Source organism: Eublepharis macularius, chromosome 12 (genome assembly GCF_028583425.1).
Source record: "Eublepharis macularius isolate TG4126 chromosome 12, MPM_Emac_v1.0, whole genome shotgun sequence".
Taxonomy (NCBI): Eukaryota; Metazoa; Chordata; class Lepidosauria; order Squamata; family Eublepharidae; genus Eublepharis; species Eublepharis macularius.
This window is the reverse complement of record NC_072801.1, coordinates 9,095,721-9,156,668: the sequence shown is the minus strand read 5'-3', so window position 1 is coordinate 9,156,668 and position 60,948 is coordinate 9,095,721. Positions and strand designations below refer to the sequence as shown.

General features: G+C 46.8%; 2 protein-coding genes across 3 annotated transcripts; one reads left to right on the top strand and one right to left on the bottom strand.

The window, feature by feature from the left end:
* Positions 1 to 2,520: 2,520 nt before the first annotated feature.
* On the bottom strand, positions 2,521 to 40,850 carry EEF2KMT (eukaryotic elongation factor 2 lysine methyltransferase). Of its 2 annotated transcripts, none has more exons than XM_054992889.1 (9): positions 40,717 to 40,850; positions 17,997 to 18,059; positions 17,650 to 17,730; positions 15,844 to 15,945; positions 14,708 to 14,841; positions 14,078 to 14,397; positions 11,335 to 11,484; positions 10,885 to 11,032; positions 2,521 to 3,558 (listed from the first exon to the last, which is right to left on the bottom strand). In XM_054992889.1, exons 1-8 carry the CDS (start codon positions 40,840 to 40,842, stop codon positions 10,932 to 10,934), a joined length of 1,077 nt encoding a protein of 358 aa, XP_054848864.1. In that variant the 5' UTR covers positions 40,843 to 40,850; the 3' UTR covers positions 2,521 to 3,558; positions 10,885 to 10,931. The 2 variants fall into 2 exon arrangements, with proteins under 2 accessions (XP_054848864.1, XP_054848863.1); XM_054992888.1 differs by lacking the exon at positions 2,521 to 3,558 and adding an exon at positions 5,669 to 10,427.
* Positions 5,366 to 6,304, top strand: LOC129338563 (olfactory receptor 13D1-like). The gene has a single exon (XM_054992890.1). The coding sequence runs from the start codon at positions 5,366 to 5,368 to the stop codon at positions 6,302 to 6,304; it is 939 nt and encodes a 312-aa protein (XP_054848865.1).
* Positions 40,851 to 60,948: the final 20,098 nt, after the last annotated feature.

Sequence of the window (60,948 nt, the reverse complement as noted above, 5' to 3'; positions counted from 1 at the left end):
GGCTTTCGGGGACCACAGTTCTCTTTGTCAGATGCAGCTGGCAGGGAGAGCTGTGGTTATCGAGGGCTTATACTACATAGGAATTGTATACCTTCACTGCGGCAAACTGACTCCACACCAAAAGGAGATGTTTACATTTACAAGCAAAGGAATGTTTTGATTGCCTTCACACTAATTGCATCCTGTCTTCTTGTGATATATGTCCTGTTCTTTCCCCTCCCCTCCTCTTCTGTATTTGACCAGTTCGGATCAGGCATCTGATGAAGAGAACTTGATTCTCGAAAGCTTATGCTACAATAAAATAAAATTGGTTAGTCTTAAAGGTGCTACTGGACTCTTTTTGATTTTGCTACTACAGACTAACACGGCTAACTCCTCTGGATCTATGACCAAGTCAGAGTTAGCAACCATAAAGTAGATCAAGATGGGTAGCCGTGTTAGTCTGTCTGTAGCACTGGAAAAGAGCAATTGTCCAGTAGCACCTATAAGGCTAACAGAATTAGTGGTAGGGTAGGAGCTTTCGTAAGCTCACAAAAGGTCATACCCTACCACTCTTTTGTTAGTCTTATTAGGTGCTACTGGACTCTTGCTCTTAGCAACCGTAAGTTACTTCCCAAGGAACTTGGCGGGAGGCAAAGAAGGGGTCTACGATGGGAGAGGGGGTGGTATAAGGCAGGGTCCCCCAACCTTGTTAAGTTGTGGGCAATTTAGAATTTTAAGAGAGGGTGCCATCATGGGGGAGAGGTCTCCAAATGACTGCCTTGGGAAGGGGTATTAGGGATTGGGTGGCTCCTTCTGTGATGGAGGCAGCTGCTTTTAAATGCAGCAATCCCTGCAGATGCCTGCAGGGTCTTTATGAAATACCTCCTTCTTTAAGGGGATAAAGGAAAATGTTTGGCAATGTTTTGTTTTTTTTAACAAGGAAGTGGAGGGCTTACTTCCTGGGTAGCCACAGGGAGAGATTTCCAGGCTACATGTCGTGTGTCACTGGTTTAAAGCAATTTCATACATCTCCATAAGAACACTTGGTTAGGGTGCCAAGGAACGAGATCATCAGGTATTGCAAATACTTGAAGCACTTTGGGTTCAAAATACTCTAGGGGGGAAAGTTCCTGAACAACTGGGCTGGGTGCATCTCTATAATCACAGCCTAGTCTTCTGGGATAACTGGTAAAAGGTGTGCCTTATAAGCAAGGGATATAATTGTTTGGTTTTTTGAGACAATAAAAATTGTTCTTCCTCCATTGTAAGAAATATCTGATTGCTAGAAAGAGGCGGCTTTGGTTTTAAAAAAGGTCTAAGCCAGACCTTTTCTATATTCCTCCCTGATGTAATTTGTTCTTTTTAAAAAACTTTCTTTTTAATAGCAATGATCCAAGATTGCATTTACCTAGTCTGGGCTTTGACGAAAGAGGTGAGTGATGAGATGTTAATAGATTTCAGATGTTCCCTTCTGAGGAAACCTGCATATTTTTTAAAATAAAAACTTCATATGCAAAGTGAAATGAGGCTTACGTGCCAAAATCTGTGGGAAAGGTACGTTTGGAAGTTCTTTGGAATTAACATGTAGATGTTTGATGAATTTGATCACTCTGTTGGACCATGTAAAATCTGAAATGCGAGAGATGGGAGAAACTTCTGTTCTGAATTTTCAATCTTCTATGCAGGTTCTGTTTTATAGCAGTTGCTTGGTCATTTTATACCCATAGTCAATAATTTTAATTTTGTTTTTAATGATTATTTGGGCATATTTATCTTGGAACTGTGATTTTCGAGTGTTCTGCCCTTACAGAGTCTTCGACTTCCATCAGGTTTTATTCATGAATCACATCTATATTCTACCTTTCCTCTGGGAAGCTCAGGATGGGATACATGGCATCATCCTCTTTTAATCTCACAACAACTCTGTGAGATAGATTAGGTTGAGAAATAATGAACCATGATTAAGGGAACTGGGCAGGCTCAAACGCAGATGTTTCTGGGTGCTCACAATTTAATTTAATTTATTAGGTTTCTTGCCTGTCCTCCCCACGTGCAGCCTCAGGGCAGGTTACAACAATATGTAATAATACAATCAAAACAGCAATACACAATAAAATAAAATACACAATTTCATCGTTCCAATACAATAGTTAAAACCACAGTCTAAGATGCAGCATGTGGTGGTTCACCATAATACATCCCACACGCCCGTATCATGGAGGAAGAGCAGGCAAGTCACCAGAATGTAAAGCAAGCAGGGCGAGAAGGTGGCTGACTCCCCCAGCTGTTTTTCTCCAGTTCCTGCCTCTGAACATGGGAGGTTTCACTTGGCTATTAGTAGAATCCATCACGAACGTATCAACCCTCCATGTAGCTGATGTTGGGAAAGGGCTTTCTCTGCCTGGCAACAGTGTTGAGTTAGGTGGGCCAAAGGATATGCGTGTTCGAGTAGTACAGGATTCTTTTTTGAAAGGTTGAGGAAAAGACTTAATGTCAGAGCGCTATGTATTCAGAAGAATAAGACCAGAAACACTGAGGTGTCTTCCAATGTTTGGATTACATCACTTGGCATCCTATATATAGGATGAATCTTTTATTTATTTAATTCAATTTATATTCTGCCCTCCCCACATCAGCAGGCTCGGGGCGGATTACAATCAGTGTAGTAATTTAAAATACATATAGCTTTAAAACCAATAAAACCACATAAATATTTAAAACATACAACAGCAGACTTCTCTAGTTTTTATGTGTTTTTGCCTCATTTTTGGAGGGAGAGTGAGTGGGTGAGGAATAATGTTCATTGTTTCTCACAGAGTAACTTGATTATTCAAATTTGGCTATTTTTCTGAAGGGGAATGTGTTTGGGGAGATTTTTAATAGTACCCTGTTTCCAATTTATAAGTTCCCTACTACCACTAACCCATATATAGATATCAAGACACCAAACACAGTGAATACAGAGGAAAATGGGTTGATCTCTTACATGGAATAACCCCAGACACTGTCTCCACTAGGGAGAGACGTGTAAAGACCAGTAGCATTGGAGGGCCTCATATACCCTTCAGTACTGATTGCTACTTGTCCACAGAACAAAGGATCAGAGCCCAGGATGAAACCCTGTCAAAATGGCACAGAATGACGCATTTTCCCAGAGAACATGGCATCTGACAAGCCTGAATAACAAATGAACCACACAAACACTTGAGAAGCTGGAACTATGTATCCAACATCCTCCTTGGGAAGGAATTCATCCACGGCCAAAACTAAGTAGAATAAAGAAAACAACAAGATGTCTATACATTGCTCAGAGTTCTGTCTCACCAGAGACAGGATCTTAACACTAGAGCAAGGCCTTTCTATACTTGTTTACATTTTTCTGTGTGCTTCTAGCTAGAATGTATGCTCAGAATAAGATTTTATGAAATAGGGCTTAATAATTCTCAAACAGAATGTAAATTCAATGGGGAGAAAGTCCATTGTAGACATTTCATGGCAGCTTCACAAATCTCCCTTTGTTGAACATGCAGCCGTGGCTTCCAGTATATCTTTTCCCTAGATGTTGGTGCTGCCATCCTGAAATGAAGGTAATCATGAGATTAGGGCCTCCTCACAATTCTATGGTTCCAAAGGGTACACACCTAAGGGTGTTTTTTTAACATATACTATTAAAAACATAAAGCGCGAATGTGACAAAGTGACGTTTGCAAGCACAGAGTTTGTACAGGCACCTTTCTCAAAAAGTCATGATGGGCAGCAGCTCCCTGTCGACCGCGTGTTGGGGAACAACTGGGCTTGTGGCTGCATGTGGTTTGTAAAATAGCCCTTGGTATGGCGAGAGGTTTCGGAATGGACAGCCCCTGCTTCCAATGATTCACAGAGTAAACTGAGAGCAGCTCAGCTGGATCAGACCAAAAATCCAACCCGCCCAGCATTTGGTTTACTATACATACAGGAGGCTCATAATTGCACCCTGCCTTTTTCCTGGCTCTGTTTTTGCATTTCTGTTATTGGAGCCATAATGAGGTTTTTCTCTTTGAGTGTGCTACACCTGCACACTCCAAAGAGAGCTACCCCCTGTGAGATTCCATGAAGCCATTGTTACCTTGGTGCACAGAACACACCAACAACCCCCGTCCCTCCCAGAACAAAAGGGCAGATAGCAGGAATCGGAAAACATACAGAAAAGGGCAACCAAAATGGTGAACTCCTCTATTACAACAAATGGCTGAAGACTTTGGGGCTTTTCAGTTGTTTCATGGGTGGGGGGAGAAATCTAGTGTGGTGTAGTTGTTAGACTGTGGACTAGGACCTGGGAGACTCAGGTTCAAACCTCCATTTGGCCATGAAACTTACTGGGCAATGTTAACCCAATTGCTTTCACTTGGTTTAACCAACCTCACAGGATCGTTACGAGGGGCAAAAACTAAGTGGTATCATGTATGCCACCCTGAGCTCCTTGAGTGGGTGGAATAAAAATGGGTAGTTTGTAAGACTTGGAATTAGACATGGTATGGAGAATATGGGCAAAGAGACACACACACCCCATCTCTAAGTAACATTAAATTTGACTTTTCTATCTGAAATGGATCGGAAGCAGATTCAGAGCAGAGAAGAGAAACTATGGTTCAATGTACAAGTGCTACAAGATGTCACTATGGGCACTAGTTTAATTGGTTTTTTAAAAGGGACCAGACAAATTTGTGGAGGGATAGATCCATCAATGGTTGTTAATCACAATTACTCACTAGAACCTCCATTTCAGAGGACGCAGCTCTTCAGTGCTAGGGTGGACTGGGAGGACAACAGGTGAAAGTTTTGACCTCTGAATCCTACATGTAGGCCTTCCATGAGCATCTGGCCACTGGAGGAAGCATGATTGTGGATAACAGGATCCAGCAGAGCTCTTCTTGTGTTCTTATGAGTTAAGACAGACATGGAAAACAGAATGGTGCATTCAAATATTATACAGAAACGTAGTTCAGACTAGAGATACATGGCCCTGGCTGCTGGATGCCAGCCTGAACTGGAGCGCCCAGAAGGCTTTTTTTCATAACGGAAGGGAAATTCAAACATTTTGAGGGCAACTAATGGATCATCTTCTGGGTGACGTGGATGTGATGCAGTACAGTAAAGATATCATCTCAGTCTTGAAATTGAATGATGAAGCTCTGCTGGTAAAGCTCTGCTGAGATCCAGAGGAATTAGCCATGTAAGTCTGTAGTTGCAAAATAGTAGGACTAACCAACTTTACTGCAGTATAAGCTTTTGAGAACCACAGCGACAATAAAGTTGGTTAGTCTTAAAGGTGCTACTGGACTCTTTACTCTGAGAAATACTGTTTCTCTCTTTTGCCCTTCAAGGCAGGCTCTTTTGAAAAAAAATGGGTACTAGGAACATCACGTTTGTGACAGAGTACATCCTCCTTGGTTTTTCTGGCCACCCCCAGCTGGAGATGGCCCTCTTCGCAGTCATGTCTCTAATCTACTTTGTGACCCTCTTTGGGAATCTCTCCCTATTGGCACTGACTTGCCTTGATTCTCGCCTCCACACCCCTATGTACTTTTTCCTCAGCAACTTGGCCTTCTTAAACATCTGTTACACAACTGCCGTTGTCCCCAAGATGCTCATCAACTTCTTGGCAGTGAGAAAGTCCATTTCTTCTTACCTATGTGCTATGCAAGTGTACATCACCCTTTTCTTGGGGGCAGCAGAATGTCTCCTGCTCATGGTGATGGCCTTTGACCGGTACATTGCCATATGCCACCCTCTCCACTACACAACGATGATGAACAAGAACATCTGTGTCTCCCTTGCTATTGGAGCATGGGTTAGCAGCTTTCTGTTCTCAGTTACCCCTACCTTGACAGTAAAGCAGTCACTGTGCGGCTTCATCATAGATCACTTGTTTTGTGAAATCCCCGTCCTGTTTCAGCTGGCATGTCCTGGAGAAGATCTTTCACTGAATGAGACCATAATGGCTGCAGGCAGCGTGTTCACTTTGCTTCTTCCCTTTGTCTTGATCCTCTTGTCCTATGTGCGCATTGTTGTGGCCATACTGCGAATTTCCTCTGCAGATGGAAAGCGGAAAGCTTTCTCTACTTGCTCAGCCCACATCACGGTGGTGACCATCTACTATGGGAGTGGCATGTTCACATACATGAAGCCTCAGTCTGGCTATTCAACTGAGATGGATAAGCTGATTTCTCTCTTTTATTCAGTGATAAATCCCATGCTGAACCCCATTATATACAGCCTGAGAAATAAGGATGTAAAAGAAGCCATCCTGAAAGTGCTGGGGAGAACCAAGGGATCCCAGTAAATACTTACATGGAAGCCTCAAGCCACCCAGTACCAGTTGTGGTTGAAATGTTCTCTTGTGCTAGGCAGCTATTTGGTTTTCAAACTGTATACCTTTATTGGAATAATTGCCATGCATCTGATGAAGAGAACTGTGATTCTCGAAAGCTTATGCTACAATAAAGTTGGTTAGTCTTAAAGGTGCTACTGGACACTCCAATAAACAATGCTCCAAAGTCCAGGAGCACAGTCACAAAGTCTATTAGAATACTGAATCCTTTGTATTCAACTTTGCATAACTGGACAAGGAACAGAATTTAGTTTTGCAAGCACAAATGCTATTATTATCCCTACAACAAAACACCCTGTGAGGTGGCATTGCTCAAGGCCAGTTGGCCAATTGAGCAGTATCATTAAAGTATGGAATATGTTCCATGTCATTGGTCATATTTCTGGTCATTGAGGGACGCTGGCTACATTCAGGGTTCTCTTGAACACATTTTGAGAACAAACCCAATACTGCCTGAATAGCCGAAGTGTGCCACCGTTATCTGAAATAAAAGTGGCTACACAAGACAGGGCTTTTCAGTGGTGTTTGGAGCTGATTTTCTGCAATCAGCTAAAGATGTCCTTATTTACCAGGCTGTAGAATTTTGAAATACTGTTTGCATTGTATGTAAGCCACCTTGAGTGCCTCTGGAATGAGTGGGATAGAAAACATTAAAATATTGGAGTAAATTATTACAAGGTTTGTGTGTATGAGGTCAGTTATCAAAGCAATATTGAGATTTCTATTTTCTTTGACTTGTGAAAGATTTCCAAGTATTGTTTCCTATAATGTAGATGCTTAGGGCACAATAAATCTGTTGGCCTTTGAGGCACTGTAAGACTCATAGTGGTTCCTGCTGCAACAGATTACCCCCTCTGGAATCTGGGAAAGGAAGAAGGATTTGTATCTTTTTGTTTGAAATGCTGTGTTGTGTTATCAGATCTGAGTGCGGTATACAGGTGTGCATAAGCAGAGACTGCAATACTAAGATGTTTCTTTCGATTTATCTCGGACAATTTTGCTATAAAATCTTCCAAGGAAAGCTTTCTCATATGGGAGTATAAGCAAATGACTTCAAGTGTTTAAGCAAATGTTCAGCAGTAGTGGGTTAAGATGGAATCATTCAAAAGCAAAAGTCTTGCCAGTCTCTGTCTCACTTTTTAATCCTAACCATCTCAGATTTTTTTCCTCCCTTTCTTCCAGCAAGTTTCTAATCCTCATGGTTCCGCTAACTAGAAATCCTTTTCAGAGATATAAAACGATGGTGGTATAGTGATGATATTTTTGTGTTATGGAACCTTAGACCAATTACATACATTTCACAATTGGCTTGATAGTGGAGATACAAATCTGAAATTTGAAATACATGTAAGTAACAAATAGATACATTTTTTGGATATCATAGTTCTCAGGGATAACAACCAAATATTCACCAATCTGTACAAAAAACCAACTGACAATTTTTTCCTCAGATATGACAGCCACCACCCAACACGAGAGAAATAATTTACACTCTGGTCAATTTCTCAGAATCAGGAGAAATTGTACTAGGATAGAGGATTTTCAGAATGAGATTTCAATATTACAGCAAAACCTGACAAAGGATACCCACAGCAAGTTTTGCAAATATCTCTTGTCAAGGTCATCGCCAAAGATAGAAGTGAACTATTAAGGGGCAAGAAAAAAGGTGATCTCGGAAGGCTGATAGGTAGCCTAATATAATTCTGTAAATGTAGCCTTTAAAAAGAGCATCTACAGAAACTAGAACATACTAGATGACATACCTATGTGTAGTAAAAAGACCCAGTTATTACAAGAAAACAGCTAGCGTGAAAGATCTCTTAGTACCCAGCAACACTAATCAGAAAAAGAATTTACAATCTGTGTGACCAGGATCTAGGCCTCCAATTGACCATTTTCCCTGTGGGCATTGTTCCTTTTGTAAAAATACAAAATCAATGAAATACTTCATTAATCCTGTAGATAACAGACAATATTGCTTTAAAGTATTCACTACATGGAATAGTGATTACATGGCTTATGCAGTATAATGTGGTTGTGGTAAAATCTATGTAGGCAAGACTAGCAGACCTCTTAAAATAAGACTCTCTGAACACAAAAGTAACATTTCACAGAAAAGAATTGGTGCTCCTCTGGTAGAACATTTTTAGAGCACAAACACAGACCTACAGACTTTTTATTTTGGGTTATATTTAAATGTAACAGACAAGATAAAGTTCTGTTGAGAAAGGAGGCTCAGTGGATTTTGAAACTGAGAACTCTGCACCCTAATGCATGAAATGAGAACATTTCTTGGCAAACATTTATTTAGGCAGAAGCCTAGGCAAGCTCAGGATGTCTACTCTGCTATACAAGAATGATACTCAAAGGAATGTGGAAGGTTTATTTATACACTTTATAAACTTTATAAAGTGTATAAATACACTTTATTTATAAACATTACATTTGTAATGTTTATTTATACACAATTTAAAGAAATAATCTTTTTTGTGATTAGGAAACATGGAGTGTATACTAATGTTAGTTCAGTTATCTATATATTAAGTATTTATTATGAATTGCACTCTGTACATGCTCTGTGAAATTGCACTGTGTTTTAATTATATGTTTTACTAATATGTTTTATCAATTTTTAAGATGATGTATTCATTATGGCTATACATTTTGTATTTCTTGATAGATTCCCCTGACGAAGCTGTTGTGAAACGCGTAGGGGTTATACAATCATTAAAAACTCTTCCCTTTGCATAATTTGCCTTTTCCCCCTTTGTTCCACTAAATAGAAAAAATAGAACAAAAGCACATATGCTTAATGGTGGAAGTGAAAATGATATCATTCCACATGAAGCATGAATGTAAGGTTTTTATTCCAGTCTTCAAAATCTCTGATTTTTATCTTCAGTCATATGAAGCTGCTTTATACTTGGTTGTTGTGGATTTTCCGGGCTGTATACCCATGGTCTTGGCATTGTAGTTCCTTCGCTAGCAGCTGTGGCTGGCATCTTCAGAGGTGTAGCACCAAAAGACAGAGATCTCTCAGTGTCACAGTGTGGAAAAGATGTAGGTCATTTGTATCTACTCAGGAGGGGTGGGTTTGGGCTGAGACATCCTGTAGGAGTTTCCCAGGATGTGGAATGCTAATGGAGGGAGGCGTCACTGTATCCTGTAGAGGTTCTTTTGCATATGGATTGGTGCTTGATATGCTAATCTTCTCTGCAGGGCTATTGTGGGATGTGGAGTATTTCGTTAGCCTGGTGTTTTGCAGGGCTGGAAGCCATGCTCTATTCATTCTTAAAGTCTCTTCTTTCCTATTGAAATTGTGTTTATGCTTATGAATTTCAATGACTTCCCTGTGCAATCTGACAAAGTAGTTGGAAGTGTTGTCAAGTATTCTAGTGTCCTGGAATAGGATACTGTGTCCTGTTTGAGTTAGGCTATGTTCAGCCACTGCTGATTTTTCAGGATGGCCAAGTCTGCAGTGTCTTTCAGGTTCTTTTATTCTTGTGTGGATGCTACACGTTGTGGTCCCGATGTAAACTTGTCAACAGCTGCAGGGTATACGGTATACTCCTGCAGAGGTGAGGGGGGTCTCTACTGTCTTTTGTTGAATGTAGCATCTGTTGTATTTTTCTGGTGGGTCTGAATACTGTTTGTAGGCTGTGCTTTTTCATAAGCTTTCCCATCTGATCAGTGATTCCTTTGATATATGGCAAAAACATTTTTCCTGTGTGAGACTGTTTTTCCTTAGTTGTTTGGTTTGTCCTTGGTTTACTCGCTCTTCTGATTTCATTTCTGGAGTAGCCATTTGCTTGAAGTGCGTGGTTTAGATGATTAATTTCCTCGTTGAGAAAGTGCGGTTCACATATTCGTCTTGCACGGTGCTTTATACTGTTGCACCATTGGTCCATTTAGCTCTGTACTGCCAATGTAGACTGGAGGTCAGTTCCAGAGGATCCCAATAAGCGTCTTTTCCATCTCTGGCACCAAGAATCCTGTAAAACCTGGTGCCTTTTGCAATGTAACAAACATGTTGTGCCAGTGAGACATTGCCCTTCTCATTTATTGAAGTTTCTTGCTGTTACAATGCAATTAAGAGAAAATTTTAACTGTTAAGAAAGAAAAGTAAAAAAGAAACCTATGTTCATTTATCTCCTCCCCCTTTCAACTTTGGTATGTAAAGAAACTGGTAAGATAATTCTAGAGAATTCATACAAAGTAGATTTGGTAGTAACGGGCATATTCTGTGATTGCAGGATGTATAGGATTTTAACGTTCTGTAGAGAATTCAGAAGATAACAATGGTTGTCTTAAAAAAGCAAGTTGCTAGCCCTTGAGACAGGTTTGAATGTTAAAGATAAAAACAAAAATATTATGGCACAAGATAACTGAAGTTCCCTTGGCAAAGATGACAGGTTTAGTGATGAATTCTGCAGTGTGACGCTTTCAACTACCTCTATGGCACAAATACAAAGCTCCCCACTAGCATCAGACTCCATGCTAACATCATTGAGGTCCAGAACTGTAATGTTTACCTGACTAAAACGGTTCCAATTATGCAATAAATATTTTTGGGGAAAATTTAAAGAAGCAATTTCAGAATCATTATCTTAGTATTCTGGTCATAAGGGAAAAAGTTCTTCTGGGGCCCAGGGACAGCTTCCCATCTGATCCCAACGTGCTCTGGAAGAAGAGGGAGAAAGAAAAGTATCACATGGTTGGTGCAAAAACGTGCAGCCTAAAAGTTGTCTCTCTTCACAGGCTGTGTCCCTTTCTGCCCACTATGCCTGGACCTCCCTCCTGGAACATCAGCTGATGCTGAGGCAGCCAATTGCAAAGTTGCATACTATCAGTTCGCACATAGGGACCTCACCATACTTGGGAAAATGACTAACTCAGCCCAGCCCAGCCCAGCCATACATTCTCTCTGTATGGAGCACATCCATGAAGCCTGAAATCATGGTACATTTTGAATGGGCACATACCAAGCACCCTTTGGAAATGACAGAAAGTTTGTGAATTTCGACAAGTAGAGGCAATGTAGATTTCTGGCAGATTCCCAGCATTGTTGCAAACTGGTAGTTTCCGTAATACAGCAACAAGAGACAGTGTAAGGTTTGGATCATATACCACGTCTAGTGGGAAAAGAGAAGACAAACAGGGACAAATTAAAAGTCAAAAAGAAAGAAACTAGAGAATTTTTGAAAGACTTCTGCCTGAGAACTTGGAAAGCTGATCCACTCAAAGCAGACAAGACTTAGTTAATCTTCTTTCTACATAAAAGGCAAGCCATATTGTCGACAATGCACTTCTTATCGTGGTGCACCTGCTCAGGAGCACCAGGATGAAAAGTGCATCTTGGCCAATATGCCCTCCAGAGGGTGCCGCCGCCACGGGAGGGCCAGGCAAGCTGGGCCGTCCCTCCGGAGGGCCCTCTGGTGGAGGGAGGGCCAGATGAGCAGGGCCGTCCCTCTGGAGGGCGCCACTGCCACGGGACTGCCTGGTGAGCCAGGCTGTCCCTCCAGAGGGCGATGCCACCATGGGAGGGCCAAGCAAGTCAGGCCATTCCTCTGGAGGGTGCCAAGGCGGCAGGAGGGCCAGTGTTCCTGGGTTTTCTAGGGCCCTTTTTTTAAAAAAAACCCCAGCTCTGTTGCTAGTATAGCTTAATATAGCTTAGCTTCATATATTTATATTAAGGAACATTATCAGACCTCATCTCTCCTTACTGAACTTGGAAATTTCTGTATTGGTTTCTGTATCTCCCTTGAGCAAATCAAACCAGCAAGTTGTTATTTTTGCACCATTTTCTCTTTCCTCGCAACAAAATTTCCCTATTAAAATGCATGTGGATTTCACCAAAATTTTTTGCATAAAATGCACAAATGGGACATAATGTGTAAAAAAAAGAGCATTAAGTCTAAACAAATAAATGGCAGCAACAAAAAAGGGATGAACAAAAATAAGATTCCTGAGCTAGACTGACCAGAGGTCAGATTCTATGTAAGGCAGCTTCATGTATTCATACGTGAGCATACAGGCAGTGCACGCACTGAAACTGGTGTGCCAAATCCCATAGGTTGGACTGCCTCTTTCTTAAGTTACTGCAAAATAGATTTCTGGGTAAGGTGACTGAGTGGGCGGTGGCCGAACAACTGCAGGTTTTCCTGGAGGACTCCTCTGTCCTGCACCCATTTCATCCAGCTTCCACCTGGGCCATGGGACAGAGATGGCGCTGGTCACCCTCACAGATGATCTTTGAAGGCACCTGGATAGGAGCAGGTCAGTGTTGCTGGTGTTACTTAATCTCACAGCAGCGTTTGATATGGTCAACTAGAATTTGTTGACCCACCGCCTCATCGATGTGGGGATATGTGGGACTGCCTTACAGTGGCTTGTCTCCTGTCTCCACGGTCGGGGACCTCTGGGGTAGCACTGGGGAAGAAATTGTCACCATGCTACCCATTGGTATGCAGCATCCCCCAGGAGGCAATACACTCCCAAATGCTATTTAATATATATATATATATATATGCACCCCCTTGCCCAGTTGGCTTGAAGTTTTGGGCTGGGTTGCCATCAATATGCTGATGGCACCCAGTTATATCTGCTGCTGTTTGGCTGGCCAGATTCCACTCCAGGTATTTTGGCCAGGGCTTTGGAGGCTGTGACTGGGTGGTTAAAGCAGAGTCAACTAAAGCTGATTCCTACAAAGACGGAGGTCCTGCATCTGGGCCATGAGTTGACGGGTTTGGGGATTTGGCTTCCAGCCCTTGATGGGGTGCTGCTTGCACCCAAGCCAATAGTGAGGAGTCTGGGCATGGTTCCAGATGCCTCTTTATCAACAGAGGCCCAGTTCATGGCAATTGCCATATCTGCATTTTTCTACCTTAGGCAGATCAGGCATCCTGTCCCTGTCATTTGACCCATTGACCCATGCAGTGATCCAGGCAACGGTCACTTCCAGACTGGATTACTGCAACTTGTTCTATGCTGGGCTACCCTTGGGACTGCTCCAGAATCTACAACAGAAAATGCACCTGGTCCAAAAGGCACGGGTCCTTAAGGGGACCCTGTTTAGGACGCATGTACAACCTGTCCTGCACCAACTGCACTGGCTCCTGGTGGAATTCCAGATCAATTTCAGGGTCTTCGTTTTAACATTTAAATCCCTTAGGTGACTGGGGCTGACATACCTGCAGGACCGTCTCTCGCTTTATGTTCCCCAGAGGACACTCTGTTCAGCTGATAAAACATCTGCTGGTGATCCCTGACCCCAGGGATCAACCAAGGCCAGGGCCTTTTCAGCTCCCGCTCTGGCCTCGTGGAACACTCTCTCTGTTAAGACCAGGTCCTTGTGGGAGTTGTTGCAGTTCCAGTGGGCCTGTAAGACGGAGGTGTCCTGCCAGCCCCGTGGGTGTGGTTGAGGCGAATCATCCTGCTGGTTTTCCTGCTGGGGGACCTTTTTCGGCCTCCCTGTCCTCCCTAGTTTGCTTTGACGGCTCGCTGTCTCTCAGCCCACGGTGCCCCAACTATGTAATATTGAGTGCTGCCTTGTGGAATTAGTTTTAATCTGTATTTGTACCATATTTGATGTATTTTATTGTATATTCTTTATGTTTTTATCTTTTACTGTATGTGGATTTGATGTTGTTGCCCACCCTGAGCCCACTTGCAGGGAGGGCGGGTTAAAAGTCTAATAAATCAAAATCAATTCAACATGTAGCTTACCAGCAGCAATGATAACATCCGCTTGAAATACTGCAAGTTGTTCTTTTGTAACCGAGTCCCAGTCAAGTTCCGCAACAGTTACACTGGGGCCCTGCAATTCAGCCAACTCTGCCTCGTGATCTGCGCATTTTGCCAACATTGCACATCTGCCAACGTTGTAATGTCCAGACTGCAGAAAAAAGCCATTCAAGCGGATATTCTCTGACAGCTCTTCTAGAACACACGGATGGTGATCACTGAAGGTGTACGTCCTGGGGTGGCAGGTTTTGCAGATTGCGATTCCCGTCAGGCCTATCCCACTTCCTAATTCCAAGATGCTCCTGAAAATTCAGTAAATACATTTTGTGTACATGTCCCCTCCCCTTGCCTTCTCAGTGACTTTGCTGTGCGGTGCTGAATTGCTACATCCTGCCAATATTACTGACTTTGTTGTTGATTTTATAGTCTCTTTTTAAGTTGTTTTTTTTTCATCTGTGCTAGATGCCGCCTTGGGAATTTTGTATCAAGGAGTGGTGTAAGAATAGCTGAAATAAATAAACCCTTGGTTTGCAACAGAAAGAGATTCCATGGCTAAGCCTTGCCCTCTTTCTCCACCCAATCCCAGACTCAAGATAACATACAATTTGTTACCTGTTTGTGAAAACTAAGGGGTGTTCCAGTGCCCATTCAGCCAGGTAAAGACCACCATCCCACGTGACAAGGCCTGTGGTCCCTTGTGAAATTATTGCCACATTTTCACGGACCGTAACAGCATCTCCTGAGGGCTATAAGAAAACTGTCAATAGCACAATCCTTGCACCAACACATCAGGCTACTTTAAAACAATGTTGTTTATTCTACTCAACATACACTTTGGAGCAGGGTTTGTCAGGGTGCGGCTTCTCTCTACTTTGCCTGACTAAATTCCCCTCCCCCAAAGTTGTTTTATGGTTTTACTTTATTAAATTATTATGCCACCCTTCCTCTATAAGATTTTCCAGTTTAGCCTAATGACCAACCTACAAGATAGACTAGGGGTCAAGCTACAAGTGACGAATGACACTTGAAAGGCAAGTGGATCGAGTGGAGAGCAAGTGGAGGGCAAGTGAACAGGGAGGAATACACTTGCTGTTCAAGTGTCATTTGTCACTTGTAGTTTGGCCCTCAGTTGCAAGATAAGTGACCGCTTCATCTCGCACCTGGACTAAAACATATAAATAAAATTAACAGGCAAAGAGCCAGTGTGATGGGGCTTTTCTTGTAAGCAGGTTACATTTGCATTCCCTTGTTCATGGCATAGGTTTGGCTGCTGCTTTTTTATCATTTTTTTTATCACTGCTATGGCTTTTTACCACTTTTGAATATTTTATATTGCTTAATACATTTTGTTTTTAATGCATTTGAGGTCACCTCACATGCTGTGTTAGAAGCACAAGATACAAAATTTTAAAATAAACAATAAAAAGAGAGAACTGGCTTTCTAACCCCAGACTTTCAAAAAGAGCGAACTAAATTCCCTGAAATCCTGAAGTTATCTCAGAGATTCAAAGTTTTGAATGTCAGTCACTGAGAATCTTAATTGGTGTTCTAAAGCATGCTCTAAACATGCATCTCTGTTCTTACACTACGGGCCAGAAACCTGTTTCAAAAGCAAAGCAGAATGGGGGCCTCTAGATTTCTACCAGGTGCCTCAATTGAGATTGATTGGGGGTGATGGTTAATGGACATAAACGGTAGATACATTGCATACACTACAGCCAAGATAACAAACAGTTCTTTAGATTTACCAAGATATAGCTTCTGTAACAGCATGTAGAATTTTCTGCGTTTAAGACATCACCCAGTGCTTCATATAGCTGATCCAGAGGCTCGGCTGCTGTACATTCATGCTACATGAGAGAGAGAGATATAGTCAATTTATGGCCTTAAGATGTCACACAGGCAGCCAACTGAGTCATAGAATCATGCATCCATTTTATTTCTTTCCTTATAACAGAGAGCATGGTGTAATTACAGAATAAATGCACAGTCCTGCCCTGTGCTGAGGAGTGGGGCAGATCAATATTCAGCATTGCAGCAGTTAATGCTGTGCTCTATAAATAAGCGTATATTTTATCTTAGGACTGCAGTTTGCTTGTAGAAGCCAGTGTCAGTATTATCTGTTCAAGAGCTTCTTCCTTGAGAAAAAGCCCCTTTTCTCGGGGGGGGGGGGCAGAGCCAGCAAAAGCAAGGGGGGAGGGTAAGTCATCTGCTTGTCTTGCTGCCAGTACCCTCACAGGAAAACCTCCATGCTGTTGTGATGAAGATACAGGATCAGCACAACTCTGGACTGTTTATGCTAGGAGTTCCCAAACCAATGGTTCCCAATGGTAGAGTGAGTAGAGTGACAGGGCATTGTTAGAAATAAGCTACTGAAAATTAAATAGTCACAGACAGAAAAGGCTGCCTGTTGCATCACTGTATCAGCAGCTGCTGTGAGCAAAGATCTTTCAATAAGGAGCTGGTCTGAGAATGTTGAGTTATTCAGATTCATGGGAGTGTCCGGGTAAGGGTGACACGTTATGGAAGACAAGTAATTCTTCCTCTTAAAAATGTTCAAAGTAAAAAATTTTGGGTTGTGAATGTCATGTATGCAAGCATACCTGCCATTAATGTGTTTTGCATTTTGTGCTGATCATAACTGTTTGTATTCTGTGTAACTCATCTGAGAGTGTGCTAACTGTTAACATGAATTGTACAAGGAGAGCTGAGCCAGTAGGGCCTCTCCATTATCAGCTGAAAATATGTACTTCCACTTTTCAAGCAAGTGTCCTTGAAGGCGAGCTGCTAGCAGTGAACGTTGTATCTTTTCCCAGAGACTGGGATATTTTCACTTTGTACTTCACTTGGTCTAAACTAATCAGTTCCCATATAACTTCTTTGGGGGTTTGCGCCAGAATGTCAATGGACAGAAGGGCAGGAAGTTTCCCTAGAATTAGTAATGCCTTTGTTTGAATTGTCACTTCTGCCAATTGCCACCTTTGTGTGAACATCCTGAACTGTACGGATCTCAATAAAGTTGCTTCAACTGAAACACCTGTGTGTGAACTGTGGAGAGCTTGAGGGACCTAACTGCCAGGGACTGAAAGTGAAAAGTAACGCATCTCGAGTTTTAACTCTCACTGTCTGGGGCTACTGGACTCCACATCCCCAACTAGTTCTTCCTTAGAGCAGAGGATGAGGAGAACAAGTAGGCTAATGTACTTGAGATGGCTCACTGCCAGCTGACCACTCCATTACTGGTGGCAGGACCATGCCACTTTCTGAACAGCTTGCTGTCTTGGGAGGAACAGCTTTATGTCTTGGGAGGAAGATGATGGTTGAATGGCTTGCTGTATGCTCTTTGAAGAGGCCAAAGATGACATGATCTGTTCCCTGTCCGGTGAGAAGAGAGATGAGGAGGAAATGGGTGGAGACTAAACCTTTTCCCAAGGGTGGTGGATGGTAATATTCAGGACTTCACACCTCTAAGGCTACAACCAGGGTGTTGCACAGACCCTCTCCTGCCAAAGCATCTCTCCTACCACAAGTTAATTGCTGAAAGTCACTAGTACCTTCTTTATCAGTTCTGACAAAAAATGTCTCCGGTATTTCACTGAGGGAGGATATTTCAGGCACAGTGGATGAAGAACAGTCTGAAACAATTGAAAAAAGAATTGACTGAAATACATAGGGGAAACAATGAATATAGCCAGATTTTACAAGCAAATCAGAGCTTTTGCTATGAGAATAACCCTAGATTATGCCCTGGTTGGCGGGCTCCATTCCTTATTTTCTTGTATACAGAACTGAAGCCAAAGATCAGAACCTGAGGGAGTTCTCCACCCCCAGCCCTTTCCTGGTCTCAGTACCTTCTCAATATCAGGTTTACAGACTAATATTCTATTAACAGATTTTTTACCTTTTGCAAAATGGCCAGCAACAGTGAGGAATCTTTTGAATTCTGTAGTGCCTGTTCAAGATCCTAAAACATAAAATACAGAATGGTGAGAACAATTGCAAGAAAAGAAGCAGCGGTTTGAAATTCCTTTTCTGTCTCAATGATAGACTTGTGGCTTTAGACAAGTCAGTTATCTGTTCTCCATCTGTAAAATGGGACAAGTAATAGCTTACTGTGGCAATAAACTGCACTGAGAATGAAATGCTGTGGAAGAAGCAATACTGGCCGTCGTCACACGGGCCCTTATTTCGTCAGTTTTGCACTAGAAATCGTTTCTTCTGTTACCATTATTAGAACGGATTCTCCCATCTTTTGATGACTGCTTGCGCTTCCAGTCAGTCACATTAAAAGGGAAAAGCGCAATTCGACGGTCAGTCAAAGTGCCTCTGGAAACGGGGCCCTAAAAATCCTGCCCCCTTTTTTAAAAAAAAAATTGCATATTTGCGCTATATCGCTCTTCTATTATACCAGTGTTGTGCTGGACCAACCCAAAAGCCAACCGTGGTAGGTGTCAGGGTCTGTTTGTATAGTGCCTTAAAGGAAGCAACCTGAGTAACGCCATGTTTAATTCTGTAGTTGTTTAGTCTTCTTTTCCCTCTAGGCCCTACCACCTGCGAGGAGCCGATTCCATGGGAGAGGATACTGTCTTATCTATTCTTTGAGCTGGTTCAACCTTGGCTGGTGTTCCCACAGAGAATTCTCCTGCTATGTGAACTCTGGGGGGAGGCTGGGCTCTGAGAGTGTGAAATGTAACAACTTTTGTTCTGTGTCTCATTCCTAACAATTCTTTGTTCAGCCAGGATCTCTAATCCTAGAATATGGACGTCTGGGCCTGAATGCTGTCCTTCAAAATAAAACCTTTTGAAATCAAAAGACCTTGTCTTCTTGCAGAAGGGAGTAAGACAGACTCTCGTGTCTGGAATGCCACAGTCTGACAGTAGGTAGCAGAGGTTTCCCGCCCATGGCAGAATATTGCTACAGCGCTATAAGGCTGACGTTTTTTTTAAAAAAAATACTTTGAGGCTTAATTGCAGGTCGCATTGGGGCTTGTGGGAGTGTAGGGCAGGAGAATCAGTGTTAGGTGAGATAGATGATCAGAGAGAGTGAGCGTTTTGGTGTTGCGAAGCGTTCATAGTCAATCCAGGGCATTCACATGGAAGCAGATAAAGACGACATAAAGAATCACAAAGCATGAATTGGGGAGAATGGCGAAATCGCAAGAGAGCCAGGATAAGGTGAGCATTCAGCGGGAGATGGCACTAGTTTGGTGCTAAATTTATGGCTGTGTGACGACGGCCACTGATTTTGGACATGGCTATCCGCCTAAAACTCTTTTAAGGATTGCACTATCCATATTGCAGCCACTCTGGAATGACGTCAAAAACCTTCAAGAAAGAGAATGCCCCCCCCCCCAATTTAAGCACGGGATCTAATCTAACCAAGTGAGTAAAATTAATGGTCCTTCCAACTTCTTGTTATAACTTGCAGACTGTAAACTAAACCTGGCAATCCATAATTCAAATTATACTACAGGGAGATGAATTGGGGAACACATTTTTAAAACAGGCCCATCTGCTTATGATCTAGAGACTTCACAACATGCATTATGTAGAAGATTCACATTGTGATAAACGTTTTAAATTCAAATTTCAAAGATGATTAATACTTTGAATTTGTGCGGTGCTTCAATGTGTTGCAAAGACTTCTCATAAATTCACTTGTGATAATGCTTACAATAGCCCTCTAAAGGAGACCGCTGTTTTCTCCACAACCAACAAACTTTTAGAACTATGTTGCCGTCCAATGTTTTATCCTTACAACAACCATGTTGTTGTGAGGATAAAGGGTTAGGCTGAGGAAGAATGACTAACCCAATATCACCCATTGAACTTTATGGTAGATAGGAAGTTGATTCCAGTCTTTCCACTTTATCCGCTATGAAATACTGTCATAACTGTTCACTTAGCACAATCTGTGCCTGCCATGACCACTCCCCCTCCCCACACACACTATGCCCAATGGAACAAGAAATAGTGGAACTTTAAACTGTTTGTGAACTACAAAGCTTCCCAGGGGGTGCAGAGAACAACAGTTTGGTTACTTGATGACAAGCCATAGAATGCTAGCAAGCTGCTGGTTTTAATGTTAGCAATGCTAGCTAACAAGCTGCTGGTTTCAATGATAGAGATTCCTCAACCTTCCTAATCTTTCCGAATTCTAAGCCATCCCAAAATGGTGGCCACACCTCCAATGACAACCAGGGTTGCAGAGGCAGGCAATGGCAAACCACCTCTGTTAGTCTCTTGCCATGGAAACCCGCCAGGGGTCGCCATAAGTCAGCTGTGACTTGAGGGCACTCTCTGCCACCAGCAGGGAGAGGATGCCAAGCCCAGAAACTTCAGACAATCTATCTGCCGAGAGCATGCAACTTGGGTTGCCAACCACTTGGAAAGGGAAAAAATGTCATCTCCCTTTAATAGTGGTTTAATAGGTTGTGATTTACCTGCTGATGCTATTTACCTCCATGCCATGAAAAGCTGCCCATTCCCACACATTGTGTATTATGTGCTGTCAAGTCGCCTCCGACCTATGGCAACCTTATGAAGGAGAGACCTCCAAAACGCCCTATCATTAACAGACTTGCTCAGATCCTGCAAACAGGAGGATGTGGCTTCTTTTATTGAGTCCAGCCATCTCACTTTGGGTCTTCCTCTTTTCCTACTGCCTTCCTCTTTCCCTAGCATTATTGGCTTTTCCAGGGAATCTTGTCTTCTCATGATGTGACCAAAGTATGATAGCCTCAGTTTTGTCATTTTAGCTTCTAGGGAGAATTCAGGCTTGATTTGATCTAGAACCCACTTATTTGTCTTTTTGGCTGTCCGTGGTATCCGCAGGACTCTCCTCCAGCACCACGTTTCAAATGAATCCATTTTCTTCCTGTCAGCTTTCTTCACCAACCAACTTTCCCATCCATACATCATAATGCGGAACACCATAGTTTGGATTATCTTGGTTCCCAGAGAGACATCTTTATCTTTAAACTAAACCTGGCAATCCATTAAAGAGAAAAATGTCCCAAGCATTAAGCCTCTATTAAAAGGACTAGTCATTTTTCTCCAGGCCTGTTGGCAAATTGAGCTCCTGATGCAGCTATTATCCACCTCCCTGGGATAAGGTTAGTGCTTTGTAAGTCAGCCAGCCAGTCAGTCATAACCTAGAGCTCCTTCTTTTTCCATTCCACCCAAGATCCTTTGGGTTTTATCCCTGTGGAAAAACAACCATGACATCCTGTGTAAAGGCTAACCAAATGTATAGGAAATATGTAAATAATGGCTATGTATGGAAAGTGGAAGGTTAAAGATTAAGATTTGTGAAACTTCTGAGGTACAAGTGGGATGGTTTCACTTCCAGCAGTGTTTCTAAAGTCTACAATGAAGTACAGACCTCTGTCCGCAGAGGTATTTCATAGTTTATAGTAGCCCTTGAGATGTATATATATTGCAGGGGGAGAGGAGATGGCATCTAGGAGACTGTACATGATTTGGGCAGTCTCATTGGTTCATAACTGGTGGCCTGAGAAGTGATGGATACTGACAGACTGAAGGGAGACTATATAAAACAAGACACAAAATGGCAACCAGTGTGAACTAAGGAAGGAACTCTTCAGTTCCTGTGTCTTCAGAGAACAATTCTTCTAACCAGAAAGGGGGCGGGGGGAATCACTGGTTTTAGAAGTAGTGATAGCTTATTCAGTATCCAAGACAGCTAAGCAAGATCTGGATCAAAAAGGAATCTTCAATATATATCAAACTGAGTCAGGGCCAAATCGACGGGGGGGTAGTCTGCCCCCGGTGCCACCAAAGAGGGGGCATCAGGCGCAGTTGCCAGCCCCAGATGCGCGCTGCCAGCCCCGGGAGCGCGCCTGGGGAAAGGCAAATGGTGCAGGCGGCCTTCCCAGCTGGGAAGCCGCCTGCGCCGTTCGCCTTTCCCCAGGACAAGGGGCGCGGCAAGCCGGCTGCCCCTTGTCCTGGGGAAAGGCAAAAGGCAGTGTGAGTGGCTGGGAGGCCGCCCGCGCCATTTGCCTTTCCCCAGGACAAGGGGCATGCGGCAAGCTGGCTGCCCCTTGTCCTGGGAAAAGGCAAAAGGCAGTGTGAGTGGCTGGGAGGCCGCCCGCGCCATTTGCCTTTCCCCAGGACAAGGGGCATGCGGCAAGCTGGCCGCCCCTTGTCCTGGGAAAAGGCAAAAGGCAAGCCCGAGTGGCTGGGAGGCCGCCCGCGCCATTCGCCTTTCCCCAGGACAAGGGGTGCGTGGCAAGCCAGCCTCCCCTTGTCCTGGGGAAAGGCAAAAGGCAGCGCGAGTGGCTCAGAGGCTGCCTGCGCCATTCGCCTTTCCCCAGGACAAGGGGCGCGTGGCAAGCCGGCTGCCCCTTGTCCTGGGGGGCAGGTGAACGGCGCGGGCAGCCTCCAAGCGACTTGTGCTGCCACCAGCTCCGCGGCGTGCCGGGACAGCCAGCTTGCTGCGGGGGCAAGGGGTGCCCCAGCGTGATGTCATCACGCAACAGTAGGAGCGTGCACGCGCGCTATGCGTGCGCATGTAGGGCCTGACTACGGTTGCCCTGGGCACTGGCAACCGTAGATCCGGCCCTGAACTGAGTGCTCTATAAGTACAAACTTGAAGTGGAAGGAAATGAGCTACTGGAACTTAATTGAAGGAGTGAACTGTAAAAGGGCTGGCAACTTGTTAAAGGGATTACCAAGAAGATATATCAGAATGGGTAGCTGTGTTAGTCTGTCTGTAGCAGTAGAAAAGATTAAGAGTCCAGTAGCACCTATAAGACTACCAAAATTTGTAGCAGGGGATGAGCTTTTGAAAGCCACAGCTCACTTCTTCAGATCTTCAAGGGTTCAGTAAGTGTAGGGTTGCCAGATGGGGGCCAGTCTAATACTGGACCCCAGGGAGAGGCAGGGGGGACTTACGTTTTGTGCACACACACATACAAGTGAGCGCATGTTCCCGGGGAAGCATGATGACATCACTGCAGGAAATGATGTCATCATGCTGACCCTCCCCACACATACTTCCGGGCACCACTCCTGGGAGGCCACACAGCCACACAACCACACAGCCACAGGAGGCCACCAGGGCTGGCTGGCTGCTCCTGGGTGCTGCCATGCTACTGCAGAAGACCAGCTGGACAGCCAGGCTGGCTGGACAGCCACTCCTGGGCAGTGCTGCACAGCAGCAGGAGACTGGGTGGCTGGGCTGGGCAACTGATGGGGAGGGGCTGGGCCAGGTGTCCGGTATTTGGGGAACGCTTTTCCTGAACAGTCCTCCCAAATACCCGAATATCCAAGTGAAAACCAGCCACTTGGCAACATAGAATCATAGAATCATAGAGTTGGAAGGGGCCATACAGACCATTTAGTCCAACCCCCTGCCCAGTGCAGGATCAGGCTAAAGCATCTCTGACAAATATTCATCCAGCCTCTTCTTGAAAACTCTCAGCTCACCACCTCCCTAGGCAGCTGATTCCACTTTTGAACTACTCTGACAACGAAAAAGTTCTTGCTAATATCCAGCCGGTAACTTTGTGCATGTAATTTAAGCCCATTGTTTCGGGTCCTACGCTCTGGTGCCAACTGGAACAGCTCCCTGCCCTCCTCCAAATGACAGCCTTTCAAATACTTAAAGAGAACAATCATGTCCCCCCTCAATCTCCTCTTCTCCAAACTAAACATTCCCAAGGCTCTCAGTCTTTCCTCGTAGGGCTCAGTCTCCAGACCTCTGATCATCCTCGTCGCTCTCCTCTGCACCCTCTCAATTTTCTCCACATCCTTTTTGAAGTGAGGCCTCCAGAACTGCACACAATACTCCAGGTGCGGCCTGACCAAGGCAGTATAGAGAGGGGCTATGACCTCCTGCGATTTCGACGCTATGGCCCCTTTGCTACAACGCAAGATTGAATTGGCCTTTTTTGCCACTGCATCACACTGACTGCTCATATTTAGTTTACAGTCCACTCTTACCCCAAGATCTCTTTCACATATACTACTGCCCAGAAGTGTATCCCCCAACACTATGCTAGTGTGCTATCCTATTGTTCACATAATAAATAATAACATTCAATGTAACTCCCACTCAGAGTGATTTACAAAGTATGTTATTATCATCCCCTCAATAATCACCCTGTGAAGTGGGGTGGGGCTGAGAGAGCTCTGGAAGAACTGTGACTGACCCAAGTTCTTCCACCTGGCTTCAAGAGGAGGAACGAGGAATCAAACCTAGCTCTCCAGATTAGAGTCCTGCCACTCTTAACCACTACACCAAACTGGCCCTTTGTAAAGTCAGAGGCCTTTCTCTAACTTGCAGCTTTTTCTACTGGAGAAAGAGCCATATAAATTACAGGAAGCCTTCAAACTTTGCAGAGAAGATTACATACGTATCTTTATAACTTCAGTAAATAATTCTTCAATTCCTCTAGGAAGATATGAGGCCTTCCTCCTAACAGCTCAGGATGTTGTACATGTTTCTCTATCTTCCATCTTGCTTTCACAGCAACCCTACAAGGCAGGTTAGGCTGAGAGAGCAAGTGATCCAAGTTTACCCAGTAAGTTTCATAGTATAATCAGGGATTCAAACACAAGCCTCTCTAGTTTCATTCCCAAGCCACTGTAGCATGCTGATTCCTCAGGAACAAGTCAATGTATTTCTGTATAGGTGCCTCAAGGTTTCATTCCTTGGTCACAATGTTGAAAATTGGCTTTTATCCTCAAAAATGCAGAAGTTTGGGTAAGTGCAGGAAAAGAACTTGTTTACTGCAGGGAGCCTTTTGAATACTGCACCATTTTGCTAACCTCCCTAGAGAGAACTATGTTGCCATATGCTTTTAGTGCATGTATCAAGAGCATCTGAATGGCTTCAGTCTGGCAAAAATATAAAAAATATGTAGAGGAGAAAAGACCATTATGGATTATCCTGGCAGAGGTGATAAAACCACATACAGAATATCAAGGTGAAGATTGGATAACATACAAGGACTTATTGTTGATAGAAGGAGATACAGTTAAAATGAAGAAAGAAGATTTACCCTTTAAATATGGATGGTTACAATATCGACAAATTAAAGACTTATTTGAATCAGACAAAAGGAGAGTTGGTTTTAGAACTAGAAATTCAGAACTAGAAGAATTTCTGTTAGGGGAAGGAACAAAGATAATCTCTAAATTTTATAAATTGTTATTGAAATGGTATACAGAAGATGAAGTGGTCAAGATTCAAATGGTGAAATGGGCTTTAAACTTTAATAAAGAGATTACAATGGAGGCATGGGAATACTTGTGGAAAAATGCTATGAAAATATCTACATGTGTGAATCTAAAAGAAAATGGATATAAGATGATGTATAGATGGTATTTAACACCGAAAAAACTAGCAAATATGAGTAATGCTATGTCAAAGAAATGTTGGAAATGTAAACCACATGAAGGCTCTTTCTACCATACGTGGTGGACTTGTGATAAGGTGAAACAATTTTGATCTAAGATGTACACAAAAATGTTGAAAATCATGAAGGGTAACTTGCCAAAAAATCCTGAAATGTTTTTGTTAGGACTTAATATGGAAAATGTAAATGTAGCGGATAGAATATTATTATGGTATATGACTGTAGCAGCTAGACTACTGTATATGCAATATTGGAAGCAAGAGGAGATACCAGAAGTTGAAGAATGGATACAAAAACTGTTATATATGGTGGAAATGGATAAGTTGACCAGAAAACTGAGGGAACAAAGTTCAAATGAATTTTTAAGGGATTGGGAAAAACTTAAAGAATATCTGGAAAATAAATGGGATGTAAAAGGTCAATTGTGGTCTATAGATAACTACTGAAGTGTGTATGATAATGGGGTAAGCTATATGTATGAACTTTACCTTTGAAAATAAGGAGAAATAATAAAATAGAAGGAATATCTTAAGAATTAAAAGGGTTTTAGTGCTGTTGGGAGTCTAGGGAAAGGGAGGGAGGGAGGAAGGGTGCGGAATGTATACATTAATCGACAACTGTAAAGTAATTGTTATAGAGAGAAAAAAATGAAGTTGAATTTATATGTAATAATTATGTTAACCTACCCAATAATTTTTTTTTTTTAAAAGAGCATCTGAATGGCTGCCATTAATTTGCACTAGGAGATACTGTTGTAATAAAGGCAAAATCTTCCATTCTATTCCTATCACTGGGAAGCATGGCCTCTGTTAGGAGACGGATAACTAGACATGGGCACGAACCGCATTACGAACTTCAAAAACCCACGAAATTGGTGATCATGTGATAGCGATTCAGCAGTTCGTGATTGTCCATGGCCAATGAACCAGCTTTCGGAAGAAGCCTGGTTCGGTGAGTTTGGCCGCGGTTCGGGAAGCCAGACAGTCAGGCACCATCAATCAATTCCCCTGGAAATGGAGCTGGGGGAATGCCTGCGCTCCTTCTGTCGCCCTGGAAACCCGAATGGAAGCCCAACTTACCTTGATCAGCAGGTCTTCCTTCCAACCATGGAGCTGCAAAGCGGTTACAAGTTGGGAGAAGACACCTGGGGGAGGGAGTGTTCTGTAGTCACGGGCACTCCAATCTCATCCCTGCAAACCCTGATAGGCAGCTCTGACGGCCAAATGCAGACCTCCTGCGTTGCTCTATGGGACCTCAGCTTATAAAAAGCACTGCACTCCCAGGCTGGGTTTCACTTTCAGCGAGCAGTGGAGTGCGACAGAGCTGCTGCTAGCTACTTGCTAGCCTTTGGGGAGAGAGAGAGAATACAATCGAGCTTGGATTTTGAGGATAGGGATCTATCTCCTCTGGTTCCAGGGCTGCTGCCAGGCCCTGGGGCCAAGCTTACTGGGCACCTCGCTGAGGGCTCACAGTATTATTAGTGCCTGATCTGGTCAGGCCTTTGGGAGTGGTGGGCTAGGGCTCTAGTCCCTCCCTGCCTCTGGTGCCAGAGCTGCTGCCAGGCCCTGGGGCCAAGCTCAGCGGGCACCTCGGCTGAGGGCTCACAGTATTATTAGTAGTGCCTGATCTGGTCAGGCCTCTGGGAGTGGTGGGCTAGGGCTCTAGTCCCTCCCTGCCTCTGGTGCCAGGGCTGCTGCCAGGCCCTGGGGCCAAGCTCAGTGGGCACCTCGGCTGAGGGCTCACAGTATTATTACTAGTGCCTGATCTGGTCAGGCCTCTGGGAGTGGTGGGCTAGGGCTCTAGTCCCTCCCTGCCTCTGGTGCCAGAGCTGCTGTCAGGCCCTGGGGTCAAGCTCAGTGGGCACCTCGACTGAGGGCTCACCAAATGATTATTATTATTATCACAATCATTATCATTTTCATTCTTATTCTTATTATTACTATTATTATTATTAGTCTCTGTGTCTGTTCTGTCCAGGGTGTGCTGGGCTACGGCTGTCGCCCCAACCTCTGGTTCCAGTGCTGCTGCCAGGCCCTGGGGCCAAGTTCAGTGGGCACCTCAGCTGAGGGCTCACACAGTATTATTAGTGCCTGATCTGGTCAGGTCTGTGGGAGTGGTGGGCTAGGGTTCTAGTCCCTCCCTCCTTCTGGTGCCAGGGCTGCTGCCTGGTTCTGGAGCCAAGCTCAGTGGGCACCTCGGCTGAGGGAACACAGTATTATTACCAGTGCCTGATCTGGTGGTCAGGCATCTTGGTGTGCTAGACTAGGGCTCTAGCCTCAGCCTCTGGTTCCAGGGCTGCTGCCAGGCCCTTGGGCCAAGCTCAGTGGGCACTGCGGCAGAGGGAACACAGAGTCATCTCCTTTTCTGTCCTCCTTAATTCTAGTTTGGTGGCACAATGAGTCTTCCTGTTGCGTTGGCCACCAAGGGTGGTTGTGGGGTGAAGTGCGAGTCCTCCTGGTTCAGTTGTGGAAAGCAGTATAGGGTGTGGCTCGGGGGCAGCAGAGAGTCCTCCCGCTCCCCCCAATGCACCTGTGGGTGCTGTGGAGGAGGCCAAAGAGGTCTTTCCGCAGGGGGGAGAGAATCTCTCTCAACATTTTGAGGAGGGGGTGGGCAATGGATCCCTGGAGGAATGATTTGTGTGTTATGAAATATCCCTCCCGTCCCCATCCCAAACTCTCGCCTGCAGTCCACCCCTCACCCCATCATCCGTGGCCAGCTCCACAGCGCAGCCTGTAACCATTTGCCCTCCTTCCCCTGGGACAGTTAGCGGTCCACGTTTCAATGCCTCCGTATGGAGGCACTTTCTGGCCCTTCCTGATGACCCCCGTGTGGTGCAGTGCCGTGCCTGTGATGTCCTGGTTCGCAGGGGCAAAAACCCGAAGCACCTGTCTTCGACAGCCCTGACTCAGCACCTGAAGAAGCACCGCCCGAGCCTGTCTCCCTCCTCACACAGTGAAACGTCCATTGGGGGGAGAAAGGGGGCTACCAGCTCTTCTGAGCGGGGGTCAGTGGGAGGGTCACTTTGCCCTGAGGGTGACGCTGGTGGGAGCAGAGCGCTCCGGCAGGCTGCGCTCATAGAGGTTGTCCCCTCGGGGTCTGGGACAGTGCTGCTTAGAACCTTGATGCTGATGGCTCAGGAGGCGGGCCTTCGCGTCTTGGCAAAGACGATTGCCCTACATGGCTTGCCCCTATCCAGCATGGACTGTGTGGGCTTCCGCAGGCTACTAAAACATTTTGCCCCTTGGTTCTCCATGCCGTCGCCACGCACCCTTGCCCATCAAGTCCTGTGGGTATCTCGAATGAGGACTGGCACATTTCAGTCAGGTTTAGCCAGGTCCAGTCCCACTGCTAACAGGCTTCTGAGACCTTGATAGGCCTTCCTGGCACAGCCAGATCATCATGACACCTCCTTTCTGCGAAGGCAAGAAAGTGGGTGATGCTGGAGGCAGCCTCTTTTGGGCACTTGCGCAACAGCTCAGGAACTGTTGCACATGTAGTTAAGCCTCACAGTGCCCCTATCCATCGCAAATGCTGAGCCCTCTGAGCAGGGGGAAATGGGCCCCTTGACTCATGTTCTTGCCGCGAAGGCAGGAAGGTGGCCCATGTCAGCTGCTGCTGCTGCTGCTGCTGTCCCATTTCTGTCTCCCCCTCTCCCCTCCAAGCAATGTCTCCTGTCCTGCTCATCCCCTACTTTCCGCAAAGGCAGGACGGCGGGTCATGTCAGCCGCTGCTTCACGAGGGACTATCCTGTTACTGCTCCTTCCTTGGTTACACAGCTCAGTTGTGATCGTGCAGCCGATTGTATTCTATACGGATACAGTAGGTTGCACAGCGTGGTGGCTCCCCTGTCAACGGGACTGACTGGACCCCTTTCACCTGGGTGGAAATGTGTCCCGCAACTCCCGTCCTTTCCATCAAGGCAGGAAGGTGGGTACTGTCAGCTGCTGCCGCACTGTTCCTCAGTGGGACCCTCGGGTGAGGACCCATGGTTGCTGGGGGATCTTGCCGCTCCCCCACCACATGTTGGACAGAACAAGACAGAGAGACAGATAGAAAGATGTATTGAAAAACATAAACAAAACCATTGGAAAAAGATGGACACACGAGCATATATATAGATGAAGATAGAGAAAGGAATGTAGAAAACAATATAGTTATAGAAAGAGGGGGAAAAGACAGCTAGAGATGGAAAGAAATAATAAAGGGCAGATATACACAGAAAGAGATAGATTCAGATGTGTGTGGAATCACACAGGAAGAAACAGAGAGAGAAAGTTGCAAATAGTGAGAGGGAGATACAGAGAAACAGATAGAAAGGGGCACACAGATGTCAACTGTTCTAGAACTAGAAAGAGAATGCGAATGCAACAAAGAAATATACAATCTAACAGAACACGACACATCCATGGAGAAAAGGATTGAAAATCAAAAACAGAGAAAGAGACAAACATTTCAGAATGTATAAGCAGAATGAACAATACAATAGAATGTATGTACATATATTAGAGAATGTCTGTTAACAGTGAGAGAGGTATATATTGGGAGAATTGAATGTAGAAAACAATAGAGATTGAAATAGAAAGAGAGGGGACATCACTCCCCTTCCAGCCTGAGCCGGGAATGACTGTGCGCTCCTGTGAGGCCAGGCGGTTGCAGGGGAATCTTCCCACTTACCCCCCACATGACAGGTCCTCTCCCTCCCATCCTTTCCGGCAAGGCAGGAAGGTGAGTACTGTCGGCTGCCACCATATTACTCCTCAGTGGGACCCTCGGGTGAGGACCCGCAGCTGCTGGGGGATCTTCCCTCTCCCTCTCCAAATAGAAAGAAATAGGAAGGGGCAGATATACATTGAAAGATATAGATTCAGACAGATAGTGGTGGAAACACATAGGAAGAAACAGAGAGAGATAGAAAGTAGTGAATAGACAGTGAGAGGGAGAAACACAGAAATGGATAGAAAGGTGTACACAGATGTCAACCGTTCTAGAAGTAGAAATAGAATGCGAATGCATCAAGGAGATATAGAATCAAACAGAACACGCCACATCCATGGAGAAAAGGATTGAAAATCAAAAACAGAGGAAGAGACAAACATTACAGAACGTATAAGTATAATGAAAAATACACTAGAATGTATGTACATATATTAGAGAATGTCTGTTAACAGTGAGAGAATGGCATATGGTTGGAGAACTGTATGTAGAAACAGATAGAGATAGAGAGGGGATATCACCCACACTCCGGCCCTCGCCAGGAATAAACGCACACTCCTGTGAGGCCAGGCGGTTGCACGGAGATCTTCCCCCTCCCCCTCCTCATGATGACATGTTCTCTCCCTCCCATCCATTCCTGCAAGGCAGGAAGGTGGGTACTGTCGGCTGCTGCTGCTCTTTTCCTCAGTGGTACCCTTGGGTGAGGACCCGTGGTTGCTGGGGGATCAGGGCCCCGTCCAAATGACGTGTCCTCTCCCTCCCACCCCGGGAATACCAGCACACTCCTCTTTGGCCTGGCGAGCGGGCACATAGAGGGTGCTGCTGGCGAGCAGCCAGACCCGCCGCCTCCCCATGCCCACCAGGACTGGCGGCCACCGTCATCACCCTCCTTCTGGCCTGCGCCAGGAATACCAGCGCACTTCTGCAAGGCCAGGCAGTTGCAGGGGGATCTTCCCACTTACCCCCCACATGATAGGTCCTCTCCCTCCCATCCTTTCGGGCAAGGCAGGAAGGTGGGTACTGTCGGCTGCTGCCGCACTATTTCTCAGTGGGACCCTCGGGTGAGGACCCGCGGTTGCTGAGGGATCTTCCCCCTTCCCCTCCTCATGATGGCATGTTCTCTCCATCCCATCCTTTCCGGCAAGGCAGGAAGGTGGGTACTGTCAGCTGCTGCTGCACTGTTCCTTAGTGGGACCCTCAGGTGAGGACCCGTGGTTGCTGGGGGATCAGGCCCCCGTCTGAATGACATGTCCTCTCCCTCCCATGCCAGGAATACCAGCGCACTCCTCTTTGGCCTGGCGGGCAGGCACATGGGGGGTGCCACCGGCAAGTGGCCAGACCCCCCCCCCTAAAGGGGAGGTGGCTCGTCACCACCTCCCCATGTCCGCCAGGCCCAGCAGCCACCGTCAACACCCACCTTCTGTACACTGGGCCAACATCAACCGGTGGCTCTAATTGTATTGAGTGGGAGTTTCCTGGGGGGCCTTGGATTGGAGAGGGTATAACTCCAAGATCCCTTTTGCAATCTTGTTCAAACTTGGGTGATGGCTGTAGGAGAGCCTGCAAAACACTCCCTGGGAATATGGGCTCTCTAAGTGCAACGGGGGCCGTTCTGAGCCCCAACTGAAAATGTTCGTTGTGGTTCGCGATTTTGGGATTGTCGTTGGCACCGAACCACAAAATCGTTAATTTTTTTGGTTCGTGCCCATGTCTACTTATAACACCAGTTAACCCCCCCCATACTTATATGATAGAAGGCAAAGGGGTGGAGTTTCAGCAAACCAAATACCCTGGCTAATGACAGCCATTAAATGTCCTGTTATTCAAGTGGGCATTTTTACAAAGGTAGTACAGCTAGAGAGCCCCGTGGCACAGAGTGGTAAGCTGCAGTACTGCAGCCCAAGCTCTGCTCATGACCTGAGTTCACTCCTGGCGGAAGTCAGATTTAAGTAGCCGGCTCAAGGTTGACTCAGCCTTCCATCCTTCTGAGGTCAGTAAAATGAGTACTCAGTTTCCTGGGGGGTAAAGTGTAGATGACTGGGGAAGGCAATGGCAAACCACCCCATAACAAAAAGTCTGCCAAGAAAACATCTTCCCCCATAGGTCAGTAATGACTCGGTGCTTACACAGGGGACTATCTTTACCTAGTATGGCCACATTATAATGGGATAGCCAGGAAGTTGCTTTAATAAGGGGGAAAGGACTGTTGTCTACAGTACATACTATCTGTTGCTATGTATTATCTACTATGCAATTTCCACATTGTTTAGTATGTCATGCTTTGTTTCAGATTTCTGCAATCCTAATCCTATTACATTGCTTATTGGAATGATTACACTGTGTAATCTGCCTTGAGTCCCAGTGAGAAAGGCAGACTACAAATAACGTAAATAAATAAGATCAAGCTAGCCCCTACTTCATAGCTCCATCCTCATTTTACCATCATGGCCAAACTGCACCATGACAGAATCTGGGCAACTGGAACAAAACAATGAAACAATTAGTGAGCTGTAATGTTTAGGGTGTTGGTAGGGAGATTTGGGTTCAAAACTCTACTTAGCCACAAAATTCATGAAATTAATCCAATCTTTCCCATTGAGCCAATCCTTCTCACTGGGAATCAAGTAGATCACACAGTGTGAAACAATTAAAACAACAATTAAAGTGGCGTTCCAGAGCAAGTTCAAGGTGCTGGTCTTGACCTTTAAGGCCCTTAGTGGACTGGGTCCAGCATACCTTCGGGACCGCCTCTCACCCTAAATACCCCAGAGGGCACTTCACTCAGAAGGGAAATATCTTCTGGAGATCCCTGGCCCCGAGGAGATCTGTCTTGCCTCAACCAGGGCTTGGGCCTTCTCGGCCCTGGCCCCAACCTGGTGGAACTCTCTGTCTGAGACAACTCGGGCCCAGTGAGATCATTTAGCTTTCCACCGGGCCTGTAACACAGAGATGTTCTGCCAGGCTTTTGGTGGTTGAGGTGGGTGGGCCTTCTCTTGGCCTCCTACTGAGGGGGGGAGACCCCCCCCTCCTGGTTTTTAGCTCATTGCTATGTATTACCCTCCATAGATCCAGTGATCTTGCAGGACTGTGAAATCCACTGTCTGTTTAAATTTTGTTGCCAGTTTTAAATTGCTTTTAGCCATATGTTATTTATTGTATATTGTATTGTGTTTTAATCGGGTTGTGATCCGCTCTGAGCCTGCATTGCGGGGAGAGCGGACTATAAGTCAAATAAATAAATAAATAGGGACGGGGCATTCAATGAAAAATGCAATAGTTTGGATTGCAGAAGTCTTAAAACAGAGCTGAAATAAAGCATAAGCATTAAACGATGCAGAAATTACACAGTAGGATCATACTTATAGCAACAGACAGTACAGGAAATTGTGCAAGATTTCTAGTCTAAAGTCGAGATAGAACTGCAAGGGGTTAAATTTAGACAAGAGAGGCAGTGTAAGACAAGCCCTTTCCTCTTGATATAGTTCGCAGAATAAGAGAACATGAGTGACCGATTCCACCATGTTGGTCATGCATGGGCATAAGCGTTCATGCATTGGCACACGAACAAATTTACCCTGCAATACAGCAGAAGGAAGTGCCACAAATCAGGCTTTGGAGAATGCCCATCTGTAAGACTCATGATAAGTGATATTAGAAAGGTAAGGAGCAGCAGTAAAACTGGGGCTGGATTTTAGACATTTGAAGTTCTTGGGCAGCAGAGCCTCTTCATTTTGTAATTCAATATCAAGAAGTCTCTGTGTGATGTTCTTGCCATTTGTAGGCTTCCATGAAAGAGATTTTCTGGGACTAAACCGATCTGTTTAATCTTATTAAGAATTTGTGTCGACCAAATGGGATAGGGGTCCAAGGTCAGAAGGAGGGCCCTTCAGCTTGTAGTGTATTTTTAGCCAGAGTGATATTGCTTGTTCCCAAACTTTTGTTTCTACTCTGGATAGACCGGCCTCTTGCCTGAGTATTACATTGGAAATGCATTTAGGTACACCAAATAGGGATCTAAGAAATTTAGATTGGATGATTGCAAGGGACTTTAGGTTGACAAAGGGACCAATCTGAAAGCCATATAGAAGTTGGGCCAATAGTTTTGCTTGATAGATTTTTAAGGCCATAGGGAGAAAACCTTCCTTCGAAACAGTCTAAGGATAGCATTTGCACTTCTCTCTATCAAAATAGGAGATGAAGACAAATGCGTTGAAAATTTGGAGTTATAAGAAAAGGTGATACCTAAATATTGAAAGTTCTTGACTTATTCTATGGCATTTCCTTTGATATTCCAGTTGTACTTCCTAAATGAATTACTGAAATGGACGATTTTAGTTTTAGCGAAATTGATATTTAGTAGTTCGGTGTCACATTGTTTGCTAAATTTTACTAGAGCTCGCTTAAGACCAACCGTTGTTTGAGATAAAAGTACAGCATCATCAGCGTACATTAAGATTGCAACTAGGGGTGTGCAAAGGCACCCTGGTTCGTGTTTCCCGAATCTGGCAAACCCGAATCGAGAAGCCGATTCGGGTATAGCAGAAACCCGAATCGCCCAGCTGATTCGGGTATGCCGATTCGGGTTGATTCGGGTTGATTCGGGTTAGCTTTTTCAATGGGAAAAAGCCTCCCCAGGCTTCTCTGAAGCCTGGGGGAGGCATTTTCCCACCGAATCAACCCAAAATTGGTGGGATCCTTCTTCTAACTTCCCTATAACAACCCCCCAAGTTTCAGACCGATTGGACTTTGGGGGGCCATGTTATGGCCCCCCAAACCAGGTCCCCCTATCCTCTCCTACAAAAGGGCATAGCTTTAGGTTGCTGCTGCTGATCTTCATTCATTTTTTCCTATGGGGAAAAAATGAAGAGGCAGGCTTCCTTTGCCAGGGGTGGCATTTTGCATGCAAAATGCCCCCCAACCTTCAGGGGCCCTTCTCCCACCTTTCCTCCCACCCCCCACCAAGGCTCAGTCTGCTCCCACTTGGGGGGGCATTTCATGGCCTCCCCAAGTAGGTGCTCTCAGCCCCCAAAGTCCACCCCTTACAGCCCCACACAAACCCAATTCCCCTCCAGCTTCCACACACAGACCCAAATCCCCACATTAGCCCCTCACAGACCCAAATCCACCCCCAGCAGCCCCACACCCATAACCCCAGGAACAGGCTGGCACTTCACCGTTTTTGACAGCAATTGTGTTTGGGTGATTCTCTGATGTGAAGTGAGTTGTGTTATTTTTGTGTAAGATACTGCTGCCGTGCCCTTTGGTGTGCCCCCCTGCTGTGTAACCTAAAGCTGTTCAAGAAATAAAGTGTTTTTGACAGGAATTGTTTTTGTGATTCTCTGATGTTAAGTGAGTTGTGTTATTTTTGTGAGGTGGAATGCTGGAATGCCCTTTGGTGTGCCCCCCCCCTGCTGTGTATCCTAAAGCTGTTAAAGAAATAAAGTGTTTTTGACAGGAATTGTGTTTTTGTGATTCTCTGATGTTAAGTGAGTTGTGTTATTTTTGTGTATGATACTGCTGCCATGCCCTTTGGTGTGCCCCCCCTGCTGTGTATCCTAAAGCTGTTAAAGTGTTTTTGACAGGAATTGTGTTTTTGTGATTCTCTGATGTTAAGTGAGTTGTGTTATTTTTCTGTGTGGGGGACTGCTGGTGTAATGTGTCATAATGCTTTGCCTACTTGTACTTTGAAAGGGGAAAATATTTTTTTAAAAACTTTATTTTGTGTTGTTCATGTTTTATTCTTTGTTGTGCAGTTGGTTCCCATCATAGGGAACAATGGGGCTGGCTGGCCAGCCATCTCTGTAGGTGGTGGGGGAATTTGAGGGAGGGTGTCTGTGGTTCAGGTGCTCTTTCACAGGGACCAGCTGGCACTCAGAAGTGTGCCCACCATTGTGGCACCCCTGGGCTGTGCAGAATTGCCCAGGGAAAGAGAGTTTAGAAGTTCCCAGCATAGGGAACAAAGGGAGAGGGCTGGCCTTTGCCAACCTGTTCCTAGGGTTATGGGTATGGGGCTGCTGGGGGTGGATTTGGGTCTGTGAAGGGCTAATGTGGGGATTTGGGTCTGTGTGTGGCAGCTGGAGGGGAACTGGGTTTGTGTGGGGTGTAAGGGGTGGACTTTGGGGGCTGAGAGCACCTACTTGGGGAGGCCATGAAATGCCCCCCCAAGTGGGAGCAGGCTGAGCCTTGGTGGGGGGTAGGAGGAAAGGTGGGAGAAGGGCCCCTGAGGGTAGGGGGGCATTTTGCATGCAAAATGCCACCCCTGGCAAGACAAGCCTCCCCCAGCTGTAAGTAGTAGAGAAAAGAGCACCTACTTGGGGAGGCCATGAAATGGCCCCCCCAAGTGGGAGCAGGCTCAGCCTTGGTGGGGGGTGGGAGTAGAGGTGGGAGAAGGGCCCCTGAGTGTTGGGGGGCATTTTGCATGCAAAATGCCACCCCTGGCAAAGGAAGCCTGCCTCTTCATTTTTTCCCCATAGGAAATAATGAAGAAGATTAGCAGCAGCAAGCTAAAAAGACGCTCACTTTTCCCTTTCTTAGGCGAGGATGGGGGGACCTGGTTTGGAGGGCCATAACATGGCCCCCCAAAGTCCAATCGGTCTGAAACTTGGGGGTTTGTTAGAGAGGAGTTAGAGGAAGGTCCCCACCAATTTTGGCTTGATTCGGTGGGAAACTGCCTTCCCCAGGCATCCGGGAAGACGGAGGCATTTTCCCATTGAAAAACCCGAATCAACCCGAATCGATTCGGGTTATGGTGATTCGGAAAACCCGAATCGATTCGGGTTTCCTGAATCAATTCGGGTTTCCCCGAATCAACCCGAATTGGGGTGATTCAGGTTTTTTTCGGGTTTCCAAAACCCAAACTGCACACCCCTAATTGCGACCTTTCTACTGCTTGAAAATGTTGGAGCATGAGTATCAGTTGTATGAAGACGTGTAATTAAGTGGTTGACATAGATGTTAAATAGAAAAGGGGCCAAGAGGCAACCTTGCCTGACTCCCTTTTGAACCAGAATTCTTTTTGTTAAGTTGCCTTCTTGTATAAGTCTTATCTGAAGGCTGTTATTTTTATGTAAATTAATTAACAGAAGTAACAGCCTTCTATCAATGCCCATGTCAACCAATTCGGCCCAAAGCCTCCCCCTAGATACTGAATCAAAGGCTGCCTTGAGGTCCGCAAAGGCCGCTTACAATGGATTCTTCTGATGTTTCACATATTTGAAAATAAGATAGTCTAGGACCTGGCAGTGATCAAGAGTAGAGTGACCAGGTATGAAGCCGGCCTGTTCAATTTCAAGTAGGTTATTTTAGTCTAGCCAAGCCCACAATTTTGTTCTAGCCAAGCCTACAGAGACTGGACTAAGCTCGTCTCTTCCCTCCTCCCTTCTTTCCAGGCACTGTGCACCAAAATTCCTAACGGACTTTTCTTCCCACTCGGGGCAGGGACACCAACCTATAATTAATCTTGTTACACTACCCTTAGGCATTCCAGCCAATTCCCTTGTCATAGTATCTTGATACTGGTATCTTTCTTTAATAAAAACATCTTTAACTCATACACCTGAGTGATGCCATGAAGTATTTGGGAAGTACCTGGGAAGACCTGACACTGAGTGCTACACAGAAGCTACCACAAGGAGCCTCTGCTTGCCGAGTGTTGAAACAAAAATATCTGGGAACTTGGTAATGCTGGGGGAAGGGGTCAGAGCCTAAAGCACACTAGGTGTAGAGTCCAGTAGTTTGAATCGTAGAAACAGGGTTGGATGGTACCTCTAGGGTCATCTAGTCCAACCCCCTGCAAAACGCAGGAACTTCACAACTACCCTCCAACTGCCCCAGTGACCCCTGCTCCATGCCTACAAGATGACGAAGCACCTCCAGGATCCCTAGCCAAAGTGGCCTGTGGAAAATTGCTACCTGACCCCAGGTAGTCTTCAACCCAAGGGAGCATTGGGCTTACTTGGGTTGAAGGGAGACCAATGCTGATACTTGGACTGGTGTTGGTATTTCACAAATGATCCTTCTCTGCATGGTCCATCACCTGCTACCTGAGACTGTTTCTAATTAGCAGATACCAAGGATTAGACCTGGGAACTTCTGCAAGCCAAGCAAGCGCTCTTCTCCTAGAACACAGCTCCATCAGGGGGAGGAAAACTTACATTTATCTGAGCCCATAGTGTTTTCACAGATATTCCTTACATCTCCCTCAGAATTTAAATGGTAAATGTAGAAGAGAAGGTGCAGGAAAGGAAATTGCAATGCAAATAAGCATTCTAGCCAGTGTAACCCATACAAGAGCCTTCTGCAAGCAAAGATAAAATGGCTACATTGGCCAGCAAATGGTTTACTTCAGACACCATCCTCTGGCATTGGTCCTCTCAGGGTGTTCTACAAGTACTATTTTTGCTGAATTGCTTTAAGTGTGTTTCTGTTCCAACCAGCATTGGCATGAACTTTTGAGATCAATCCAGTCTCTGGGTACATTCTCTAATTGTGGATTTAAGAATAAATAAACAGCTTTTCCATTTTTAAACCTTAGTCAAGAAGTGGCTTAAGAAGTGTATCTTGTGCCTTTCTCCCAAAGCATGCATGGCAACTCCAGATGCATGGCAACTCTGCCATAACCTCCAGCAAAGGTCATGGCAGAGTTGCTCTATGATTAAGCCTGGGTATTAAAAGAATCAAAATGTGTAAACTCCAGATCCTTGCCTCTCCCTCCAATCTGGCTCCTAAATTCACAATTGAGAGGAAAGAACTATGATCTCCTCAATCTGTATCTCTCCATCTTCCTTCCAAGCAGTGCTTAATTCAGAGTTTCTGGAGTTCCCCTGGAAGACATACCCAATGAAATTGAAGAGGAATAGGTTTAACACAAACATAAGAAAGCACTATTCACACAGTGCACAACTAGCTTATGGAACTCTCTGCCACAAGATGTAGCAATGTCCATTAGTTTTCTAAAGGGTCTATTTTTAGCTACTGGCCATGATGACCTTGAACAAGTTCATGAGTTATATTCCTCTGAATACCAGTTATTGGGAGTCAACAAGCAGATGCTTTGCGTGTATGCCTTCTTGGGCTAACGATTAGACAGGAATGGGGTAAAGAATGCTGGAGGAGACAAGACTTTTCATCTCATCCAGCAGATCTCCCCTGCTGACTCTTCCCAATTTGGGATCCCTTCTTCTAATGAATGGCTTCTGGTTGCAATGCCTTTGTGATGAAAGGCATATGCTCAGAGAGGGTCTTTATCACCTACTTCCTACTTTCTTTGACAAAACAGTCATCAGACCCCTCCTGCTACAGTCTTCTTGCTGATTTATAAAACCATAAGCCACTTGGGAAGGGAAGGGACACTGTCTGAGGCCGGACTTTGGTGCTGTGCCTTTTCTGCATGAACCATGGTTTCCATGCATCAGGAGCGGCTGCAGTTTAGCAAGATGAGAGGGACCCCAGCCATTTGATCTTGCAGTGCGAACCTGCCATGTAAGCACACACTCTCAACTCACATTGTTGTTGCTACGAGGATAACACAGAGGTGGGGAGAATAACGTAAGGCACTTTGCGTCCCCATTGGGGAGAAAGGCAGGGTATAAGCAAAGTAAAATGAAATAAAATAAATGCAAATTAGTATTGTGTGCAGTGTTACGGCTTTTTGGAATTCATCTGTAGCAATGGAAAAGAGCAAGAGTCCAGCAGCACCAATAAGACTAACAAAATTAGTGGTAGGGTATGAGCTTTTGTAAGCCACAGCTCACTTCTTCAGATACAGATAGAATGTGAGTCCGTCTGTCCTTATATCTTGGAGAGTGGAGTGATTACAGAAGCTGAATGATAATAGCCGGTGAATGAGAATGACAGGCGTGATTGAGAAGTGGGGTATGCAGAGGGGTGGTGAGTGTGGAGAAATCGGCATTAGTAATGAGACAGGAAGCCTTTATCTCGATTCAGTCCAGATGGATGCATTGTCTTGATATTCTTTATCAGTTGCAATTCAGCAGCCTCTCTAATCTCCCTTTGAAATTCCTCTGCAAGAGAACTGCTACTACTTCTGCTACTACCAGTTCACCTAGTTAAAGATTAACCTTTAACCAGGAGAGCCATAGGACCACTCTATGCCGGGAGCACTGCCCCACCAAATGCACATCCCAATAATAATAAATATAACCGATTACATTTTTTGAATGCTATACTGCCACTAACTTTTTGGTTGCAGGCCTTTGCTTCCGGGCCCATCACAGGAGATGCAAATTGAGTCCTCTGCCAGAAATAAAGAGCAAAAAATGTGGCAGTCCCCGGTTTAAATCTTCCCTCTGCCACTAGCCAAGTGTCAGATCTGCCTGTTTGCAGGAAGGGGAGTCACGCTAACTTAAGAGGTTGGGGCAAGGAAAACATAACACAATTGGACTCCTCTGCAACGGGCTTGCCTTCTCTCCTAGTGCGCATGCGAATCACCGCAGGGCCCAAAAGCCTCAATCGAGGTATTCCCCCGGGAGGGATTCCTCCCTCGCAGGCCCCCCCCCAGCTCACCTTCCAGGGGAGAAGGGCCAGTCGCCTCCCGGCCAGGAAGGTGCGCTGGAAGAGCAGCCCTAGCTGCTCTGCTGTGGCCTCTTCCTCCTTCTGCTCTACGTCCTCCACCAGCTGCTTTTCCGCCATGGGCTCCTCCTCCGTGTGCTGACGCCAGGCCAGCTCCAGCAGCCAGCTTTCGGGGAGGAGGAGAAGGAGCTGGCGTGGAAAGAGGCGAGGCAAGGCAGGGCAGGGTTTGGCCCAGCCCCCGCTCACACGCCAAGGGAAAAGAATACACGCAGAGGGACTCAAGATGTACTAAAAGGAATGACAGGATTGCCCATTGAAAATGATGGAAGAGACTTGAAGGCTCATTGGAAATAATGGAAACCTGGAATGCCGATTGACATGCATGGGCTCCATTGAAACACATTAGAGCAAAAAAAAAAAAGGTGCAAAGAAAACATGGAATGGATTTTGAAGGAAAGCCTCTGGACCCAGAGAGACGGTTCTGGGACTGGATTGACAGGCCCCTGATTGCAATGACGGCCTCTGGTTGTGAGAGAACACCTCTGGGACTGGAATGACAGGCCCTTAAGTGCAACGATGCCCCCTGGATATGACAGAAGGGCCCTGAGACTGGAATGACAGGCTCCTGACTGGAATGATGGCCTTTGGGAGTGACAGAAGGGCTCTGGGACAGGAATCTCAGGCCCCTAAGTGCAATGAGGGCCCCTGGGTGTGACAGAAGGGCCCTGGGACTGGAATGACAGGCCCCTGACTGGAATGATGGCCCCTGGGTGTGACAGAAGAGCTTTGGGACCACAATGACAGGCTCTTGACTGGAATGAGGGCCCTGGTGTGACAGAAGGGCTCTGGGACAGGAATGACAGGCCCCTGACTGGACTGACGGATCCTGGGTGTGAGAGAAGGGCTAGGGACTGGAAAGACAGGCCCCTGACTGGAATGACGGCTTCTGGGTGTGACAGAAGGGCTCTGGGATCAGAATGATGCCCCCCCCCTGACTGGAATGATGGCCATTCGGTGTGTCAGAAGGGCTCAGGAGCTGAAATGAAATGAAATGACAGGTCCCTGACAGGAATGACGGACAAGGGGGCGGTATTACAATCAAGGACCTATCATTCCAATCCCAGAGGCCTTCTGTCACACCCAGAGGCCGTCATTCTAGTCAGGGGCCTGTCATTCCAGTCCTAGAGCCCTTCTGTTACACCCAATGGCCGTCATTCCAGTCAGGGGGCTGTCATTTCGATCCGAGAGTCTGTCACCCCCAGGGGCCGGCATTCCAGTACGGGCCTGTTGTTCCAGTCCCAGAGCCCTTCTGTCACACCCAGGGGACATCATTCTAGTCAGGAGCCTGTCATTCCAATCCAAGATCCCTTCTTTCACACCCAGGGAGCGTCATTCTAATCAGGGGCCTGTTATTCCAGTCCCAGAGCCCTTCTGTCACACTCAGGGGCCATCATTCCAGTCAGGGGGGCATCATTCCGATCCCAGAGCCCTTCTGTCACACCAAGGAGCCGTCATTCCAGGCAGGGGCCTGTCATTCCAGTCCCCAAGCCCATCTCTCACACCCAGGGGTCGTTAGACCAGTTACAGGCCTGTCAATCCACTTCCGGAGTACTTCTCATATACCCAGGGGCCATCATTCCAGTCAGGGGTCTGTCATTCCAGTCCCAGAGCCTTTCTGTCAAAAGGAGGGGATGTCATTTGAGTCAGGCCTGTCAATCCAGTCCCAGAACCCTTATGTCAAACTCAGAGGCCATCATTCCAGTCAGGGGCCTGTAATTCCAGCTCTCGATCCCCTCTGTCACACCTAATGGCTGTCATTCCAGTCAGAGGGGCCATCATTCCGATCCCAGAGCCCTTCTGTCACACCTAGGGGCCGTCATTCCAGTCAGGGGCCTTTCATTCCAGTCCCCAGCCTTTCTCTCACACCCAGGGGCCTTCAGTCCAGTCAGGGGCATGTCATTCCAGTCCTAGAGCCCTTCTCTCACACCAGGGGCCGTTATTCCAGTCAGGGGCCTCTCATTCTGGTCCCAGGACCTTTCTGTCACACTCTGGGGCCGTCATTCCAGTCAGGGGTCTATTATTCCAGTCCAAGACCCCTTGTGTGACACCCAGGGGCCATCATTCCTGGATGTGCAAGAAGGGCTCTGGGACTGGAATGACAGGCCCCTGACTGGAATGAACGCCCCTGGGTGTGAGTGAAGGGCTCTGGGACTGGACTGACAGGCCCCTGACAGGAATGACTGCCCCTGGGTATATGATACAGGCTCCGGAACTGGATTGACAGGCCCGTGACTGGAATAACGGCCACTGGATGTGACAGAAGGGCTCTGGACTGGAATTACTGGCTCCTGACTGGAATGACGGCCCCTGGGTGTGACAGAAGGGCCCTGGGATCGGAATGACAGGCCCCTGACTGGAATAACGTCCCCTGGGTGTGACAGAAGGGCTCTGGGACTGGAATGACAGGCGGCTAACTGGAATGACTGCCCCTGGATGTGACAGAAGGGTTCTGGCATGGGAATGACAGTCCCCTGACTGGAATGACAGCCCCTGGGTGTGACAGAATGGATCTCAGATTGGAATGACAGGCCCCTGACTAGAAAGGTGTCCCCTGTGTGTAACAGAAGTGCTATTGGACTGGAATGACATGCCCCTGACGGAATGACGTTTCCTGAGTGTGACAGAAGGGCTCTGGGACTGTAATGAAAATCCCCTGACTGGAATGACGGACATTGCATGTGACAGAAGGGCTCAGGAAATGGAATGACAAGCCCCTGACTGGAATAATGGCCACTGGGTGTGAGAGAGGGGCTCAGGAACTGGAATGACAGGCCCCTGCCTGGAATGACGCCCCCTAGGAAGGGCTGCAAGACTGAAATGACACACCCCTGACTGGAATGATGGCCCCTGGGTGTGACAGAAGGGCTCTGGGACTGAAGTGACAGGCCCCTGACTGGAATGACGGCCCCTGGGTGTGACAGAAGGGCTCTGGGACTGGTGACAGGCCCCTGACTGGAATGACGGCCCCTGGGTGTGACAGAAGGGCTCTGAGAATGGAATGACAGGCCCATGACTGGAACGATGTCCTCCAGGTGTGACAGAAGGCCTTGGGTACTGGAATGACAGGTCCCTGACTGGAATGACGGCCCCTAAGTGTGACAGAAGGGCTCTGGGACTGGAATGCCGCCCCCCTGACCGGAACGACAGCCCCTGGGTGTGACATTAGGGCTCTGGGACTGGAATGACTGGCCCCTGACTGGAATGATGGCCCCTGGAAGTGACAGAAAGGCTTGGGGACTGGAATGACAGGCCCCTGACTGGAATGACGGCCATTGGATGTGACAGAAGGGCTCGGGAACTGAAATGACAGGCCCCTGACTGCAATGAATGCCCCTGGGTGTGACAGAAGGGCTCTGGGACTGAAATGAGAAGCCCCTGACTGGAATGATGGCCCCTGAGTGTGACAGAAGGGCTTGAGTACTGGAATGACAGCTCCCTGAGTGGAATGACGGCCCCTGGGTGTGACATAAGGGCTCTGCAACTGGAATGCCGGCCCCCTGACTGAAATGACAGCTCTTGTGTGTGACAGAAGGGTTCTGGGACTGGAATGACAGGCCCCTGACTGGAATGCTGGCCCCTGGTTGTGACAGAAAGGCTTGGAGACTGGAATGTCAGGCCCCTGACTGGAATGACGTCCCCTACATGTGACAGAAAGGCTCTAGGACTGGAATGACAGGCCTATGCCTGGAGTGACGGCCCCTGGGTGTGACCTAAGGGCTCTGGGGCTGGAATGACAGCTCCCTGACTGGAGTGACAGCCCCTCGGTGTGACAGAAGGGCTCTGGGACTGGGATGACAGGCCCCTAACTGGAATGATGGCCTTTGGGTGTGACAGAAGGGTTCTGGGAATGGAATGACAGATCCCTGACTGGAATAACAGCCCCTGGGTACATCAGAAGGGCTCTGGGACTGGAATGACAGGCTTCTGACTAGAATGACATCCTCTATGTGTGACAGAAGGGCTCTGGGAATGAAATGACGGCCCCTGGGTGTGACAGAAGAGGCCTGGGACTGGAATGACAGAACCCTGAGTGCAATGATGACCCCTGGGTGTGACAGAAGGGGTCTGGGACTGGAATGACAGGCCTCTGTCTGGAATGACAGCCCCTGGGTGTGACAGAAGGTCTCTGGGGCAGGAATGACAGCTCCCTGATTGGAGTGACGGCCCCTGGGTGTGACAGAAGGGCTCTGGGACTGGGATGACAGGCCCCTAACTAGAGTGCAATGATGACCCCTGGGTGTGACGGAAGGGTTCTGGGAATGGAATGACAGGTCCTTGACAGGAATAACAGCCCCTGGGTAGATCAGAAGGGCTCTGGGACTGGAATGACAGGCTCCTGACTGGAATGACAGCCTCTGTGTGTGGCAGAAAGCCTCTGGGACTGGAATGATAGGTCCCTGATTGTAATACCGCCCCCTTGTCCGTCATTCCAGTCAGGGACCTATCATTCCATTTCATTTCAGCTCCTGAGCCCTTCTGTCACACCGAACGGCCGTCATTCCAGTCAGGGAGGGCCATCATTCTGATCTCAGAGCCCTTCTGTCACACCCAGGGGCCGTCATTCCAGTCAGGAGCCTGTCATTCCAGTCTCCAGCTCTTCTGTCACACCCAGGATCCATCAGTCCAGTCAGGGGCCTGTCATTCCTGTCCCAGAGCCCTTCCGTCACACCAGGGGCCGTCATTCCAGTCAAGAGCCTGACATTCTGGTCCCAAAGGCCTTCTTTCACACCCAGGGGCCATCATTCCAGTCAGGGGCCTGTCATTCCAGTCCCAGGGCCCTTCTGTCACACCCAGGGGCCCTCATTGCACTTAGGGCCTGAGATTCCTGTCCCAGAGCCCTTCTGTCACTCCCAAAGGCCATCATTCCAGTCAGATGCCTGTCATTCCAGTCCCAGGGCCCTTCTGTCATATCCAGGGGCCATCATTGCACTTAAGGGCCTGTCATTCCAGTCCCAGAGGTGTCCTCTCACAACCAGGGGTCGTCATTCCAGGCAGGGGCCTGTCATTCCAGTTTCAGACTGCCCTTGGGTCTGACAGAAGGGCTCTGTAACCGGAATGACAGGCCCCTGACTCGAATGACGGCCCCTGGGTGTGACAGAAGGTCCTGGGGACTGGAATGACAGGCCCCTGGCTGGAATGACACCCACTTCTTGTGATAGTAGGGCTCTGGGACTGGAATGACAGGCCCATGAGTTTAATGAAATCCCCTGTGTGTAGCACAAGTTTTCTGGGACCTAAATGACTCATCCTTGAGTGGACTCAGACTCTAAATATCGCAGAATTGTTCTCTGTCTGGAATGACATGCCCCTGAGTGGAATAATGGTATCTTATAGCGATAGTGGTCTGTAACTGGAGTCACCAAGACTGGATTTAAACACCTTACTTTTCTTTTCTTTTTTTTATTAACTACATTGACTAACAATACAAAGGGAGAGAAGGGGGGCAGGGGAAGGAAAGAAAAAAAAACAGCAACATATAACTACACTACACTACACATAATGCTTTCCCTTCATACTGCCATTATTAAAAATTAAAACTTTGTATAATATTGATGGAGTGGCTGACCTTGCAAAATACAAATTACAATTCAAATTAAGTCTTCCTCCCCCCCCCCCCCGGGCCTCGGACGCAATTCTCTCTGAGCAACTGCAGCCGCAGTGCTCATTCCCTCCCCCCCTTCAGACTTCGCCTTTTCTTCTTGCTTGGTGTCTTGCTGAAATTCTTGATTTTTGTCCTCAAAATCCCTTAATTGATCTTCTGATGTTATCTTGTAAGCTTGATCTTTGTAACTGAACCAAATACCTTCCGGAAATAGCCATTTGTACTTTATTCCACGTTCCCTCAGAAGAGCTGCGAGCTTTTTATACTTAAATCTTCTTTTCTGAACTAAAAATGGGACGTCCTTCAGTATCTTGACTTTATTATCCAGAAAATCCAGATCCGCATTATATGAGTTGTATAGGATAGTGTCTCGGATCCTTTTAGATGAAAACTCAATGATGATCTCGCGAGGCAGCTGACGCTTCGTTGCATATTTTGAAGAAGCCCGACGGACTTCCAAAATGGCGCTTTTTACCTCTTCTTTAGTTGCCCTCGCGGGTGTCACCAATAGTTCCGAGGCCAGACCCCATAAATCCTCATTTTCCTCCTCTTTCACGTTCTGGAGGCGCAAAATTGTCTGTGTTCGTTCCACTTGTAGCCCAATGAGCTGGTTCTCCACCAGCTTTAACTCTTTATTCGTTGCCCTCACGAGTGACGCATTTTCCCGGGCAGACTTCTCTGCCCCCCCCCGCTGCTTCCTTGATGGTTTTCACTTCGCTCTCAATTAAGCCCACCCTTTGATCTGTTTCATTCAGCTTGTCAACAAAGGGCTTTATGGCTTCGATAACCGACCTTTTCACCAAGTCTTCGAGCGACTCTCCTTTCGCCTGCAGGGCAGCCAAAATTGACTTGCCCAAAGCGGGACTCTGCTTTTTTGCTGCCATTTTAGGGGGGGGGACCGCCAACCAAATTCTGAAACTCAGCGAGGGGGAAGAGCGAGCCTTCTTAGCTTCAGATCCCCCCACTCCTTCGCGTGCGCTTGTAATAACAGAAGGGATTCGCTTACTTACAGGCTTCCGCCTAGTTCTGCTCTTTGCCGTTTTCCATGGCCCAGCAGCACTCAAGGTGCCGCGCACGTCTGCCGGCCTCCATAGGGACAAACGGGCAATTTACCCCCCGCATCGATTTCAGGGGGCTCTTCCCGCCGTGTCCTGGACCCTGCCTCCCTCACTGGGAGTCCTGGGGGCTAATCTTCGCAGATAAGCCGCCCGGTCAGGCTGCTCAGGCGCTTCCTCCCAGACCTGCGGAGAGGAGCGTCTGACATGGCCGAGAAAACGAAACCGAATCAACACTTTACTTTTCAATTGATATTTCTGGGAGATGTGTAGCTATCATCATTTCAGATCTTCTTTTATATTTATCCTTCCTTTTGCCTGTTCAGTTTCATTATACTTTCTTGAAGTTTATATTGGCCACTTCTTCTATTTCAACTTTTCCTGGCTTTTAAAGCCAATGGGAATGAGCAGTAACATTAGGACTCATTCCTGGCTTTGAAAAATCAGCTCCAACTCCTCTCCCCTCCTCAGCACATCCGAAGAGGACAGGATGTCTTCCAACGTGCCCTTCTGCTCCACCAGACAACATATCATGTCATAGGTGGAGTTCCAGCGGGTGGGCAGGTCCTAGAAGAGTTGGTGCTTGGGGTCCCCTGCCTCCCCCTGCCTCTGGAACAGCTTGGTGGGAAGAGTTTATGCTCCAAGGGAAAGGATAAGGGAGGAGTGAGAAGCAGAAGGGGAGTTTTTGATTCTTCATGGACGTAATACATGCCAGCAGTGACTGGGCAGTGGATTCCAACCCACCCACCCCGAATATACACAGGGAGGAAAACAGGGAAAAGACAGACAAAAATGTTTCTGCTTCCCATGACTCCATTGCATGTGCAGAACTCTGGAGAACATGGGAAACAAAATAGATTCTGAAACACTGGAAAATGACTGTGCGGAAAACACCCACTTTGCAAACCCCTGCCTTAGAAAATGTGTTCTTTCATGTTTGTAGACTTAATATCTCATCTCTTTTCAGCACATCACGCCATTTACCCATCTAGATGTAACTATGGGGCTTAGGAAGCAAACTTTCACACAAACCTAAGTTAAGAAGAAAATTTTATAAAACCTTTTAACAGTTAATACAATACAACTATGTTTTTCTTTAACTGAACTCGTAAGTGCAACCGTGCAGAAACTTCAAACCAACAATGTCTTTTAAAAAAAAAATTATTGGATGGGTCAATATATATAAATCACCATACATACTTTTTAACAACCATCACATTATATTATTCCCACCCATTCCCCCCTTTTCAGTTGACTTCCAACAGTTTCCCATTCCCTTCATTTATACTAAATCACTATCTCCTACTATATAAATTTAAGTATTTCTACATTATAATATATACTATATAATATAACATAACATAACCTAATCTCTAATATAATATAACCATAATATACTCATCTCTATCTATCATATTACAGATATATCTCTAATATTTATTTCAATATTACTATATTCTTCTTAACATATACTATCATATTTCCATCACTAATTGCAAACCAGTAATTATCCTAGCAATTATCCAAAGACCACATTTTTCCTTTCATGTCCCACTTTTTTTCCACATAATTCTTAAATTTCTCCCAATTCGTAACATAGTCCAAAGTATCTTGTTCTTTTAACTTCCTTGTTAACTTGTCCATTTCTGCGATATTCATTACTTTCAAAATCCAGTCTTCTTGAATCTTCCATAGTTGTGCATAACACATTCTAGCCACAGTAATCATATAAAGCACCATTATTCTGTCCATTTTATCAAATTCTTCTAGGTTCATACACAATAGCATCAATTCTGGGGATTTATTCACAATTTTCTGTAAAATATCTGACATAACTTCTATTATTTCTCCCCAGAACTGTTTAGCTCCCCAGAACTGTGAGAACATGTCCACCACATATGGTAAAATGAACCTTCATGTTTCTTACATTTCCAACATTTATCTGACATTTGGCTATTACCATTGGCTAACTTCTTTGGTGTTAAATACCATCTATACATCATTTTATAAACATTCTCTCTTACAGTGGTACATGCTGAAATTTTAACTGTATTTTTCTACAACTTCTCCCAATCTTCCATTGGTATATCTTTGTTAGAGTTTATTGCCCATTTTACCATTTGAACTTTAACAACTTCTTCTTCTGTAAACCATTTCAACAAAATCTTATATACTTTAGATATCATTGTTTTCCCCCCTTGGAGTAAACATTTTTCTAATTCCGAATTTACCATCCTAAAACCTACTTTTCTACGATCTACGTCATACAAATCTTTTATTTGTCTATATTGAAACCAACCATACTGAAATGGCAATTCTTCATTATTTTTAAGAGTATATACATTCTGATTAACTTCTAAAATTTCTTTATACATCAACCACTCCTCCCCAGCATATTCCGTCTTTGGATTTATAGCTTCTGCAGGTATAATCCACATTGGTGTTTTCTCTTCCAGGTATTTCTTATATTTTGTCCATACCATGAATAAACTTCGTCTTACAAAATGATGCAAAAACATGGCATCTACTTTCACCTTATCATACCATAAATAAGCATGCCATCCAAAAAGCTTGTTATATCCTTCTAGAGCCAAAAGCTTATAATTTTTCAGCACCATCCATTCCTTCAACCAGACCAAACATATAGCTTCATGATATAGTTTTAAGTTTGGTAATTGTAATCCACCTCTTTCTTTGGCATCATATAGTACCTTCATTTTCATTCTAGGTTTTTTCCCGGCCCACACAAACTTCAAAATCTTTCTTTGCCATTTTTCCAATTGCTTATTGTCTTTAACAATTGGTATTGTTTGCAGTAAAAACATTCTCCTTGGAAGTACATTCATCTTAATTACCGCAATACGCCCAAACCATGGAAGATTCAGCTTATTCCATTTCACCATGTCTTTATCTATTTGTTGCCATAATTTATCATACTTATTCTTAAATATATCAATATTCTTAGCTGTCAGTTCAATACCTAAATATTTAACTTTGTGGACCACTTCACACTTTGTCTTCTCCATCAATTCTTGCTGTTGTTGTTTAGTCATATTTTTACATAATATCTTGGATTTATCTTTTTTTATATAAAATCCTGCTAGATCTCCAAATTCTTTTATTTTTTCCATTAATTTTAACATATTCTGAGTTGGATCTTCTACTATAACCATCACATCATCTGCAAAAGCTCTCACTTTATATGAAAATCCTCCCGTCTTCAATCCTTTTATCATATCCTCTTCTCGTATTTGTCTAAGTAGAACTTCCAAAACCATTACAAATAATAGTGGGGAGAGTGGACATCCCTGTCCGTTCCTTTTCTTATTTCCAATTTTTTCGTTGTCTCAGAATTAACAACTATCGTTGCAAATTGATTTTTATATATTGCTTTAATTGCTTGCATAAATTTCTCTCCCATCTGCATTCTTTCCATCGTAGCAAACATGAAATCCCAATTCAAATTATCAAACGCTTTTTCAGCATCTACAAAGAAAAATCCAACCTGTTTACCTGGATTCGTATCATAATATTCAATGGCGTTCAGTACTATTCTTAAATTGTCTTTTATTTGTCTATCAGGTAAAAAACCAGCTTGTTCATCTGCTATAAATTCCATCAACCACCCTTTGAGTCTTTCCGCTAATATCTTTGCAAAAATCTTATAGTCATTATTTGTTAGTGATATCGGTCTGTAGTTTTTCACATTACTTAAATCTAAAGTTTCTTTTGGTATCAATGTAATATTTGCTTCATTCCATGTTTCCGGTATCTCCTGCCCTTCCAATATTGCATTCATTACTTTCTGCATCAGTTGTTTTAAATCTTCAGCCATTACTTTGTAAAATTTAGCTGTAAGTCCATCTGGCCCTGGCGCCTTTCCCACCTTTGTGGTCTGTATCGCTTCCAAAATTTCCGTTGTTGTAATTTCAGCATCTAATTTCTCCTTCAGTTTTATAGGCACAGCTGGCATATTCAATTTATCAAAGTACTCTTTTATTGATTTATAATCCACTAATTTTTTCTGATATAATTTCGCATAATATTTATAAAATACTCTCTCTATTAAACTTTGGTCATACAACTCTTTTCCATCCTCCTTTATTTTACTTATTATTTTCTTCTCTCTTCTCTTTTTCAACTGCCATGCTAAGTACTTCCCTGGTTTGTTGGCTCCTTCAAATGACTTTTGCTTCAGTCTTTTCAGTTCCCACTCCACTTCTTTATTTTCCATTATTTTTATTTGTTCCTGCAATATTTTAATTTCATATATCAGTTTCTTTTTACCTGGTCTTTTCTTTAATTGCTGCTCTATTTGCGCTATTTTCTCTTGTATTTCCTTTAATTTCCTTTCTTTATTTTTCGTCTCTCCCATTTAAATCCATCAAAACCCCTCGAATTACTGCTTTGTGTGCATCCCAGACTTTATATATTGGAACTCCTTTATCCACGTTGTCTTGAATAAAACATTTAGTCTCTCTTTTTAGTACCTCCAAGCTTCCTTGGTCTCCCAACAAATCTTCATTTATTCTCCACCTCCGTTTTTTACATTTCATTCCAAATCTCCACATCACTGGATTATGATCTGAGCTAATTTTTGGTAAGATATCTATCTCCTTTGTGGCTACTGCCAATTCTTTAGACACCCAGATCATATCTATTCTTGAAAATGACTGGTGGCTCGCTGAAAAATAAGTATATTGTTGAGTTTTAGGGTTATATTTCCTCCAAACATCTTCCAAATTTTCTTGCTTTTGTAATTCAAGAAAAGACTTTGACAATTTCCCCATTTTATTTTTACTCACAGCTGTTTTTTTGTCCATCTGTAAGTCCACAACTCCATTCAAATCTCCAGTCAAAATTATTTGTTCATAAGTCCATTGTTCCATTTGACTCATTACTTCCGTAAAAAATTGCTCTTTAGATCCATTTGGTGCATAAATTCCCACTATCAGCGCTTTCTTAGCATTATATTGAAATTCTACTGCCATCTTTATCGGAAACAATTAATTTTGGTTGCAGGCCTTCTCTAATATAAATTACAATTCCCCTCTTTTTTTGCTTTGTTGCCGCAGCGAATTGTTTTCCCAATCATTTATTTGATAAATATTTTACATCTTGATCTCTTATATGGGTTTCTTGTAAACAAATCAAATTACATCTTTGCTTGGCCAACCAATGAAATATTGCTTTTCTTTTAGAGAGTGAATTTAGTCCATTAACATTCCACAATATTAATTTGTATTCCATATTTAGGATTTACTTGTACTTGGAAAGTCTTTTTCATTGTACATCAAAAACACATCTGTTGCATATTTTGATTTAATCACCTGTCTTGCAGACTGAAATTCAAAGCTCAAACCTTCAGGTAACTCCCATCTATATCTGATATTCATTGATTTCCTGCGCAATCCTATGGCTGGCCCCAATGCTGGTGTGCCTGCATAGGCGGAGCAGTGGCGCCGCCAGGCCATATCCTGTGCCAGCAAAGTGCAGCGGCGCCAGCCCTGGCAGCAGCGCAGAGATACAAATTGGGAGAACCAGAAAGCGTTGTGGGCAGGCCTGATGCGCAGCCACCGCCGGGCGCAGCCAAAGGGCGCTGTTCCCAACAAGCAGCAGGGGGAGGGGCCAGGATAGGCGCAGCCAATGGGCAGCATGTGATCCCGGCCAAGCCCCAGAGCAGCAGGCAAACTGCGCCCTTGCCAGCAGACCACCCCAGCTCGTGCGTTGGGCAGGGCTCGCAGTCGGGAAGGAGAGGGGTGGGCGTGGTCTGAGGAGCCTCTCTCTTGTTTGCCCAATGCAGCGCCAAGTCCGTGGTGGCCGCATCCAGAGAGGTTGGCATGGGACTGCCAGGCGCCCTGCCATGAGGAATCCAGGGCAGCAGACAGTCCTGGCAGTAGGGAACAGCCACCAAGTGGCACCGAAGGGAAGGGTTGGCCTGAGGCCGCCACCAAGAGACAGACACAGCGGGCCTGCCCCTGTCCCCGTCCCAAGGCAAAGACCACAGACACCTGTTGCACAGAAATCAGCCTTTATTATTATACCATCCCACCTCCCCCAGCAGACGTGAGGAAGGGGAGGCGTGTAGGAGAGGGTGGGTGTCGAGGGACCATGGGGAGGCAGGGCTGGGCAGAGCCCATTTGGAAGGACAGGCAGCCAGGGGCCCGTCGACAGCCCGGGCGCTGCCTCGCCAGCCCCCCCCCCGCTCACCCCCTGCGCCGTCCGGCGCCTGTGCGAGTGCATGGTCAGAAGCAGCTGCCCCTCCACCCAGCCTTCCCAGCTGCAGCGACCAGTTCACGCGGCCAAGCCCCGCTTCGCTGCCCCCGCCCCCCCCAGGACCCTTCCCCCTTGTCTCCAGCAGCTGTATTACACCCTGGGCTGCAGCCCTGCCTGTCCAGCAGAACACCCCACCCCCCGGAAGGTGGCAGCGGGGCTCACTGGCGAGGCCGGTGGCCAGACCCCCTTGGCCATCCACGGGCCCGGCCTCTTGCATGCAACTGGGCCTAAGAGAGGGACACCTCTGGGGCAGGTGGAGCTGCTGCAGCGGGCGGGGCCGGCGGGTCCAGGATGGTGACGAGCCGTCCGAGCAAGGCTTCGGCACGGGCTTGAGAGGCGCGGAGCCCCTCTCTCACCTCCAGTACCGCGGCCATGAACTCCCACCCGCGGTTGTTCGCCTCCTCCCATTTGGCGTGGAAGGGCTGCCTGTTCCTGGGACCCGCTCTCTGCCAGGAGGGGCACAGACCCTGCTGCCTCTGCCTCCGCCTGGCTTGGGTCTGGACCCTCAGAGGCTGTGCCTACCCACGGGAGAGGCCCTGTCACACATGCGCCACAATCCATGCTTTCCCTCCCCCCTCCCTGAATCCGCAAATACTAACCGGGCAGGACCTCGACGCCCAGGCCGCCCACCACCGCCTCTGGGATGACCGCTCGCATGACCGCCTCTGGGCCTGGGAGCCCCTCGTCGAGGGCCCGCTCATAAGGAACCCCCTGAGACATGAGGAGGCGCACTCGTTTGTGCGCAGGCCCGAAAGAATCATTCCAGCGCTTCATTGTGGAGTGAGCAGTGCGGGGCGCGTTGCCCATGGCTGAGACCCTCTCAGCTGCCATCTGCCAGAATGCCCATCGTCGAGACCGGGACGAGGCGCCCCTGTTCATGCTCAGGGCAACCTCTGCATTCTCCAACACAAGCCCAAAAAGCAGCACTCTCTCAGCCTCTGTCCAGTTTGCCTGGCGCTGGCTCCCGCCGCCACTAGTGCTCACAGCAGACATGGGGCAGTGCCCGCTGGAATTTCCGGTCCCTGAGATAAGTGGTGGGAATCGGCCACCTAGTCATGTGCCCGCCCACCCCCTTGGCAAGATGGAGGAGGGCACAGGGAGTACAGGACCAGGAAGGGCGGCTGGGACGGCCCATGCAGCGGACAGACGACCCGCTCCCGAGCACCACGCACAACGGGCCGCTGAGACTGGTAGGCCTGCTCCTTCCAGGTGGGGGGGGGTGTTCAGGGTGCTTGAACTTAACCTGCGCTCCTTCCAGGCAGGACCCCGGTCATCCCCGCCTGGTGCCCGCCACTGCCGCCGCGGCTCCCAGCCATCCGGACCAGCCACCTCCTGCTGGCCGTGTATGTCCGAGCGGCCCTCAGGCGGCGCTGCCTCAGATGCCGCCGCCGGTTCCAGGCCAGGGTGCCATCCCTTCTCCTGGGCGACATGACTTGCCTGGACCACTTTCGCCTGGACAGGGCAGCCATACAGGCTCTGTGCGAGGAGCTCGCGCCCGCCCTTCAGGGGTAAGCTGCGGCTCCCCGGGGCATCCCCGTCCTCCAAAGGGTCCTGCTGTCCCTCCGCTACCTCGCGACCGGCTCCTTCCAGGGAGTGATGGCTGAGGCCTTGGAGGTCTCCCAGTCATCCACCAGCCGCTGCCTACATGCCTTCCTGGATGCCCTAGTTGGTCGGATCCGCGAGCACATCCACTTTCCCACCTCGGAGGCAGAGTTGGCACCCATCCGGGCAGGCTTCTCCTCCCTTGCGGGCTTCCCCAATGTGATTGGCGCAGTCGACTGCATGCATGTGGCCAAGTGCGCTCCCAGAGAGGAGCCACAGGTCTACAGGAATCGGCACCGGTTCTACAGTATCAAGGTCCAGGCGGCCTGTGACCACCAGGGGATCTTCACGGACCTCGTTGCCAAGTTTCCGGGAAGTGTCCACGATGCACAGATCTTCACCACCTCCGGCCTGAACAGGCTCCTGTCATCATGGCCTGAGGGGAGAGGCTGGCTCCTAGGTCAGGAGTTGGAGGGGGAGCCGTGGGGGGACGGGGATGGGAAGGGAGATCCTAATGCCGCCTCCCCTTGCAGGTGACCGTGGCTATCCATTGCTGCCCTACCTCCTGACGCCCTACCCTGCGGATGAGCCTGCCGACAGAGCCAACTACAACCAGGCCCACCAGTGCACGAGGATGGTGATCGAACGTGCTTTCGGCCAGCTGAAAATGCGCTTCAGATGACTCCACCACACAGGCGGCCGCCTGGCCATGCAACCGTTCACTATGGCCAAGCTCGTGGCTGCCTGTGTCATGTTGCACAATATCGCCATGCGCCAGCAGCTCCCCTTGCCAGCCACAGAGGCCCCCGGTGAGGACCCCTGGCTGCCTCCTGCCGGCCGCCTTTCCCCTGACGCCCCTGAAGAGCCCCAGGAGCATCACCAAGCTGTGCGAGACAGGGTCGCGGAGCACCTGTGTCATGCTGCGCGCTGAGGGCCATGCCTGGCCTTGGGGGGCTTGGCTGGCCAGACACTCACCCTTTGCAACCCCATGGTGTCCCAGGAGGCCCCTCCAAGTGCCCGCTCCCGTGACCCCTGTGTGTAGAGAGCATGGGAAAGCCGCCCCGGCCGGCAGCCACTGCCCCCATGGACAGGCTGCACTGGACGAGCAGTTAAGGAACTTGACTTTATTCCCAATCGTTTCCAGGGCCGCATCGGGCACCCAGAGAGCAGCTTGCCAACCCAGCACGCCGGCCTCAGCAGCCAGGAGGGTGAGGGCTAGGTAGCGCGCTGGAGCAGGGGGAGGCAAGTGAGTCTCCTGTTCTGGCACCATGAGCCCATGACCAGGCCTGCGCTGACAGCGCATCCCTTCCGAAAGGGGGGGGGGAAGAGAAGGATGCACAAGGACTGGCCAGGGGCCGCTCTGGCATGTCTTCCATATCGCCCTGATGCACCTGCCCTGCCTGGCATGCCGCCCTGAGCTGGGGTGCTCGCGCAACTTGCCATTGGGGGGGCCCTCCTGGGGTCTGGGGTGGCCACTCAGCCTGCATGGCCCGGGCGGGGGGGGGAGCACTGTGGCAGCCAGCCGGGGGACCCCGGGCTCCTGCGTTTTGGCCACTTTGCACGAGTGGCGTACTCCTCCACTGCCCCTGTGGGTGGGGCCAGCGGCCTCCCCTGCAGGATTGGTGGGGCTGTCAGCCTAGGAGTGGGTCCCACCCCCCCGCAAGGCAACGCAAGCGGCCACAGATGCTGAAAGCAGGAGACGGCGCCGGACCAGGGCGGAGCCACGCGCAGCCTCGGACACACCCCACCCCTCCCAACAACCATGGCATGTTGGCGTGGGAGGCTGGCAACTGCCCCGCAGGATTGGATGCAAGGCGGAGCGCCGCGGGGCGGAGGGTGCTGGAATGGCCAATGGGGCTGCCGCAGGCACCCGAGGGGCCGGACCCGCTCTGGGGGGAGGCCGCTCATGGGACTGTGTTGCTGCGGCTGCGGCTGCAATGGGAGCGACCCTCCTCCGGTGCGCGGGACCTCCTGCCCGGGATATGGCATCCGCTTGCCTCTACCCTAGTTTCTTTGCTGATGGGGCTAGGGTTTGGGAGAGCGGACCGTTTCCCCTGCCATCTCCCGCCCCCCTGCAGCAGCACCCCTGGCAACCCTCTCCCTGGCTTATCAGGTGCCAGCTGCTTGCCCTACCAGGGATTGATCGCCCTCGGTGGCTCCCCCCTCCCCACTGACATGCCCTGCCCCAACCCTCTACTTGACATTACTGTGAGGGGAGGGGGGGCGGGGAGGCAGAACGGGGTCTGTCAGATACATTTGTGGTGATGTGCAGGTGGAGATATGTGACGGGAGTGTTGGGGGAGGGGCAGAGGACGAAGTCAGGCTCGCAGACATAGAAGGTAGTTGGTTTTACAACTCGTTTTATTGCACTGGAACAAGTGGGCTTGTTTTTAGGCTAGCAAGGGAGCCGGGGAATTCTTCACAGCCCTCCTTCCCGCTCGGCGGGGCGGGGCTGAGATGCAGACCGCGGCGCGAAAGTGCTTCCTGGGCTGCAGCCAACCCTCTGTCAGAAATGTTTGGGGAGGGCGGGACGCGGGGGAGCAGCCATGCCCTGGACGTGCCTGTGGGGGGAAAAGACATGTGGGCTTTGCCTCATTCCACTGGCGAGGCAAGCCCCACACTCCGCCATCCGGGAGGATGCACATAGTCAAGGGCAGCAGCGACCAGCTGATGCATGACGGTCTGGTGAGGATGCACTCGGCCTTGGCAAGCCTTTACCTTTAAGGGAGGGAATGAGCTGGTCATAACAAACACCTGGTCGCATGTGGTTTTCGGGGCGCCTGCCTCTGAGGCGGCCAGGGGCGGCCATGGTCGCCCCCCACCTCTGCTGGGCCTCACCCGAAGCGGCAAGTGAGCGGGTGGGGTCAGGTGAATGGGCGGTTTGCACTAATCTGCGGAACGGGTCCCCCCTCCCCTACCTCCTCCTCACCTGTCAGCGCTCCGTCAGTCAACACCAGGCGGGAATACCGGAGTCAGGGTACCTGCAAGGAAACGGGAGAGGCTGCTGTAAGTTCGCCAAGTCACTCCCTTTTCTCACGGAAGGGTTAATTTGTTTGTGCTTAGTTAGAAGCAACTAGCTTGCATGAGTCCAGTTAGATGTTGAGTTGTTCTTCCTGTCGGGGTAAAAAGGGGGTTAGCCAGACATTTGCACTTCTTCCCTTTTACGGGAAGTGCCCCCACTTTTTCACAAAGTCCCCCGAGTGCATTCTGTGCCTGCCACCGTGAGTGCCCTCACCCCCGTTCGGTGTTCAAAGGGGCAACATCACGCAGCACACGGACAGAGCCTCCGGCGACGTGCTCACTTACCTGAGGGTTTTGGCCGGGCGCTGGCCGGATGTTTTGTAGGGTGCAGTCGCAGGTGATTGGGTGCGGAGAGGGGGGCTCGTCCATGCCAGGTGCGCATGCTGATTGGTCCCCAGGATAGTTCTCATCCTCTGCTCCTTCGGGCCATGGAGGTGGGGCTGGGCGCTCAGAGAGGGGGCTGGTTTTTCGCCGTTCCATGGGCGCCTATGGGCTACGCCTTCTTTTTCCGTGACGTAGCTTTTTTGCGCCGCTGTGGGCGTTCCCGATTCTAGAGGGGCTTAGGGAGCAGACTAACACCGACCCCGCACCAAATATCTCCCTGGTTTATTAGCTCCTTCAAATGATTTTTGCTTCATTTTCTTCAACTCCCACTCCACTTCTTTATTTTCCATAGCCCTAGTTTGTTCTTGCAGTAACTTTATTTCATACAACAATTTCTTTTTACCTGGCCTCTTTTTCAGTTGTTGTTCTACTTGAATAATTTTTTCCTGAATCTCTTTTAATTTCGCTTCTTTTTTCCCTCTTCTCTCTACCATTTAAGTCCATCAACACACCTCTAATTACAGCTTTATAAGTGTCCCAGACCATGTGCGTTGACACCCCTTTATCCACATTACACTGAATAAAGAACTTCGTTTCTTTTCTAAGCACCTCAACGCATTCTGGGTCACTCAAAAGATCCTCATTAATTCTCCATCTCTGTTTCTTATGTCTCATTCCAAATCTCCACATCACAGGATTATGATCCGAGCTAACTTTCGGTAATATATCAGTCTCTTTTGTAAACACTACCAGTTCTTTAGATGCCCAGATCATATCTATTCTGGAAAAAGATTGGTGACTAGTTGAAAAAAACGTATACTGCTTCGCTTTAGGATTATATTTTCTCCAAACATCTTCTAAGTTTTCTTGTTCCTGAATTTCAAAAAAAGACTTTGGTAATTTCCCCATCCTTGCTTTACTTGTTGATGAACTTTTATCGAATTGCAAATCTAGCACTCCATTAAAATCTCCAGCTATAATTACCTGATCATAAGTCCATTTCTCGATTTGTTCTCGTAAATCTTTAAAGAATATATCCTTGGAGCCATTTGGCGCATATAGTCCAAGTACCAAAGTTTTTTTTGCATTACATAAAAATTCCACAGCCAGGTATCTTCCATTTTTATCAGACACTATTAATTTAGGTTGCAATTCTTCTTTTATATATATAACAATTCCCCTCTTTTTTTGCTTTGTTGCCGAAACAAATTGCTTTCCTAACTTTTTGTTAATTAAATATTTAACATCTTGATCCCTAATATGAGTCTCTTGTAGACAAATCAAATTACTTCTTTGTTTAGATAACCAATGTAACACAGCTTTTCGTTTAGAGGGTGAATTAAGTCCATTAACATTCCATGAAATTAATTTGTACTCCATAATTATAACCTGGAGGAGCTAGGAAAGTCTTTTCCATTCTCCATCAGAAATACATCCATTGCATATTTCGATTTAATCACTTGTCTCCGTGATTGGAATTCAAAAGTCACTCCTTCCAGCAGCTCCCATCTATATCTAATTTCAGCTGCCCTCAGCTTCTGTGTCAAATCTCTATACTTTTTCCGATCCTGGAGCACTTTACGTGGTACTTCTTCCATGATTCGAATCCGTGTCCCGGCTATTTCCAGTGGAGTTTCAAAGTGTCTTCTAATAATTTCCTCCTTCATTCTCCTTGTGGTCAATTGGACAATAATATCTCTTGGTAGGTTCTTTTGTTCTGCATATTTTGAATTGACTCTATACACAATATCCAAATGGGTCATCATTTCCTCCTTTGTTTGTCCCAACAATTTTGCCAATATTTCAGTTACTTGTTTAAGAGCAGATCCATCCATTTTTTCCGGGACTGCCCTCATACGAATTTGTCTGTCCATTGCTTTGCATTCCATCATCACCATTCTTTCGCCCATAGCCACAGTATCTGTTTGTATAGCCTCCATTTTTTTCTCCCCATTCTGCACCATCTGTTGCGTTTCTTGCACCTTTTGTTGGGTATTCTGTAAATCTGTTTTTATTGCCTCCATCTCTTTTTGAACTTCTGTAATCTCCGACTTAATTGCTTCTTTCATTTCCATCATTAAGTTTTGCTGTAATTGTTGTATCATCTCCCGAATCTCTTTATTTCCCTCTGTTATTTTCTTATCCAAATTCTCAATGGCAACCTGCCAGTCCTTTTCTTTTTTGGAGGCCATTGGACTTGCCTTGGGTCCCCACGAATCAGCTCTCTTTCTTAACTCTGTCTTCTTTTTAATTCAAGTCTCTATTTTTATATATCAAAATTTTTAAACGTTTGCCCTCAGTTAAAATGGCGATGGAGGCTTCCCTTACCCTTAAAATGTCGGGCGA

Excerpts from the sequence above, each read along its gene's own strand:
- EEF2KMT (XM_054992889.1), bottom strand. The coding sequence starts at position 40,842 with ATGGCGGAAAAGCAGCTGGTGGAGGACGTAGAGCAGAAGGAGGAAGAG. Across the intron at positions 15,946-17,649 it reads TGTCAGAACTGATAAAGAAG|CATGAATGTACAGCAGCCGA; the intron begins GTACTAGTGACT and ends TCTCTCATGTAG. Across the intron at positions 11,485-14,077 it reads GGATGTTATCATTGCTGCTG|ACGTGGTATATGATCCAAAC; the intron begins GTAAGCTACATG and ends TTTTCCCACTAG.
- LOC129338563 (XM_054992890.1), top strand. The coding sequence starts at position 5,366 with ATGGGTACTAGGAACATCACGTTTGTGACAGAGTACATCCTCCTTGGT.